Source organism: Oryza sativa, chromosome 11 (genome assembly GCF_034140825.1).
Source record: "Oryza sativa Japonica Group chromosome 11, ASM3414082v1".
Lineage (NCBI taxonomy): Eukaryota > Viridiplantae > Streptophyta > Magnoliopsida > Poales > Poaceae > Oryza > Oryza sativa.
Window position 1 is genome coordinate 26208584 of NC_089045.1, and position 72089 is coordinate 26280672.

General features: G+C 43.4%; 3 protein-coding genes and 1 long non-coding RNA gene across 5 annotated transcripts; 2 read left to right on the forward strand and 2 right to left on the reverse strand.

Moving 5' to 3' along the window:
• Positions 1 to 10843: 10843 nt before the first annotated feature.
• LOC9266845 (uncharacterized) lies at positions 10844 to 18093 on the reverse strand. Its single transcript, XM_015760174.3, has 3 exons — positions 17774 to 18093; positions 11194 to 11275; positions 10844 to 11094 (listed from the first exon to the last, which is right to left on the reverse strand). The coding sequence occupies exons 1-3, from the start codon at positions 18003 to 18005 to the stop codon at positions 11025 to 11027; spliced, it is 384 nt and encodes a 127-aa protein (XP_015615660.1). The 5' UTR covers positions 18006 to 18093; the 3' UTR covers positions 10844 to 11024.
• Positions 18094 to 22084: 3991 nt separating this feature from the next.
• LOC4350951 (BTB/POZ and MATH domain-containing protein 1) lies at positions 22085 to 23197 on the reverse strand. The gene has a single exon (XM_066305151.1). It carries the CDS (start codon positions 23195 to 23197, stop codon positions 22085 to 22087), a length of 1113 nt encoding a protein of 370 aa, XP_066161248.1.
• A 14890-nt stretch (positions 23198 to 38087) lies between these two features.
• Positions 38088 to 38678, forward strand: LOC112936868 (uncharacterized). Its single transcript, XR_003239289.2, has 2 exons — positions 38088 to 38237; positions 38371 to 38678. It is a non-coding gene; the product is annotated as an uncharacterized lncRNA (long non-coding RNA).
• Positions 38679 to 42759: 4081 nt separating this feature from the next.
• Positions 42760 to 51045, forward strand: LOC4350952 (putative cinnamyl alcohol dehydrogenase 4). Of its 2 annotated transcripts, none has more exons than XM_026021736.2 (7): positions 42760 to 42778; positions 45586 to 45686; positions 46113 to 46216; positions 46630 to 46857; positions 49902 to 50187; positions 50380 to 50530; positions 50719 to 51045. In XM_026021736.2, the coding sequence occupies exons 3-7, from the start codon at positions 46182 to 46184 to the stop codon at positions 50913 to 50915; spliced, it is 897 nt and encodes a 298-aa protein (XP_025877521.1). In that variant the 5' UTR covers positions 42760 to 42778; positions 45586 to 45686; positions 46113 to 46181; the 3' UTR covers positions 50916 to 51045. The 2 variants fall into 2 exon arrangements, with proteins under 2 accessions (XP_025877521.1, XP_015615801.1); XM_015760315.3 differs by having other exon boundaries at positions 42765 to 42778; positions 46103 to 46216.
• Positions 51046 to 72089: the final 21044 nt, after the last annotated feature.

Here is a 72089-nt window from a genome sequence, read left to right on the forward strand (position 1 = left end):
CTCATTTGATCGAAGGGTTTAAATCTATTTGTACTACCACTCTAGTTAGCGGTAAGAGAAATGTGAAGGGGTATTATTGTTAAAAAAGAAATGTGGAGGGGTATAATCATCACTTAGCAGTGACTAAACCTTTTTTCCTCTCTCTTTTTTTTTCTTTGGCTCCAGCTGATGGAATATGAGTGATGCTAGCGAAATGGATGACCACATATCGATCTTAGATGAAAAAACATAAATGATAAAGTTACTCCTAATCACTATATTAGTAAATTACTAATTTATCCTTAATAACGAATGGTTCTGATCATTTCTAACAATACTACTAGTAGATAACACCGGCATCGCTTAACAAGCAAAGATATGATATGGAAAAACAAGATGTACTCACAACAAGCAATCTAAGAAGTTTGTGAATAATTTTTTATACACGTCTTTTTGAAAAACAATCCCCCCTCTATCATCGAGCACATGCAACTACCAGCTTACTCCTATTTTCCCTAGGAACAATCATTCTGAAGCCTTTCCCTAAGTCATCGCGGTAAGTGTTTTTTCTTGACCAACCACTTAATTACCGCAGAAGCCGGAAGGTCATTAGGTCTTTAATTAAGTCACTAATGCTTGCGTTGAGTCCTATAGGCTCCCAACGACGATGAGACAGAGTTCACTTCACACACCGCGTGCCAGGCAGCACTGTGAACTATGGCTAGATCAACAAATTTGAAGATCTACTGTCTATGTTTCCATTTGGAGAACTGATAGTAGATACCGATGTAAATTCAATTCGAGGTTCCAAACGCCTCCCATGCCTATGGATATGAATCGCAAGTAGAGAAACAAGCGATGTTACAATACTATGCATGTTGAGTCTTTTGGGCCGTATTCGTATTTCCGATCAGTGTTGGTTTTATGGTGTCTGAGCAGGGATTTCCTTACCCTGAGGGTGGGGTTACCGCACCCCGGCAGTACGCACGGTTATTACGCGGTAACCATGGCAAACTATAAGAAACCATATAAAATTTGTCAAAAAAATAATTATTTTTTAAATTTATTTAGATTTAATGGGGTTACCGCGGTTTTACATTTATCGTACCGGTCGGTAAGGGTGATTACCACGATAACCACGCGGTCACCGCCGGTTTTGTAAGTCCTGTCCCTGAGTACGTACTAGGAAGTAATATATTTTTTAAAAATATGGTATCTCTCAATCTCAGCTACTAAGAGATACTAAAATTTACACCAAAAGATTTCACAACTCTCAGTACCTCTTAAGGGTGATACAATTTTTATACTGTGTACACATTCACATATTTTCTTTTGGGCCCTGCTTTAGTTTAACTATGCTTAAAGATTCGCAAATCTCAAACTAAACTAGTTGTCAATGATAAACATTTCACATTACCCACAAAAATAGGATCAGTAAGTCAATTCAACTCAAATGCAGCGCGTAGCAATTCATTAACTGAAGCCGCACATTAATAATATTTTTCCCTGTAAGCCATATTCCACCTGTGAAGCTAGCGCTCATGAGATCATCACTGATATCAGGGAAAAAAAAACTTTATCGTACTTGTAAATTGGGCTTGATTTCACACGTCTAAGATGTCAGATACACGAAGATTTAATCTGTACGATGAACAAAAACCCAAAAGGTGATATTTCAAAAACCCAACAAAGAAATAACAATCACAGGGCGATAGGCCTGACCATTTCGAATCCAAAGGCACGCATTAGGCACTAGACGGTATCCCTGCTATCCCAAATGTAGCCTGTCACCAAAAATATTTACTTGACTTACTTCAAGAAAAACTTTAATATGCAATTCCTCTACTAAAGTTCAATATAATGTTTCCTGGAATAAGCTGCACAGCATGCCAAGAGAAAATGCCTAGGCTTGGAAAGGTCAAGTGACGACATGTGTTATTCCAGATGCCTCCCAAACATAAGTTCCGAACTCCGAAGTAGGGAATGTCCAGTTGTAAGAGGCATGTTTTCTGGTGGAGTGTGTGAAACTACCGCATATATATATATATATAGCAAGTGTAGAGAGCACACTTATTAGTTTATACAAATTCTTCTGATATCATGTCCTATTCTGAATAATAATGACGACTCTATACCTGAGAAAGCATTTAAAATGATCCACTTTTAGTTCTGTGCAGAAGAAAACATTTAGAATGGTCTTCAACATTTAAAATGGTCTTATTTTATTGTATTAAGTAAAATCATTTTGCTAGTCGGTTTTATTTTTGTCTTTTTACTACGAAGCCACCCCTTTTCTCCTTCTATGAAGATATAATAGTAATACGTGGAGTACAGTATGTAAGTTTTTTTCCCATGATAATTAGTGAACTTGGTTGCCATGGAGACTCTCATCAATTCATCTTGCAGTACCAATGAGCAGTCTTTTGCTTAATTGAGCACATAACACGACTACAAAACAAACAAAAGGAACAGCACTATAGGTACCGGAAATACTAAAACCGACACATAAAATACTAAAATCGGCATCTTATATAGATCTTTTCCCACCTCCATGGACTGAAAAATATACACCCAGTACCTTTAAGCAACTATAGATGCTAGTTCTAGAGAAAATCAACACCAATACCATAGTTATGGTTTTTTTTTTTTTTAAAAAAACATCTTTTTTAAAAAGGGCACCTTCAATATATTATGGTATCAGTTAATTAAAACACCGGTACCAAAAATTCGAGACGAGTCGAGCCTCTGTCATTCTTATCCTCTCGCCCGACCGAGTCCTCTCCCTCACCCTTATCCACTCGTGAGAACCCTCTCCTTCTCCCTCTCATTCTCCCTTATCCACTCGCGAAGGAGAGTTGCGGCGGCGCCTAGCTTCTCCCCAAGAGCAAGTGGCGGTGGCACCCTCCCCACCGGTGAGTGGCAGTGCGCCGCCCTCTCCCTCATGAGCAGCGGTTCCCAACCCCTCCTCCCTAGCACGCCAAATGAAGCTCGTATTATTGTATGATTAATTAAGTATTAACTAATTTTTTAAAAAATGGATTAATATAATTTTTTAAAACAACTTTCATATAGAAAGTTTTTTATAAATCACAGTATTTAGCTGTTTGAAAAGCGTGCACGCGGAAAACGAGACAGATGGGTTGGGAAAATGGGGGAAAGAACACATCCTTAGGGTGTGTTTAGTTCGCGAAAAGAAAATTTTTGGGTGTCACATCGGACGTTTGACCGGATGTCGGAAGGGATTTTCGGACACGAATGAAAAAACTAATTTCATAACTCGCCTATAAACCGCGAGACGAATTTATTAAGCATAATTAATCTATCATTAGCACATACATGTGGGTTACTGCAGCATTTATGGCTAATCATGGACTAATTAGGCTCAAAATATTCGTCTCGCGATTTCCATGCAAACTTTGCAATTAGTATTTTTATCTATATTTAATGCTCCATGCATGTGTCTAAAGATTCGATGTGACATTTTTGGGCAAAATATTTTGGAAACTAAACAAGGAATGTTTCTATAGATAGTTTCCCTCCTAATGCTTGTATGGCTCACATCATTGCTTATATTGCCAATAATTAATGGTTCTAACTTAGCAGCGTTGAATACAATTCTTACTCTTATGTGGCATATCTGGAAGGCAAGGAATGGATTTAAATTTCAGGGCAAACACAAGGAGCCGTCTCAAGTATGTCATGGTGCTGAGGCAATGGTAAGTACTTATTTGAAATATTCAAATCATCTCAATGGAAATAGATGTTATGTGGATGCAAGTTGGAAAGATGGTTCAACGGGTATTGGTAACTTTATTCACTTGACTTCTAATCACAATGCTATATTAATCAAGCGGAGCTTATTGCCATGCATTTAGCCATGCAAGTAATCCACTTCCTTAATATTCCTGAAACTACCTTCCTCACAGATAACCTGATAATTGCAGAAGTGTTCAGGAAAAAAGACTTTGGTGCAGATCCAGGTCATTGGAGTCTCAGGCCCTTTTGGAGTCAAATTCTTTCCACCATTCCTGAAAGTTGGATGCAGGTCACTTGGATACCCAGGGAGATCAACAGGATGGCTGACAAGATGGCGAAAGAAGCTAGAGCTATGTTGCTTAATGATCCTATCTATAATTGTCAAAATGTCTCTCACCTTGCTTACCCAAATAGAGGGTGTTATGCCAATGCTATTAAGAATAGCTTCAGTGGCACAAACTGTGTAATCAAGCATGTCTTGTGCTTCTAATTAATAATTTTTAATTAGAAGTTGGTCAAGTATATTGAACTTTAAAACCAGAAGTCTAACCCTCTAAATTTTATAATATCGTTCAAATTATCTCCTAAATTGGTTTTGGGTATGTATAACTATAAACTTAAATGAACGTTTTTGAATAACTGATATAGCATAGGGGGGCCACTAAACATATGGATGTCAATTAGTTGTAGTGATACAAAATTAGTTGGGCCTATGTGAGCCTCTCTTCCAGCCATGATCCAGTCCGAGCTATCCATTAATGGGCGGCCCAGATTGGGATTGACTGAGTAATGAGATAATTTGAGTATTCATTATCTGACTAACTTTGCTTCTCAAAAAGTAGGCCTTGATGGGTGAGAGGGTGTTAATCCAAACCAAACAACTCGATGTGAGCTTGATCTATCTATCTATCTATCTATATTATCCTATTATTCACCAACTCATTCTTACACCTACATACTCATTCATCAAATCCTACGGACGAGAATCATCCAATCCAACGCCACAGGTCGTTCCACGTACCCCCTCAACCTCCGCGCGCATTTCCCCCACTCCCCTCGACCGAAAATCACGCCTCTCAGATCGCTCCTCCTCCCACCTCCACCGAAAATCCCCAACGCGCTCTCCTTCCCCCAACCCAGATCGCTCCACCTCCCTCTCCCAACCTACAGCGCGCCGTCGCCTCCCCCGCCACCACAAGCGCCGCTGCACTCCCCCCGGCAAACCCTAATCGTCGCCACGACCTCCTCCTCTCTCCCCTGCTGCCACCCTTCCGTTTCGCCGCCAGCGCGACGGCTCCCCTCTAGTGGTGTAGGAAGTTGTGATACTCATATTTTGTGCTCTAGAATATGTTTACATATAGTTTAATTCAGGTTAAACACTAAACACTGTCCAAATTTTGAGAAAATTAGGGCAAATATAAGGAGTAGAAAAATAATTATTTGTTGAGGAATCGGAATAAATGGAAATTCTTTGATGTATGGAAGAACTAAAACTAAAATAAAATCTTAGTATGCACACTAAGATTTCTCCGATTTTATTTTGCAATTTTAGAATTATGGTTGTCCAATACTATAAAATTCAGATACAACATATGCCAAATTCAGAAAATAGGGTCATAAACTCATACTAGCTACAGTGTACATCTACTGTAAACTAAAATGCAATCTTAAAAATAAAATCATGTTTCCTCCATTTGTGCTCACCACAAATGAATCGGTCCATAAAATTCCTCAATTTCTCTTCCTCTCCCATAGTGTGTCCTGGAATTAGTTTTGCTGAAAGATTGTAGTGTACGTATGCATTGATGGCTAAACGTTTTCACATGTGTATTTGACAGCTCATGTTCGACTTGAAGCAAACAGGAAGCTTTCTCCATTAGAAGGAATTAAATTGATGAAGAAGGTAGCACATACTTTGATAACTGCCAAAGATGCAAGCCTGGCTAAGTAGTCACACGTGAAATGGCCGTGCTCAACTCTGGACTTATATAGATGAGATAGCTCATTTCGAGAGCATATATCGTGGCCTATTCGATCCATTTATATTAAATTTGGATGTTGAAGTGATTAGATGTAATTGTAAAGAAATGTTTTTTATTGTCAGGTAATATAATATTACTAATTAACTTTGCCTGAAATAAATGTGACATATAACATCCATCAAGCTATATGAAAGGTTCTGTAATTTGCCTTAACTATCATATTATTAGATATGTAATCTATGTTGCATTAGTCTTGAGTTCAAATAACTGTTCATAATTCACATTATATGTTTATTGTGGACTAAGGTAGATTCATATTTTATCGGACAAGAATGTATCCAAATGGTTCAGCGAATGAAGAATGCTTCAAGAATGCTCTGTTTCAGGTTATAAGACGTTTTGACTTTGATCAAAGTCAAACTGCTTCAAGTTTGACTAAGTTTGACTAAGTTTGTAGGAAAAAATAATAACATTTTCAACCCAAGACAAATTTATTATGAAAATATATGCAATTATTAATTTAATGAAACTAATTTGGTATTATAAATATTACTATATTTATCTATAAACTTAATCAAACTTAAAATAGTTTGATTTTGACAAAAATCAAAACGTGTATCATCTGACCCTGTTACTCTGTCCTTACTAGCCAAGGAGAAGAGAAGAAACTGGTGAGCTAAGGTAGATTTGCATGATCAAAATTAATTTGAAAATATAATATAAGAGATAGTAAATTGTTGATCAGAATGTTACTCACCAAAGTCCTTTTGTTTTGTACAACACGCCATCACCATTTAGATGGAATATTGTATGATTATGTTCTCCATACCATCTCGTGCTACATGCTTTAGTTTGCACCGAGCTGATAACAAGATTATATGTTAACACGTGTGTCTATCTAAATATGTACTTTTGTCATTGGCAAATTTTAGAAAATTTTTTGGGAATACATGTTTTCTAATTAAATTTGCAACAAAATACTGGTTTGGAACGTAATAATAAAAATATATCTGCATGGTATATTCTATATATGTAGCAAATGCTTTATATTTTACTTGTTTTTGCCCGCAACAAATTAATGGAATAACTATGTACTTTTTAAACATGTTTTTTAATCTTATATTGTATACTGAAGTGATTAAATATAATTAATTCTTGGCAAGATTTATCGTGTCCATGTAATATCGTATTATTATACCTTGTGTGACATATATTTAATGAACGACATAATTAAATTAAAACTCAATTGCACAAATTATAGAAAAATATTTTTTTGCTAACATGAAATTTTAAAAGTTACTAAAGACAAATAGATTTACACTGTAGCGTTTAGCACGGGCATATTACTAGTCTGTTTTAGGAGTAGATGCCGCTGATGGACTCTCAAACCCCGGGTTCTCGACACATGCACGTACGTTGAACGTCTGCAGCGGTCGATATTTCTAAATTGCTGATAACTTCTATGCCTAAATTTGTATTTTCTGTAGGTCATCAGAAGGAAACTATCAAAGATCTACCAAAATCACTAAATACTTACCATATCTAATATTTAAGCTCCTTCAGAGTCAGCCCTCAACTACAAGGGCTTGACATATATGAACTCTGCAGCTAGTATAGAGCACATGGAATTTGCAGAAGCAACTCATTTTGTGTATCACCATCTCCCCAGATTTATATATGATGGACAATAATGAGTGATGTGAGTATGTCATGCACGCATACTTTTACTTAATGTATATCAGATGTATCCATACATGCAAACGTGCCCTAATTAAAGGCCTGCGCATAACTTTTACCATCCATATTTTTTTTCAAGACTTGGATCATAATTTAACATCATTTAATCGAGATTGATCAACTTGAAACTACTAAATTAATTCATCACTGAAGGAAATACTGATTGGGATAACCGAAATGGCCTGGCGACTTTTTCAGGCCTGACTACTTCCATGGAGGAACTTCGAATGTCTTGATTACTCGGTATATCGACTAGATAATGCACTTGTTTCTTCCATGACTCGCACGCCCGTAGTATCAAGATGAAAATAAGAATATAAATTATACGATGTTTTCCCTTAATAGGCCTCTTGTACTTGATCCAGAAGTAAAGTTTGTTGAGATGATTTTTTTTTTCTTTTTGAGCTAGGAAAGCACGGCTTCCCCCATTTCCATATAGTAACAGAAATGACATGTTCTACAAAGGTCAGACAAAGCAAAAGGAAGAAAAATGAAAACCAACAGCAGCATCACTTAGTTGCCTCCTTTTCTGCCTACATTTGTTGAGATGATTGCTATTCGGTTCATTACTACGCCAAATCAATTAACTATATTGGTCTCAATTAATTTTGTAGGGAACAATATTATTTTGGTAGTACGTATTTGATTCTCTGACTGTAATAATTCAATAGCTCATGATTAACATGCATATGAATGCATATATATTGGCAATGTCATGCACACGATACATGGTGGTTGCTTTCAACAAATAAATATGGTTGTAGGTTGAGAGATACATAAATGGAAGATAAAGCAAGTGAAACTCGTAAGGGCATATGGCTTACTCCCTTCGGTTCCATAATTTTTGATGTTTAAGATAATGATATGGTCTTCAAAATATTTCTCTTATAATATATACAATAAATAAAGGGTAAATTTGATCCATGCCATTATAAATATAGCAAATAAAAAAATACCACAACTATTCGCGTTATCGGCTGGGTGCCACTGAAAATTTTTAAAATTTGAACCATGCCACTCCCGTCACTTTTTCCGTCCTCTCTCACGTCGCTGTCCTCACCGTCACCAACACCAGCAGTGGAAGTAGCAGCAGGAGTAGCGCGGCTGCAGCATGGTGCGCATGGGGAGTGGGAGGAGCAGCGGCGGTAGCAGCCCTTGTCGGCAGCGCCCGAGCTGGAGAAGGAGACGGGGAGCAGGAGGAGCAGTGGCGACAGCGTCCCTCGTCGGTGGGATCGGCAGCGCTGGAGCTGGAGGAGGAGCCGGGGTTCAGGAGGAGCAGCGGCGGCGGCGGCGGCCCTCGTCGGCGGGGTTGGCGGCGCCGGAGCTGGAGGAGGAGATGGGGATCAGGAGGAGAAGCCGCGGCGGTGGCCCTCGTCAGCAGGGTCGGTGGCGCCGGAGCTGGAGGAGGATCGAGACGGGGATCCGGAGGAGCGGCGACGGCGGCGGCTCTCGTCGGCGGGGTCGACAGCCTCGTCCTCGTCCTCGCCGCTAACAGATTCATCCGTGACGGGCTTCATCCTCATTTTGTCGAGCCTCAACACTAGGCCCGTCATGGATGACCTTCTTTGGTAACGGGCCTTTATTGCGGCCCGTCACGGATGACCTTAACGGGCTTCAACCGCATCCCGTCACGGTTGATGGTCATCCGTGATGGGCCCTACCCAAGGGGACTAAGATTCTACCTCTCTCGGACCATCTTTGACGAGGCTTTTTGTGGCCTGACAAAGATGACTTTCTTTATGACGGGCCTCTTGTCTCCGTGACGGATAGCCCGATTGGGATGGCCGGTTCTGTACTAGTGTGTACTCCTTGATTTCGGTAAGCACGTTTCCTGAACTACTAAACAGTATGTTTTTAGTAAAGAAGTTTTTAAAGGAAAGTTTCAAGAGAAAATCATATTGATCCATTTTTAAGTTCCCAAACTACTAAACATCATGTGCTAATAAACTATCTTGTTTTCTATGCCTGGAGAGCAAAGGTTCCGAACCTTTAAGCTTCGAAAATAGCCTTAGAATGGTATTACATGTGGTCTGCTTTCAATGGGCTCATCTTCTTTTGGCTCTAAGTGTATCACAATCTTTTTTTCAAATTGTTTATCATGGTATACTATTAGGGTAATTTTATCACCCTTGAGAAAATACCGGGAGATACCACACTTAACTTGTAGTATAAAATTTGGTACCTTCAGATACTCGAGGTAAAAAAAATAGTGTAAAATTTAGTTACCTCGAGATACGTTTTTAAGTATCATAAAATTTCTCGTACTATTAAGTCAATCTCTTTTTTTCTTTTGACAAAGAAGTCACCATTCTTTTTTACATGAAGGTAGTAATGCACAGAGTATTTATGCAGGTGGAATAGGTAGTAGCTAGCCATGGAAGTATGCAACTGGCATAATTTTGTTGGGATAATTGGACCGTGGAGACCAGTTGGCTTGCACTGGAGTCAACACTAGCACTAGGCCTTGACATGGTTCGTTGACAGTTGGATAAGGGGGCTTTTAACTGTGTGCTATTTACCACCCCTATCTCAATGACATGTGGATTCACATGTGTCTATGACATGTGAGTTCAATGGCAAAAAGTTAATTGCCATATCTAAATGTGGCAACCTAACTTAATTTTGTGTCGCTGTTATTGATTGAGGTGCAAATTGTTGGTGGGCTAATTGAACGGTTGGAATTAAGTTGGGGAAAAAGTACACCGAAAGTCCCTCAGCTTGTCATCAGAATAAAAAAAACGTCCTCGAACCGCAAAACCAGATATACGAGATCCCTTAATTATATAAAATCGGTCACCCGAGATTCTTAATAGTTTTGATTCCGGGTTTGGTCTACGTGGCAGCTGAGTCAGCGTGGTACCCACGTGGGCCCCACAAGTCAGGTGTCCACGTCAACTCTCTCTTTCCCCTCTTTCTTTCTCTGTTTCTCTCCTTCCTCCCTCTCGCTCTCTCTCGCAGGACATGGGGCTGCAGCAGCTAGGGCGCCGACGGTGGCGCGCGTGGCCGGAGGATGGTGCGGCCAGCGACGGCGGCTCCCGGGGCGGCGCGAGCTTCCCCCAGGCGGCGCGCAGGCTAGAGGCGGCGCGAGCTCAAGACGTGGTTCTCCGGAGTCCGGACCACTCCACGTGGGGGCGGCGGGTTCAGCGTCGTCGGCGGAGGCGTTAGCTAGCAGCGGCGGGGAACGGGTTGTCGTTGTCACCGAGGAGGCTGAGGAGTGAGGAGGGAGCGGGAGCGGCGGCGGGTGCGGGAGCAGCAGCCGCGGTGTGGGGAGGTGGCGGGCGGGACGGCGGCAGAGTGCGCTGCGGTTTTCTGCTGCTTCCCTTCACCGTCGTCAAGCTCGTCGTCCTCGCGGCCGTCCGCGTCCCCTCCACGCTCTATATACAGGTTGCTGGATAACTTCAGAGTTCTGAGTTCTGAGTTCACTCAGCACGTCCTCTTCCGGCAGATTACATGCGAAGCAATGTAGACATACAAAGCAGAACACAAGCAAAAAAAAAAAAAAATCAAAAAACGCCGGACAGAGCACACATGCTGCTGCACAGTTACAAGCATTGGAGTGAGTGGTCGCTACTACTTGACGATGAGAACTGGACAGCTGGCGTTCCTGACGCAGTAATCACTCACTCTCCCAAGCAGAGCCCTGCAAAATCAACGAGCATGTATGAAGCAGATGATATGCAAAGCAGATAAGCTGCTCTCTCACAGCTTCTGAGATTGAAAACGAGATTGTTTCAGTGACCTCTTGAACAGGCCATAGCCATGGCTCCCCATCACGAGCACGTCGGCGCCGAGCTTGTCCACCCCGCCGACCTCCTCCCCAGCTGCGAACCCAAACGAGGAGAAGAGTGAGAGAGAGAGAAGAGAAAGGGACCGGAGAGGAGGGAGAGAGGGTGATGACGTGGCCAGCTGACATGTGGAGCCCACATGGGTCCCACGCTGACTCAACTGCCACGTAGATCAAAACCGGAGTCAAAACCACCGAAAGACCTCGGATGACCGGTTTTATATAGTTAAGGGACCATCAGTCTTCTTGACGACCTTCAGATTACCAGGATCCGCCATGAATTTGAAGCAGGCCTCCTTGAGCCCATCACAATGATGCTGCTCAGCCAACGTCAACGCCGTAGCCGCCGTGCTGGTGTCGACGTGGCTGCGCAGCTGTGTCCTCGCAGATCAGCTTCAGCCTCTCCATGCCATACCTGTCCGCCGCGACGAGCAGATGCTCCGCGCCATGGCTACCACCTCCTCCTCCTCCTCGTCATCTACCTTGGCAAGGAGTCGTTGTAGATGAAGTGGAGCATGGCCTCGAATACCCTCGGCTCCATATCGGACATGGGGGCTTCATGTCATGGACATGGATTGTCTCCTCGACATCTTACGAGGACAAGATTAGAGTGTTGAAGCTATGCAAAAACTAATCCCGACAATGCGAGCCACCGTAACAAGCCTTGCTCCTCATCAGAGATCGAAGCCGATGCAGTCCAATTCGAAACAAGAACTCGTCGAAAGTAAAAGGGTGCCGATGAGCTGAAAGTAGATTGTATTGATCTGTGGAGATAGTTTATAATGACCTTGGGTGTACATATTAGTTTATAATGACCTTGGGTGTATATATTTATACCTATGGATAATAGTTCGTATTGGACACGATACAAACTTTTCTAAATATAAAAGGAAAAACATTAAGTACTTATCGGACACTAAACATACTTTCCTAAAGATAAAAGGAAACTAACGACCGTTTCTAATTAATACATAAACTATCATGCTGCATCCTCCATAAACTCGGTCTCTTTTTGATAAACTTTGTTTAATTGATTAATTTTCTTAGCTGAATCTACTAAAAATCCGACTATTGATGACTTGATAATTCTTATCGGCTGATACCAAGACGCTGAAGCCAATAGTGACTCTAAGCCGATGATGACTTCGGGGCTACCAAATTTTGGCGTTACACATGCCCCCGATTTTTGGAGTATGAGGACTCATGCTTCGAAACTCTCTTTTGTTTAGTCTTTCATGAGTCGATACTATCTTCATCAGATGAGCTAGGCTATTGAATTCGTGGAAAAATAATCTATCCTTGATAGGTGTTGATAATCCTTGGAATGCAAGATCCGCTAGCTGCTCATCACTTAGGCTCAAACTATAACATCGGCTGCGGATATTACGAAATCTTTTAATATATTCCATAGCCGATTCTCCTTCTTGCTGCTTAACCAATAATAAGTCTGAAAGTTTCAACTCATCGATTCTAGCAAAGAAATATTCATGAAATTGCTTCTCAAGATCGACCCATCCTCTGATAGAATTTGGTGGTAATGATAAAAACCATGTGAAAACCGATCCAGTCAAAGACAATGGAAAAAGTTTAACTTTTAGAGCCTCTTCAGCCGATGCCTCCCCACATTGTGCTAAAAATCGGCAGATATGTTCCATTGTAGATATATCATCTTGCCCTGAATATTTGGAGAAATCTGGGACCTTGTATTGGTGTGGCAATGGAACCCTATCAAACCATTCAGGATATGGCAGCCGATACATATAAGTTTGTTCCTTGGGCTTAAGTCCAACCTGCTCATTTACTAATTTTGTAGTTCTATCGGCCCAATCTTCTTCATATAGATATCTTTGAGTTTCTTTTGGCCGATATTGTTGATATAACTCATCATGCAGATATTGGTGTGCTTGTCCCCCTAGCTGATACTGTTGTTTTTCTTCAATTTGCCTCCAGAGATGGACTCTTTGATCAATTAACTCATCAACCATTCTCTTTATCAACTTTTGTAATGTATTCAACAGAACTCCAGATGGATTGGATAAGGCACGATGAACTGCTTGATTGACTTTAACTTGAAGTGTTTCACTCTCCATGACGACCTTGAAGCAAGCCTCCTTGAGCCCCTCACAGTGATGCTGCTCAGCCAACGCCAACGTCGTCCCTGCCGTGCTGGCGTCGACGTGGCTGCACAGCGTGTCCTCGCAGATCAGCTTCAGCCTCTCCACGCCATACCTGTCCGCTGCGACGAGCAGATGCTGCGCCATGGCTACCACCTCGTCGTCGTCTTCCTTGGGCAACGAGTCGTTGTAGATGAAGTGGAGCATGGCCTCGAACACCCTCGGCTCCATGTCATGGACATGGATGGTCTCCTTGTTGTTCTGACCCATCGGGCCGAAGAGCTCCGCCGTGAACACCGGCGACCGGGCGGCGAGCACGCACCGGTGCGCCGCGAATGTCTCGTCGCCGACCTGGACCGTGATGTCCGCCCCATGTCCGCCAGAGAGGAGGCTGCCGAGATGCCGGTGCATGTCCGGCGGTGGCACGGCGACGAGCGGCCTACTCGGAGGTGTTTTAACACCGAGATTTTTTAAGATCCCTCAACTATAAAACCATAAATGTGCACCTCTAAACTCTCTCAAACCATTCAATGGAGGTCCCTCGGCAGTATTTTTGCCCGGTTTTACTGACGTGGCATCCTAATCAGCAAAAAAAATAAAAAATTACGTGGGGCCCACATGTCAGCTGCATGCTAGTCTCTTTTCCTTTTTCTCTTCTCTTTCTGCGTGTGCGCACCGCGGCGACCTCTTCGCCTCAGGCCGGGCGGCGGCGTGCGCCTCGACCCAGGCAAGAGGCAAGAACGTCGCCGGCGGTAGGCGGCGGAAAGGGGCGGCGGCGGCTGAAGCAGGCGGAGGGGCGGCGTCAGGGGGCGAGCACGCGGCTGCGGCGGCGGCAAGCGGCGGGCGAGCGCGGCCGCAGAGGGCGAACGGCAGCGGGCGGAGGGGCGGTGTCGCGGCGGTCTGGGCCCGGGAACACGAGGAAGAAGGCGCCGTCAAGGGCGCGCGCGCCGGTGTAGAGCGTGGCGAGGGAGCCCGGCGCGGCGACGCCGTGCCTGGCGAGGACGCGCGCGGCGAGCCCCGCGGGCACGCGGAGGAGGCCGATGAGGAAGTCCACCATCGTGCATCTCGATCGCGTACGCACTTCAGCCGGCGTCGCGCAGGTGGACGTCCGTTTCGTGTTCTGCTCCGTGACCGATGTTTGACGATATTTTGTCATTTTATGGTAAGCAAACAAGATTACTATTTATCAAAGAAGCTAGCTCGCTGGTTTTTATGAGATGCATGGGCCATGCAAACTGTGCACGTATTAGTGTATATACGCATCTATATATGTGGCTAACCATATGGCTCATATGCATTAGGCGGGGGTCGGCAGCTGGCGGCCGGTGACAGCGACGGCGGTGGCCGGGGTTGTCGGCCGCTCCGCCCGCATCCGCTCTCGCCCATCGCCGCTTTGCCCGCCGCCGGCGAAGAGTGAAGAGAGAAAAGAGAAGAGAACCGTTGTTGGGAATAGTCCCACATTGCTAATCTCAAGGGAGATTGTTGGGAATAGTCCCACATTGCTAATCTAGGGGGAGTTGAACCAACTTAAAAGTGGAAGGAGTCCCTCACCTCTTGAGCTAGCTTTTAGGGTGTAGCAAGGCTTTCTCCCGGTTGGGGCAACGTCTCCTGGTTTTGGGCCAACAACCGTTCCCAGCGGTGCGGCGGCTCGACTTCGAGCTCGCGCCGTTCGACGCGTCAGAGTCACCAAGGCATGGGTGCTCGGCTTGCTTGGGGAGGTCGACGTCGTCGCCTCCACCTCCACCTCCGCCGCCTCGGGTTCAAGTGCAACAGCGCCGTCCGCCGCTGCCGCCCGCGCGCTCGCTCGCTGCCGCCGCCACCCCACTTCCGCTGGTCGTCGCGAGCTCGCCCGCCACTTGCTGCCGCTGCAGCCGCGCTCGCCCACTAACGTCGAAAGAGAGGAAGAGAAAAAGGAAAAACGACTGGGATGCAACTGACATGTAGGCTCCATGTAATTTTTTAAACTTTTTTGCTGACTAGGATGCCACGTCAGTAAAACCGGGCAAAAATACTGCCGAGGGGCCTCCGGTGAACGGTTTGAGGGAGTTTAGGGGTACACATTTCTGGTTTTATAGTTAAAGGATCTCAAAAAAAATCTTGTTGTTAAGTTGAGGGACCTTCTGTGACCTTATTCCCCTTAAATATTCATGAACGGGGAACATGGGTTTCCTTGGCCCATTAGGAGAACATGAGAGTCCATGAATTTCTCTATCTCTATATCTATCTTCTCTCCTTCTTTCCTTTGGTTGCGTCCTTTCCGTATGCAGAATCCCAAAATTTAAATTTCTTGGTCGGTCTTCAGGGGCGGATCCAGGAATAAAAAATTGAGGCTCAATTACACAGTTTTTCTAACCTCTAGCCATATAAAGACCTTTAGTTTATCATTTATATAGTGAAAAAATCGAAGAGGGTGCTCCGGGGATATCATGTGCCTTGTGAGTGTAGGGGGGACTCCCCTGTCCGTCTTTATGGTGCTTCAGCCAGATCGAATCGGAAAAAAATTTTAGAAAAAAAGATCATGAATCGACTGTTAATCTTGTTGTATGTGTGAGTTGCATAAATACTAGCAAAATTTCCATGCGTTGCACCGAATGTTGCGTTGGATAAAGTTTAACTGAAGGATGTTTTAAGCAATCTAGTATGACAATAATAATCACAAAGGTTTTCTTTTTTGCTAGACAATTATTCTGCATATACGTGTATGATATGAACTATGTTCCTAACACATTTGCGTAACGATTGTACCATGAAAGAAACAAACGGTGAATCGCTTAGGTCACTTTCATGCAAGAGTAGATGAATGAAATTTGTGTGATTAACAAAAGAAAAATATGTATTTAAAATACGTTAGCTTATCATAAAACTAATGATAATCATGATGGATCAAAAAAATACATTTCCATATTTACTCATAGTATGGTAGTCGTCTCGATCCGTCGACCCGCTTTGCAAGCGCGCGATCTAATTTCCAAAATCATAAGTAGACTCGCGTGGAGATTGATCGTGACATGTGTATGATATATAGCGTGCAGACTCTAATATGTCGTGTCTTGTGGAATTTTTATCTCAAAAAAAAAATTAAGTGAAAGTTTCGGTGATTATGATGTCAACAATAAAAAGTATTAAAAAATATCACTAGTCTGTGAAGTATGTACGTGTACCTTAACAATTATTTTTTAGCGAAAATCAATTCGGTGGATTAGCAAAGTCTAGAAAATTGACCACAATTAACAAGTCTACTATTGTTGTAGTTTTTCTTTAAAAAAATATCGGTTGTCTGGTCAGTTAGGCTTATCTCTCTCGCTCTCCAGTTTACTCTCTCCATCTCTCTCCTGTCGCCGGCCAGATGCACATCTCTCTGTCTTTCCCCGTCTTTCTTCGTCTCTCTCCCTCCACCACCCGAGTTGTCACCGACCAGATCGATCACCGGTTCCAAGCCATCGTTGCTGCTCGCGTGGATCCACTGCCGGTGCCTGGATCCCCTTTTTGTCTCTCTGCCTCCCTCTCGCATGAATTCGCCACATCAACGGTGATGGGAGGGGTGGATCCGATGACCTCTTCCCCTCCTGTGCGGATCCCTTCGTCTCTCGGTGATGGCCCATTGGCAGTTGTGACGCCCGAGGCACGTAGGCGGCAATGAGACTGGTGGGCAGCGGATCCGGCGACAAGGGAGGCTCGAGGACGGCGGCGATGAGGCTGGTGGGAAACCGGCGTTGGGAGGCACGTGGGCAAAGATGAGGCTCGAGGGCACGGTCGGTTGAGTTTTGGTTGCCGCCTTCTGAAGTTGCTGTCGCCGCCTGCTTCCTCGACATCGCCGCCTGTGGGAGCCGCACTATGGGGAATCGCCTCTCGGTGTTTTCGTCGATTATCTGGCTCCCTCAACACCCAGACACCCAAGAGCCTAGCTTGTGAGGGCCGCCTCCATGTTAGATTTGTGGAATCTTGTTGTAACCATGATATTGATTCCATCTGGTTTTGAGTCCAAATCCAATCTGCATTTGTCCTTTTGTGTTGAACTTGTATCCTCCCTCCCTTTTTTTGTTCGATTTTTCTTGAATGGGGAGGATGCCGTACGGACTCGGACTTATGGACGAAAAAGAGTGGTGACGACTAGAAAATTACAGATTTTTTAAGTAGTTAAGATTTATCAAATATAAGCAAACAAACTATATATATATATATTAACTAATTAAAAGATTAGTATTTTTCCTTTCTTCACAATCTGTTTCTTCCGTCCGTTCGTCCGTCCGCGCGATTTTTCTTCGCCCACGCGTTCGTCCGTCCGCGCGATTTGAGATTAAAATCGAAACCGATACAAAATCCAATCGGATAATCCTACTTAGAGAACCCAAATAGAAGGGGGAAAAAGAAAATTTTACCCTTCACAGAGAATGAAAAAAAAAGGGGCGAAAATTCCTAACCTCCCCACAGCCGGTTGCCGCAGACACCGCGCGGGAGTCCGCCGTTGCCGACGCGCGCGGGAAGATCTACCGCCGCCGCCGGCTGTCGCCGATGCAAGCGGCCAGTACTCCGCCGCCGCCGGCCGTAGCCGATGCCGCCGCGGGGAGACGATGGGGGAGGGGCGCCGGGGCAAGGCCACTCGAAGGCGGCGCACTCCCCCTTGGGCGAGTGCGCGCACCGGCGAGGGGGCATGCGCCGGCGCCGCCTATGAGCGCCATAGCTCCGCCGTGAGAGAGGGAAGGGAGGAGAAAACCTAGGGTTTTCGTTGGCAGCCGGGGGAGGGGGGGTTGTCCCTCCGATCTCGATGTCCTGCCGTCCGATCGAAGCCCTAGAGATCGGACGACCGGTGTTGGCCGGGCCGAATTCAGCCCAAGAGAGAGGCGTGTGGCACCCACTTTCCCGGCCCAGGCCCAAGTTGAGGCGTGGGAAAGGGGGAGGTGGTGAGCCCGCGCGCGCTTAGAGGCTGTGGGCCGGCCGAAGGAAGTCTAGTTTAGGTCCCTCGGTGGGGGGGGGGCAAAGAAAAGAAGTTTATTTCTAGCAAAATGCCCGTGCTTCGCTACGGTGTATTTTCACATAGTATATTTGTTTTTAACCGAAGTTATTTTCATACTGTTTTGTTACTTTTGCTCACTAGAAAAAGTATCAAATATAGGTGACACCGCTTTTTTTTCTTGTTTTGGCTAATTAAAAGATTTATATTTTTCATTTTGTCACATAGTCTGTGCGGTGATTTTTCGTCCGTCAGAGACAAAGAACACAAGAACACATCTTAACTAATTGAAAGAGCACAAATAAAACTGAAGTATGAATCGGAGACAAGAGCACAAGAACACAAGAAGAAAAATTGATACGGAAAGAGAGGGTGCCGTCGTTGCCGCCGTCGCTGGGACGTCGGTCCGTCGCCGGCTCCCTTCCTGCTGGATCCGGCGGAGGGGAGGCCGTGCCGCCATTGCCTCCCTCCTCCCGCTGGATCCGGGACACATCCGGGACGCCAGATCTGGGCTGCTAGGTCGCCGCCGCCTCCCCTCCCATTGGATCCGGCGGAGGGGAGGGCGCCGCCGCCGCTGGGCCGCCAGGCCGCCACCGCCTCCCCTCCTCTCCCACTAGATCCGGTGGAGGGGAGGGCATCGCCCCTGCACGCCACCTCCCGCCGGCAGTCGTTGCTGACGGGCAGGGGGAGTCCACCGCCGCAGTCGTCGCCGATGCCGCGCGGAAGATGAGGTCACGAGAGGGAGACGACGGGGAGGGGCGCCGGGGCAAGGCCACTCAACGGCCGCGCACTCACCCACGGGCGAGTGCGCACACCGGCGAGAGGGCATGCGCCGGCGTCGTCGATTTTCGCTTTTCCGGTGAGGGGGTGAGGAGGCTAGGGTTTTCACCGGCGGCTGGGAGGGATGGGGTTTGTCCCTCTGACGTCACCGCCCGATCGTCTGATCGAAACCCTAAGATTGGACGGCCGGCATTGGCTGGACAGAATCTGGCTCAAGTGGAGGCGCACGTGGGGCTGCTTCCCCGGCCCAGGCCCAGGTTGCAGCCTGGGGAGGTGGGAAGTGCCCGCACGTGTACATAAAAGGCCGTGGGCCGACCGGCCAGGCCGGGAAAAAGTCTGTTCTAGGTTCCTCAGCAACACTTTTTTTGGTCACTGTACACACTTCGTAATCATCCGGTGCAACGCACGGGCACTTTTTCAATATATATATATATATATATATATATATATATATTGAACGGTTCAATTTAGATTTAATCCAAATCACATACGAGCACACCAAGCTGTTATCTTCCTGCCAACCCACACGGGACAGGGGCACACGGCTGGGGTTTGGGAGCAGGAACACGGCATTGGACACGTGACGCTGGTGGACTCGACATACGATCGATGTGCGGTGCGCCAATGTGCTGCACGCCCGCGCCGTGCTCTTCCGACGCCGACGACCGATATGAGCAAAGATGAATTGGGAAGTTAGGGTTGTTCAGCTAGTCAACATTTTGACCACAATAACAAGGGTGAACCTATAGATGGCCAAAAGGCCCGCTCGACACAGCCCGGCCTAGGCACGGCCACCAGCCATCGGGCTGGCACGGCCCGATAGGCACTTCGTGCCGGGCCCCGTGCCGGCCCATGGGCTGCGCCTCCCGCCCAAGCACGGCCCACAAGTAGTCGGGCCGTGCCGGGCCGGCCTGAAGGCACGAGTAGCCCATCGTGCCTTTTTTTAAATAAGTCTATTTTCCCTCCCTCTTCTTTGGGCTGTGACATATATATAGCTAAAATAAGTCTATTTTCCCTCCCTCCTCTTTGGGATGACATATATATAGCTAAAATAAGTCTATTTACAACCCTATTCCTTAAACCTTGGCATATAATATGTCTATTTTTAGTCCCTATTGTTTATGTGCCGTGCCGGGCCTGGCCTATGGCCCATTGTGCCGTGCCGAGCCGGTCCAACGTGCCGGTGGAGGGGCCCAAGCACGGCCCGGTGGTTGGGCCGGGCCAACATGGGCCCGACCCCCGTCAGGCCGTGTCGTGCTTGGGCCGGACCAAAATGTTGTGCCGTGTGCCGGGCTGTCAGGCCTCGGGCCTTTTGGCCATCTATAGGTAAACCACAGACGCATCAATGGGCATAGGTTGTGGGCATGAGGCCCAATAATAGCTCCAGTGCCTCGGCAGCGAATTTATTGCGCTCGCGTGTCTCGGCAGCGGCCAGCGGGTGTGTCGTTCGTGCCCTCGCGTCAGGGACTTGCGCGCACCGTAGGGGTAGGGGTACTCGCGGGCCCTGACGAGGGCGAGGTATGGCTTACTGCGCCAAACCTCACCCTACCGAGCGCTCTGCCACTGGGTGGGAGGGGAGGCGGCGGTGGTCTGGTGACGGCCTGGCGGCGGTGGATCCTCGGGGTGACGGCGGCAGCAGTGGCGGTTCTGGTAGACGGTGACGGTGAGCAGCGGTGGTGTCGGTCTTGTTCTTTCAATGTTTGTTGTGTGATGTCTGTGATTGATGTTGGTTGATTCAGGAGTTCATTGTCTGTAATTTCTGTGATTGATGATGGTTGATTCAGGAGTTCATTGTCTGTAATTGATGTTGTAGTTGAGATTTTGGGGCAACGCGGGGTGGATGCGCTTGATGCATCGGCTCGATCGAGCCTTTTTTGTCTCGCGTACACCTCAAAGGTTAAAACCGGCACCAATCACTTGGAGTCATTAGTGCCGCCTCCATGATGCCTATTGAAAAAACCAGCACCTAAGATGATTTTCCAACCGACACCAAAAGGGTTTTCCGCAGTAGTGGTTGTTGGCTGTGAGAGCCGAGCCACCAAAAGTCTCGTGTGTTCTTGTTATCATATATACACTGTGTTGTGTGTGCGTTTAGCTTAGTGTGTTCGAGAGAAACACCAAACAGAGAGCTAAGGGATTTGGCTCCTTACATCGACAAAAAATGAACATAAACACACGAACAAATCAAAAATCCATTGGTTTCTTTACTGTGCACCTTACTATCTTACATAGTACAGCCACAGGCGTACACAATACGAGCACACTCACCCCACCACTATAAGCACCTCCGAAAGATTGACCAATATATTTTGAGTTTGACGAACCACTGCGTGAATAATTAACCGTAAATTCGAGCACGCATGTTAAGTGTAGGACTTGAACCTGGCAGACTTGTTTCATTACAAAGAACATAACCATTGAGTTACGCTCACTTTCCACTACTCCCTCCGTCACTAAATATAAGATTTTGGTTAGATGTGACATATCCTACTATAACGAATCGGGACATAAAGCCTGTCCAGATTCGTTGTATTAGGATGTGTCACATCTAACCAAAATCCCTTTTATTTAGGGACAGAGGAAGTATCTAACAGTAGTTGGTTATGCTAGTAGTCCAATAGTTCGAATCCACTTTATATGAGTAAAATTTACATGTATGGTATGGATAGTACACACAAAAGCATCTCTAGCAGGCGCAGATCATAACCCCTGAATAATAGTAAACCCTACTAAAGCCCCCGAAATAGGAAGACCCTATTTATCTAAAGAAATATATGTGTAAATTTTTATAAACCAAACGTCTTATAACATGGAACGGAGGGACTCTGAAGACTTTTCTTTTTTCAAAGATGCATTATCCATATATGGAGACTCGTATCATAATGAAGCTTGTACACAAAATGTATACAGTAATCAGGACGTAATTACAATAAAGTATGATCAACTTTATTAATTATAAAAAAGGTATGCCACTGAACCTCATTAATTAACAGCTCCCAATTCAAGTAGCCAACTTCTTAAGAACATAAGAGCAGCTCCTTGTCAGATGCAGATAGCCGTCACTCTCCATGACGACCTTGAGATTATCAGGATCCGCCATGAATTTGAAGCAAGCATCCTTGAGCCCCTCACAGTGATGCTGCTCAGCCAACGTCAACGCCGTAGCCGCCGTGCTGGCGTCGACGTGGCTGCACAGCGTGTCCTCGCACATCAGCTTCAGCCTCTCCATGCCGTACCTGTCCGCCGCGACGAGCAGATGCTGCGCCATGGCTACCACCTCGTCGTCGTCTACCTTGGGCAACGAGTCGTTGTAGATGAAGTGGAGCATGGCCTCGAACACCCTCGGCTCCATGTCGTGGACACGGATCGTCTCCCTGTCGTTGTGACGGCTCGTCGCCATCGGGCCGAAGAGCTCCGCCATGAACACCGGCGACCGGGCGGCGAGCACGCACCGGTGCGCCGCGAACGTCTCGTCGCCGACCTGGAGCGTGACGTCCGCCCCATGCCCGCCGGAGAGGAGGCTCCCGAGATGCCGGTGCATGTCCGGCGGAGGCACGGCGACGAGCGGCGTCGGAGCAGCTGGCTCGATGATGGTCTCCTTGAAGACGGTGACGTCGCAGCGGAGGACGAAGCTGTCGTCCCTCAGGTATGGCGACTCCTCCAACGTCTTCCTCTCCACGAATCGGGGGAAACCCCAAGCCTTGGTGGCGGCGGAGGAGAAGGTAACCGTTGAGGAGCAGCTCCGGCTGTGCGCCGCCACCGGCTGATGCTCGTCGTCGTCCTGGTCGAGGAGACTAATGGTGAAACTTGCATTGGCGTCGCCGATGGCGGCGGCCGTGCTACACAGGTTCAGGTAGATGGATATCCAGTCGCCGTCGCCGGGGGAGGCCGGGCTGCGTTTGGGGTAGTATCTTATGCACCAGCGATGGCCGCCGACGTCGAAGCTGCCGGAGTCGATGAACTTGCCAACGCCGAGGCCCTTGACCCCGGCGGCGTACCCCTCCATCTTGAGCACGTGGTACCCGGACATTGCCTTGACGACGCTGGACGACCTGCTCGGCTCCGGCACGTCGCCGGTGGCGGCGTCGGAGGTCGCCGGAGAGTTGGACGCCATGTTCTTCTAGTTGGAGATCGCGTGCAACGCAACAGGTTTGGTTGATCGTGTAGATATGTCAGCCACGCTTAATTAATTGCACGGTGATTAAATATAATTTACATCGTGATCGAGAGTCCAAATATATTCAGCCAGATCGGATCGGGACTCTTCCCAACTGATCGAGGAGCCCAACAGAATCAAGCAGAAACAAGAATCGACGCTACAAAATGGGCATAAACAGTCCAACGAATAAAATAAAAACCCATTATTAGTTTCTTAATTAAAGGTGCACCGTAAGTATATATCTTACACTACAAACATATATAGAACTCTCACAACACACGCACATTCATCCAAGTGGCACACATGTTAATTATTTTGGGCTCGACGAAATCACCGCATGCGCCTCACTGAATGAATAATCAATCGTAAATTCAAGCACCCATGTAAGTGTAGAACTTAAACACAGGTAGGCACAAGAAACCCAACCAATTGAGTTACACTTACTTCGCTACTATCTTACACTAGTTGGTTATACTAGTAATTCAATAGTTCAAATCCACTCTATACTCCAGTAAAATTTACACGTATAGTATGGATAGTAAATATAACAGAATCTCTAGCAGGCCGCCAAAACAAACTCCCTAAACAGTAGCAGGGACCTTACTAAGCACCAAAATAGGAAGGCCCCAAAATCCTCCTCCATATAGCTTTCAGGCCTTGAAGTGCTAGATAATCAGTGTTGGATCATAAGAATACCTGGCATCAGTGTCAGGTATTCTTATGACCATGCACTAATGATCGGCCTCCTTATGTATTTATTTTGGCATCAGAAAATTTCTCGTATCAGCGAACGTACTGGTGGGCGTCGCGCGTAGAGAGATGTTCGGAGGCGTACTGTTCTCCCGTTGAGTTGGGTGAGTAACCCGAGATCAATGGCCCTTTCTAGCATGGCCTTTAAGGGGTCGATGGCCAGGAAAAAGAGAAGAGGGGAGAGCGGATCCCCTTGACGGAGCCCTCTACCGTGCCTGATGGTAGTACCCGGGGAGCCTTTGAGCAAGAGTCTTGTGGAGGAGGTTCGAAGGATGTTTGCGACCCAATTTATCCATCTCTCCGGGAAACCTTTACTGCAAAGGAGGTCAAGAAGATAGTCCCATCTGACCCTGTCCAAGGCTTTTGCAATGTCCAACTTGAGATAGCCTATATTTGGAACTTCATTAGTATTAAGTCAAGTTAGCACGCAAGTATAATGCTATACCTTTTGATTATTAGGTATAGGATAACTGGTAGTTTTCATTATGGATTCACCTTGATTGGATGAGATGAGAAAAATACACATTGTGTGTGTGATCTGGATATATCTTCATCGCCTTTAGTTTTCTGATCCCTCTCTCTATATATATGCTCCTCACAACTATATATATACATTTCTTCTTTTTTATGTTCCTCGCAGAAGCATAATGTGCAAGCTTCTAGTGCATATTTGTACTGCAATGAATTGGCATGTGAAAATAAATATCAAGGGTACCTTCAAGTTTACTGGAGTGTGCTAGCTAGCATCTTAAACGGCATGCAGTGGATGTGAGATTAATGTTGCATCTATCTTCGCCATGTGTGTTCCTTTTCTCTTACTGCGACCATTTTGTTTGCTGACAACTATGAAAATTCTATGACTGTTAACTGCTGCATGCCAGCATTTTGTTGCCAATTATATCCTTTTTAACTCAAACGGAGGTGGGCTCTACATTTTTTTTAAAAAATTTACTTTACAAAACTAGCCTACATTAGCCTGGTGTTTGGACAGATGGCGCGGCCGCCCGGCCTATTTAAACCCATCCAAAATTTAGAAGGCTCTAGGTTGTGCATAAATGATACTGTTCCATTGGTTTATGGATGACTAGGTTAGGAGGTGAGACACAAATATGACCACACAACCAATTAATTAAGCTGATGTTACTTTTGGACAAATTGCGGAATACGTCAAGCCAACCTGACATAGTAGAAATGAAGATTAGGAAAAAAAAAGAGTTGGAATGGCTGCAATACACCGCAATTATGTTCTACAGGCTGTTTGGTTCTTAACTATTTTTTTTACAGGGCTGCTTGGTTCTACAGGGCTGTTTGACACACTTTAGATAACTCACTTTAGATAAGAGTGTGGCTTTGACACACTTTTTATGGCCTGCAAATTGTAAGCCACACTTGTGGCAAAATTAGGCAAATGACTGAGTCTACGTTAGCTGTACGCTAACCAATGATCCCTTTGGTCACAATATGTCTCTGAATGTTCTAATAAAAAGAAAATCATTAATGAACACCTGAGACCGGTACAAAATTAAGATGAGGCATGGCAAGACAAAGCGGGCAGTTTTCATAAACCGGATAATTTGGCACTATATATGTGGCCCCAGAACCAGAAGAGTTGGCCCTGCTTTAATTTGGTACAGATGCAATGGACAGATTTGGCCTAGCTATCTAAACTTTGATCGTTATACTAATGGTTGTAATCGAAATTTATGGTGAGGTCATGGAGGAAGAGAGACAACAATTAACTGAATGTCGACGATACGATCGACGATAGGGACATCTCGCGTCGGCCGTGTGATTGATGAAAACAAAACAACAAACACACAGAAATAGGAAAACCCTGTATTTTATTAATCATGATTCATTGACATAAATATTTACAAATACATGAGAGCTCCCGCAGGAGTTCGCCTTTTGCCTTCGCGAGAAATGCTTAATGGAAAGGTATGCTGACTGGAGATTGCGTGCAGTCCGCTGATTCCCGGCGCCTAGCAATGAGACTACCGGTTAATTACATCCACAGGAGCGAGCCTATGGAACACCTGTAGCGCCCGTTCCGTCGTGGCGCCTAGCGGGAAAATTATCTCTTAAAAACCCTAATTGCGAAATTTGTTTCTTCGCTTATTGTCTAGTGTCCGTGCCATCTCAAGATCTCAAATCCCCGATCTATCGTCGAGTTCAATCCCGAATCCAAATCTCTCAAATCAAATCCCTCCGCAAAAGTCTATTTTGCCTCCCCCGGGTTCGATGGGCCGAATCTCTCTCGGCCCATCTCCCCCTCTCTCCCTGGCGCTCTCTCTCTCTCTCTCTCCCTCTCCCCCTCCGCTCCGCCCGCGCGCCGCGCGCGCGTGAGCCGCCCGCGCCGAGCCCCTCCTCCCTCTGCCGTGACGCCCCCGCTCCCCTCCTCCTTTTTCTCAAAGCGGCAAGGAGGCAAGCCCCCTTTTCTCTCCCTCTTTTCCCCTTTTTCCGTCACCGCCGGCGTCATCCTCCTCCCTCCGCCCTGTCGCCGATTTGGACGCGAGCGCCGAGCGCCAGCTCGCGCCTTGACCACCCTAAGTCGGTTCCCAAACCGCCATTGCCGCCCTTAAAGCCCCGGGCGCCCTCCCTCTCTTCTCCTTCCATCGCCTCCACTCCATTGCCGCCGCCCCCGTGCTCTGTTCGCAGTCACCGTTCGTCGTTGCGCGTGTCGGAGGAGCCGGCACGAGCAAGGACGCGGAAGGGGACTCCGGGCGCGCCCTCTCCTTCCTCTTCCCCGGCCCGAGGCCGGAGAGATTACTCCTGCGCCGTCGGCCTCTCGTCACTGCGCCCCGCCCGCACGGAAGTGCCTCCCTCCGTTCTTCCTCCTCGCTCCATCTCCCCCCCTTAGTTTTCAGTGGTAGCACGAGTAGCCTCCCCGTAGCTAGCCGGCGCCGCCCCGACCGTTGCCGTCGCTCGCCGTGTGCTCGCCGCCGTCGCCGCCCGAGCTCCGTAGCACCCGCTCGTCGCCGGCCTCGCTCGGCGTAGCTCCGCCCAATCCGACGCTAGCATCGGATTCCCGTAGCCGCGTAGATGCTCTCGCCGCCGGGAATCGGCCCCTCGTGACCTCGTCGCCGTTTCCCCCTTCTTCCGCCGCCGGATGCCGCCGTCGCAATTCGCCGCCGTCGGGCATCCTCCGGCGAATTCGAGCCGTTGGCTCATCTCCTCTCGTTCTGTGCAGCTACCCGGTGTGCTCGCTTTCGCCTGTATCGCCGTGGTTCGCTCCGCCGCTCGCCGCTGTCGTCCGCCGTCCGTTCCGGCCGGCATCGTCGTCTACCTCCCGCCGGCCCGCGTGGCAGCCACGTAGGCGCCACGTCGGCGCCAGCTCAGCCAAAGACCGGGTCGAGCCGACCCCGGTCAGTCCCTCCCCGTGCGCGCGTTCCACCGCGAGCCGTGAGGCTGCGCGTGGGCCCGCCGCATCCGCGTCCACCGCGCGCGGCGCGCGTGCACCGCGTCCCTCTCCCACCCTAGCGCCGCGCCGCGTGCTCCCTCCGCACGGTGAGCCGAGCCGCTGACAAGCGGGTCCCACCCGGGACCACGCGTGGTGAGCCCGGTCCACCGGCTCTCTCTCTCCTCCCCTCCCGCACGCACGCGCCTTGGGCCGCCTTGGGCCGGCCGGCCCATTTAGCTCGGCCGGACCGCTCCATTTCTCTCGGGCCGCGCCCTAGCCGCCCGAGGAAAAGTCTATTATCCCTCCCTCTTTCCTTTTCTTTTCTTTTCTTTTTCAAAAAGGATTTAATTAAATCCTTTTTCCTTTAGACCAAAAATCCAATAATCTTAGAAATTCAATATCTTCCCAACCGTAAATCCGTTTGACTCCGTTCAACTTCCAAAATTCCTCAAATCTCGAGATCTACCTAATGGCACGCTTAGAGGTCATTAATAGGGCTTTATTTTCGCCGTTTGTTGAGTTGTCCCGTTTCGCGTGTAGTTTCGGAGCCCGAAGACCCGCAGTGCGAGGATTTCGAGGATCAAGCTCCAGATCTCGAGCAAGGCAAGCCACCTTTGAACATCTTGAGCCTATATTTGAATTTAATTATGTTGCTTGAAAAATATTATGCATTGATAGGACTGCACTTAATCTGCTTGTCCCGTCTGCAAGGCAGATTGGCGGACCTACCTAATTTGTTGCATTTGATCCTTCCTTTGTTAATTGTGATACCATGTCCCCTTGTAACCATCTAGTTGCGTCTCGATATTCGTGCACCCTGCGCGAGTATCGACGGACGGCTTCAAACTTAAAATTTTGAGTAACAACTTGGGTAAAACTAGAATTTTACAAAAGACTTGGAAAACCCGACACCTAGGTCGGTGCTTGCGAACTAAATGAATTTCCAAAACCGCGGACCGGGGAACGTACCAGGTGTACGGTTTCCCGCTCTTGCACTTAATGACCGTTTCCTTGGAATTTCATCCAAACATAAGACAAGTACGACCACATGGGTGGAATGGGACACCCCTGGCTGAGTAACTAGCTTATCAGGGGAGCCTTGATGCCGAGAGACATGTGGATTCGCCGGGGTGGTGTCGGGGAGGACCTCTGGGCTTCCTGGCACAGTATGATCTGGGACCTAACCTGTTGTTGGTCTGGGACCCCTCTCGTCGGCATATGATAAACCTGTGTCGGCTTTGGAAATGCCTTGTCATGAAAGCTTGGAGGTCTCCCGACGTGGCTGATCCCCACGGGCTGGGTGATCCGGGTTAGTAATGTCGTGTGGGTAAAGTGTACCCCCTCTGTAGAGGTTAACAAACTGTTCGAACAGCCGTGCCCACGGTCATGGGCGGATGTGAGGTGATTCCTAGCGTAGTTTTGTTTGACTACTGCTTGTGAAATTGCTGTTGTGAAAAGGGGTTCGATGTTTGAAAAAATCTGTAGCTGATGGGATCAGCTAGGCCCGGGTGGCCGTTTGAAAAGTTGTTGGCCCGGGTGGCCGTTGAAAAGCTGTTGGCCGGGTGCCAACCTTGTTTCAATTCTAAAGACTGATACATTGCACATACTCCGACCGGACGAGATGCACTGTCTCATCCGTGTCGTTTGAGAAGCACTCACTTAGTCGTTTTTAGAAAAGGGTTCAAATAAAATCAATTGCTAAAACAACAGCCTCTCCTTGAAGCCTGCATTAAACACTTATTTCCCCTGGCTTGCTGAGTACTCCCGTACTCACCCTTGCTCTATATAAATAATCCCCCCCAGTTGCTGAAGAAGATGAAGCGGATCCTGCTGATGAAGAGTTCTTCCAGGAGCAAGCCGGCTACGATGAGTTTTAGGGTTTCGGCCTAGTTCCCAAGTCGCGCCTGTGATGTTTGGTCCTAGTCCTGGCTTCCGCTTTCCTGTTGTAATGCAGTTGTGAGCTCGGGGTCTGTCCGCAGCCCAACATGACTGTACCTCTACTCTATAATAAAGAGACCTCTGTTGCTGTGATAATCTGTCTTCCTGTGATACCAGCACTGTTTCCTGGGACTGGTATCGAATAACAGGTTAATTTGGAGCGTCACGGGCTAGTTCCGGTCGGTACTAGTTCGGGGCGTGACAAGAAATGGTATCAGAGCCGACTCTCGTGGTTTCACGCAAAGCTATCAGATGTAAGCGGGCCTGGCCTGGGGGAAGGCGGGACGTTACAACACCTCCGATTAAAGTGCGCTTTGTGATCGTCGTCTTCAAAATTATTTGCTCGTCGAAGGTTGAGGTTGGTGCAGAGATTTAATGATAACTGTAATATAGGTGGCTTTGTTTTGCCAAAACCCGGTCACAATTTAATATCACCACGTCCATACATGAGTCAGGTATCATAATAAAGGGGATGACTTTTGCCTCGTCGGTGCCCAGTCATATATGCCGGCCTTTATTAGATGTAGATATATCGTTACTTTTGCCTCGTCGGAACCTAGTAACGTGTATCCGTTCCTATCTGTTTGGACATGTTAATAATATCGTGACACTAGCCTCGTAAATACTCGGCCATAATTTTTATCTTCCAAAGATCACTAATAGCTTCCATACGTGTGCATGGTAGCAAAATATATTTTGTAAAACACCGCTTAGATTGTCCAATCACCAATGAAAGTTGGACATATCTAACGCCGTTGTTATTGGTATCATAGTAACAAATAGATGATCCAATCTCCAATGAGGGTCGGACATCTAGTTTTGAGCATAGAAAATATCAAACAGTATTCGGATAATCCGATCGCCAATGAGGACCGGACCAGCCTTATACCATTGATTGTATAAATGGAGTTTGATGATAACCGTGTTTCGGCTCTCATCGATCTGGCTTTAATCATCGAGATCAAGATAGATTAAAAACACGCAGATGTTCCGATCGCCAATAAGGACCGAACATCTATTGTGTTTAATCTAGAAAATTAATATTTATTCAATGTGCTCACCATCCAGCGCAAATATCCTGAATGGCGGCATGTTGTCGATAAATGAATCGACTTGACGAATAACGCCGGCTGCGGTGTTTATTTTTCTCTGCAGCGGCGCTGGTTTGCTATCACCGGCAGGCTTCGATCTCCTCTCCTGATTTTCCTAATCTACTAAGAGGAATGGGATGAATGAAAATGGTGGTTGGGTGTCTCCTGTGGCGTCGTCAGCGTCCCCCGCTCTAGATGGGTTCTGCTCCTTATATAGACAGCGGCGGCGGCAACGATCTGCCTCATCTGTTCCGAATTCCTAGCGTAAGCCAACAAGATCACGCTTAATTTCCTTGATAAGGCAGCGCATAAGCATGTTAATTAATCTGTTGAGTTGTTCGAGATAAAATCATGTGTACTGATTGGATGATCCTGGAGTTAACGGTGCTAATGACGGTGGGCCTCATGTGTTTTAATCGCCACCGTCAATTTCTGAATTAGAGATAATGACCATACATGCTCATGCAGCAAAGCAAGTAAGGATAGCACTTGCTTATTTCTTTCCTTTTAATAGATCCAATCTTTTGAATCGTACATCGGATTTAAAATCCATTTGAACCATTACTTTCTATTCAAATTATACAACCAACTTTCTAAGGTTTGGTCTAATGGTTCTTGTCCTGCCTCAACTACATAATTCCGTATAAGTTCATGAACGGTGCACGGGTGCAGCGGTAACTACTGTAGGCAGCTCGTTCGGTTCACATGATTTTCAAAACGTAGGAATAGGAAAAACGTAGGAATACTACAGGAATACATGTGCAAACCTATGGATTGAAAAACACAGGAATTTTTCCTATGTTGTTGAGCAAGCCAATCAAAGGATGCAAACATTAGGTTGGAGTGGATTATTTTTTCCTATGCTTTTCCTTCAAAAATGGAGGAATGGAAAACTTTCCTATAGTTTTCCTATGGTGCATTCCTATGAAACGAATGGTAGTTTAAAACCCATTCCTATTCCTATACTTTTTCTTTGCAATTCCTTTGAAACGAATAAGCTGAGATCAGTGTTTCGTCCATGTATATCCAACTGATTCAATATGTCTCCTCGGACAGAGCCTTGCACCCTTAAATTCACACATGAAACTGTTGTGAATTGATACTACATATCCACATGCGCATAGCTTTGCAGCCACTCGCACGATCAGTATGGTTCTGAGTTAGTATATGCATTTAGAGATTTACTAAAATTCTAATGCTGCACACATGGTGCCAATATTAATATTTCTTTATAAAGGTTACTATCAGATTAGATTAATTGAGAGATCAAGAGAGACAAGAGGACATATCCTTCATTTGCCTCTAATTTTTTTTTGGCGGTGATCAATGGACAAATAAATTGTTTCGGTTGGAATTGGGGAGCCGTAATCTCTGTACACACCAGTGCAATGTCATGAGTTACTACCAGGATGGGACAGTTTCCCGAGTGCCTAAAGAAGCAGCTCAAAACACTTGGGATTCTGTTCCGGATGTGTCAGCAATAAGGAATGTTCAGATGGGAGCTCGAGGGCTTTTCCAACTCGTTTTGCCGTGTGTATTTGATGGCAGGTCTCAAGAAGTCCTGAGACTTCCCGTGCGTAGGTTGGGAGGCTCACTGGAATAAAATCAAGGAAAAATTAGAACCATGCCATTATAATTTTACAAAATTTATAAAAACACCCGAGGACGAGATACAGTGCAGCATCGCGGGACGGAAATCTTCCTTTGCGTGTACCTTCTCTTGTCCCATCCTGGTAGTGAGCGACTACTTTTAGATGCATGCCACATAACCAAATTCCTAATACCTTCCATGCCAATGCTACAAAATCGATAGTGTTTAGACACAAGAGATGAGCACTTGAGCAGCGTACATTTCACAGATCTAGTAAAATAGAAGAGAACTAGCTGATGAACCCAAAAAAATGGCAAGTGCGCTCTGTGACCTCCCGTACCTCTTTTATCACACATGGATCTTCGCTTTTATTTGCCACAATTCTCCTAGTTAATTCTCCGCTTCATGTGTAGTACCTTTGTAATAATGGAGGATGTGCATATCTCATACCGTGCAAAAGCCCAGAGTACGTAGTTTTCATTCCCCAAAATTTGTAAAAGCTAATGCGGATGCAAGAGTATTGTGTACATGTGCATAAAATTTGCAGCATTCCATTATGCTAAAAAAAACTTGTTGGGTACAATGTTGGCACACGCTCTAATCTGACTAAATAGAAATTAAACAACGACTACTTTATTTTCCTTAAGTTCTTGGTGTTAGAGTCAGTTACAGTTTAGTACTTGGGGTTATACTATGTATAGAAATAGTGTAAAAGTCCGATTATGTCCTACGATCTCTCTTAAATAGAGATGCACACGGGTTGTAACTGCACATGGGGACTTAGCATCGTGAGAGTGAGCGGATGCTAGGTGTCCAGCCGAGTGTTATTGTAACTCTGATACGCTGTAATTATGCTGGATCGAGGAGGTGGGCATGAAAAAATCGCTATTTTCTTAGACATTTTCAGGCATGCGGGCTGTCCAACCACATGAAAAAAAAGGTTTTGGCCGCATGAAAAAATGGTTTTTTAGTAGTGACCATGCCACGGTGTCATCATTGTGTGAGGATCTTCTTAGGTGTTTCTTTTGCATTTGGTTTCCGATGTGCTATCGGAGCTGGCTATATATCTCTTGTGGTGATTACTTATAGTAGCAAAGTTAAATAATGGACGTTGCTACGCAGTGTGTAGTAGCACCATGGGCTAATCCGGTGACCTCTTCCTTGCCACAAATAGTGTCATGCGCCGTCCTCCTCTTTATCAAAAATAGTACCGCGTGCTATCTTCTGCCTACCGTTTCTTTTTTCCGAAACAACACCATCCTACCATGCATAGTGTTTGTTGGCTCCAGATTACACGTTCATCCTAGAAGGCATGTTTGCATTACCTGTGACCATTGCATGTCTTTTCTTTTCCTTCTTACTCCCTCTATCCCAAAATATAAAGCATAACCACTCAAAACACAAAAACCAAGAAAACATTTAATCATCTTGGTTGGATCACGTTGATGAATGCAAGCAATGTGATTGGGAGGTTTGGTGGTATAAGATTTAAAACAAATCAATTTTATAGGACCAAGAAATGCTAGTTAATATATGCATGTATGTACGCCTTATATTATGAGACATTATTAGAGAAAAGTGGTTGTGCCTTATATTTTGGGATGGAGCGAGTATATAATTTTCTCTTAAATGACTCATCCGATCTATGATCCGATTACACCGTTGTGTTCGTAACAATTAAATATTTATAACAAGATCTCATATTATTATATTTTTGTTAAAAATTACAAATTACTTTCCTAATATATCTAAATTACTTTTAGATTTCATTAAATTACTTCTCACAAATATAAAAGTTAACTCAATAAATCCTAAAAGTAACTTACATATATTATACAATACATATATTATACAAGTAACTTAAAACAAAAGGAAAGTAACTTGTCACAACATCAAAAGTAAATCTATTGTGGGGTAAAAACATAAGTCTATATAGAAATTAAATTTAATCAACATAATAGAGCTAACCAATAAAGTAAATTGTTCACTGAATGTCTAAAAATAATTAGAGTATATATCGGATAAATATAAGAAAAAATTCCATAAGAGGAATAAAAGGCATGCACGTTCACATAATTGGTTGGCACAAACCCATTCTACCACGGCGTAGAATTCTCCCATATGATTTGTTTTATTTTTTTTCAGCCTCATCTTTTCGTTTATGTTTACACTTATCAGTCAAAATTTAAATTTTCAATCTTAAATTTGAAATTGATTTTGGGGTTTTTTTCATCGAACTTTATTTTTCAGCCTTTGCTTTTAAATCGTTTCGAGAACACATATATAAAAGTTTTATTCACAAATTATTTTTCGTTTATAAATATCCCGTTTGGCTTATTCCCTACATAAGCAAAACGATGGGAAGCTTTAATCTCCACTCTGTTCCTTTCTCTCCCGACTCGCGTATATCTTGAATAACGTGTCGAATGCTCATGAAGAATTTAACTTTTACCCTAGAGAACGCGTCGAAGATTCCCTAAGAATTTAACATTTCACCATTTTTTTACTACGACTTCTTTATGATCCAATGGTTGATATTGTATTTCTGTTGCATCCGATGGCTCACGCATCTTGCTTATATGGACTTGCCAGTGGACACTGAGGTCCATATATATACTGATTAATGGAAGTGATTTGAATCCCATCAATGGCTGCAAGTTCTGGATGATACTCACGGACAGGACGACAATACATGATGGACAGGCCCAATCTGCAATCCTCTCATGTGTGGGACTGCACAATAGCGACACCATTGTGTTATTCCCCACACCGGCTAGCATAGCTTGATGACCATGGGCAGGCCATATGTGTTGTAGAGTCGCTGAGATTCCTGATGTTTCTCATGCCTACACATGTAAATGTTGTAGGCATGCGACTGTGGGATGGCAACATATGTAAGAGAAGTGCAATGTTGGTAATGCAACTCTTGCACAATATGTGATGAGAACTTGAAAAGCATGTTATAGTTAAGGAAATTAAAATATATAGCAACTGCTCACGTTACCCTTTCAAAAATCCAAGTTTCGCGTCTACGTACGTACTTATTCAAAGGAGCTTCGTTTAGGCCCTGTTTAGTTCATGAAATAAAAATTTTTGGGTGTTACATCGGATGTTTGACATGATGTTGGAAAGGGTTTTCGATCCAAATAAAAAAACTAATTTCATAACTCGCCTGAAAACTGCGAGATGAATCTTTTAAGCCTAATTAATCCGTCATTAGCACATGTGGGTCACTGTAGCACTTATGGCTAATCATGGACTAATTAGGCTCAAAAGATTCGCCTCGCAATTTACATGTAAATTGTGCAATTAATTTTTTTATTTTATCTATATTTAATGTTCCATGCATGCATGTGTCCATAGATTCGATGTGACGTTTTTGGGAAAAAAATTAGGAACAGCCTTAATTACACACTCACATAATATAGCATTATAGTCCTCGAAAGTTGGGGATGCAAGGCCGCAATTGTATTCAGTACATACTTGAATGACCAGTAAAGATATATGCTATTATGCATGTATCTAGCTATTGCTACATTTTATGGTGTTGTAGGCCCAAAAACTGCAGCTGATCTAAGTCAAAAGATCATGAAAAAACTTCATAATGCCATATTCTAATTTTTTGAATTGTTTGTTCAGCACAGGAGTAGTATTTCACAACCACACATTAATTGGTGCAAAACCATAATGGACCGCATGTTTTTCACAATCCCATGCAAATGGCACATAAATAAGCTATTCACATAGCTTAATTATATTTGACTCTATAAGTGAGTTCACCGGTCAACCCACTTACACTCTTACTATAATGCATGATTAACCTCATACCAGTACAGCATGTTGCACCCTGCCATCCTATCAGTATTTAGCCGGCGAAAAACTAAGAGGTAGCGATTAGCGAAAGGATCGTGGGGTAATTAACTGGAATGCTCGGCCACACCTTTGATCACAGATAGAGGCCGGAGATGTAATACATTTCTATTATCTAAAAAAACACCTTTGATCACAGGGAGGTTATATTCACATTTCTGAAGAGAGAGAGAAGCTTCGATGGTCGAAGCTTGTGCATGATTATACATAGTAGTTGCTAATGTATATACATACACAAGCCATGTGATCGATCAGCAACGGATGTTGATGTGGACTCTAGATGATTAGGTTGATCGATCGATCAGCGCTTGGGCAATTAGGTTGTTAATGCGGACTATGGATGGTTTTTTTTTCTTGGACTCTCATCTCGGATGTTGCGGACGAAAAAATCCACCAAAATTAGGTGAAGACGGACGAAAATCCACCGGAATCCTTACCTATTTTTTAATTAGGTATAGATTATCAGATAAAGGATAATTGGTAATTTTCCTTATGGATTCACCTTAATTGGATGAAATTAGAAAAAAATGACTTTTTTTTGTTTTGAACGTAAGAATTAAATACAACTACGAATCACACGTTAGTTGCAATGAATATATATTAGCAGTTTAGCACATGCAATTAAAACGGCAAAGAAAGTACACTAATTCACCGCTAAATCGGCCTTGTTGTCTTGTCAGGAAAGGTGGAAGAACGTCCGGCCGGTCATAAAACAAGTAATTGATGTCATCCATAAAGTTTATATTGTGCTGCCAGCATACATTTGAGTGCAGCTAGCAGAGCTCAGATTACACACGCCGTGATAGTCAATCGCAAACAAAGACGGCGAGATCAGATTAATAGGTAGAGGTAGATTTTCAGTGCTCGCTTTTTAATTCCAAGAGCTGAGAGCACATACTGTTCTCCAGTCAAGGTTCCTAATGCTTCCCGTGCCAATACAAATGCGACTATACATGTGAATTAATGGTTCGTAAACAAACATGAAATATCATGCAGCTATAGCCATTGTGTGTGATCTGGATATATATTTCTGGTTGTGTTGGGGAGACAAGGTTCCTAACCTTACCTCCCGATACGGAAAATAAAGCACGTGAATATAATAAGATTAATTAAGTATTAGCCTTAAGAAAAACTTAAAAATGGATTAATATGATTTTTTAAAGCAACTTTCATATAGAAAACTTTTATAAAAAATACACCGTTTAGTAATTTGAAAAGCGTGCACGCGAAAAATGAGGAAAGTGAGTTGGGAATGAGGGGAAAAGAACACATCTCTCACTATACATGCACCTCACAACTATACATTTCTTCCTTTTTTTTGTTCCTCACAGAAGCATAATATAAGGTGCAAGCTTCTAGTGCATAATATACTGCAAATATGCAATGAATTGGCATGTGAAAATAAATCTCAAGGGTACCTTCAAGTTTACTGGAGTGTGCTAGCTAGCTAGCATCTTAAACGACATGCAGTGGATGTGAGATTAATGTTAATTGGAGATCTAACTTTGTCATGTGTGATCCTTTTCTCCGATGGCGATCGACCATTTTGTTTGCTGATAACTATGACAATTTCTATGACTGTTAAGTACTGACATGTCAGCATTCTGTTGCCAAATAGTAGTATATATCCTTTTAACTCAAACGGAGGTGAGCCCCTACATTTTTTTTAATTTACTTTATAAAAACTTGCCTACAAAGTTTAGCCCGGCCGCTCGGCCCATTTAAGCCCACCCAAATTTAGAAGGCTAAGGTTGTGTATAAATGATATTGTTCCAATGGTTTATAGATTTTTGTTGGATGGAGTCTAGATTCATTATATTAGAATATGTCACATCTAACCAAAATTTGTTAGGGACAATTTTGTTTTTACCCTCACTTTCATGTCTAATATTGATTTTACCCTACTTTTTAGGGTTTTTGATTTTTTCCCTACTTTTTTGAATCGAAAGAGACGTTTACCCCTGGTTTAAATGGAAGTTGGTGGGACCGGGTTTATGGCAGTAAAAAAAATAGAGAAATAAAGGAAAAATGGTTTTTCGAATTTGTGTTTTACCTTCTTACCCCTTGAAAATATCTAACAGTCTTTTCTTTTCACGCACACAAATCGACTCTTCCCGAATCGTGCGGCGGCAGCCAGGCGGTGGCGACGGCGAGTGGGCTAGGGCGCAGCTCCTCCCGCCGGCGAGCAGGAGAGGGGTAGGCAGCGGCGAGCGGCGGCCAGGCGGCGGGGAGAGGGGTAGGCGGCGGGGAGCGGGCGGCAGCCAGGCGACGGGGAGAGGAGCGTAGGCGGCGTCGAGCTTCCTTGCCGCCGGCATCGAGCTTCCTGCGCACCTCTCTTGCCGCCGACAAAATGGGGTCTTGATCTCTCCCCCGGTTACCCATTTGATTGTTAGCTCGTACTTGATTCCCTACTCCCTAGCAGCTTGATGCCATACACGCGGCTATGCCAGTGATCTTGCTCCTTCTTCCTCTCCCATCTCATCTCCAGGCTCCAGATCGACACCCACTGCAGCCTAACGGCAGCACAGGCTCGCCGCCAACACCGCGTCCATGGGGGCACGGTTAGATGAGACCATGGGGTTGTCAGGGGTATGCGGCCGCACTCGCCGAAAGCCGATTAACATCCCTGATCTCCGTGGAGGATCATTGTTTGGTGAGATTATGAGTTCGTTTGTTTGTGCTCACCAACTGTTTGAGGAAATGCTTCCGAGATTTCGAGTACTATATAGGCACTAAACATATCGATTTTAATGTTGTTGGTACAGATATGGCTCACTATCTGTCCAAATTGTAATCTCCAAATCTGTCATTTAATTTTAAAACATATTCAAAAAATAAATTTTCAAAGTCATATATAAAATAGGGGCAAAAACATAATTAAAGAATAGAGATGGGAGAGGGTATAAATGTCCTTTTGCCCAGTAGTTAACACCGTTAACTTCTCCATCCAAAACAGGGGTAAAAAAATTGTTCAGTTCAAAAAAGTGGGGCAAAAACGAAAACCCTAAAAAATAGGGGTAAAATTAATATTGGATATGAAAGTGAGGGTAGAAACGAAATTGTCCCAATTTGTTATATTTAGGTACAGAGGTCCTAGGTTATTAGGAGGTGAGACACAAATATGACCACAAAACCCAATTAAATAAGTTGATGTGACATTTGGACAAATTTCGGATTAAATCAAGCCAACCTGACATAGTCAGAAATGAAGAGAGGAAAAAAAAAGTTGGCATGGCTGCAATACACCGCAATTATGTTCTACAACTCGACCTCATGCTGCTGTCTGGAGAGAAATCCTGGCAGTCAACGTATACAACCTGTGAAATTTCATCGTCAGGTCAGATCGAAGAAAACGAAAAGGAAAAGATTTCGGTGCCTTCCTTGTATGTTCTTGCTCTGCAGTATGATCGGCTGATCACACGGCTTGTGAGTCTAGAGTGTCTGATGAGTTTAGTGGCGCAGTGTCCAATGGCAATTGCAACCACACACCTCAGAAACCTCCTAGGTACCACAAGAAGGTAGAAGGAGAGACGTAGATCAACCAAAATCCGATATGCCTACCATGCCTAAACGTATGATATCGAGCTAGGTTTGTCATACATGGGAACAGAAGATGAGTAGTAGAGCATAAGTGGACTAGTATCTGCTAGTGGTCAGCATTTCTACATAATTTCCTCTTTTATTGGATGAGCTGAGAGAAGCAAACACTTGCAAAGCAATATATATGGTCAGGGTATCATGTAATAATTTTGCACATGCAAGAGGCTGCACATATGTACATGTGGCCGGTGCAGTAGTAATTCATTGCTTTTAATCGAGTTTGTTCAGCTCGAATGAGAAGGTTCGTTCATATCAGAAACAAACGCTAATATGACCAGGGTCATTGGTGTCAGTTCGTCGATAGAACAGGTAAAAATGAGGCACTTATTAGTGCTAGTTTGTAGTTAAAACCGGCAGTAATTACTCCAACCCAAATTTGAAATTGTAGTACCGACTTATTACTACAATTTGAAATACGGGCATACAGCGCTATGGTGGTACTATTATGTAGTAATGAGCCCAATCAAGAGACCAAATAGATCTCCGAACAAATCCGACCCACTCATGCACTCAACCAATTTAGACCCATTTTATACAGAAATTGGAAAGTTTAGCAAAAGAGTTCGGTCTGCTCGATTGAGCACAGGCGGCCGGCTTTCGTACAGTTGCAACAAATGAATTTATGGCCAACGTACAAGTCAAGGGTGCAGTTCTTTCTTAAAAACAAAACACATTAATTCTAGCCCTCTAAGCACCTCAAAATACTAAGCCAACATATCTTAATATTTACAAACTCACCATAGACGTCTCACTCTCGACGAATATATACATCGCTTACCACTGAAAAATAATTAATCCTAAATGTGAGCCTAAATGTGAGCGTATGTGCTAAGTGAACTTAAATCTTGGTAAGCAGGTTCCACTACCAGGAACCACAATAGCTCAACTAGTGAGCTTTCTTGTGGTGGAACACGCTCAATTGAGCTCAAGTTGTCGACTTGACGGTTGATACGGATAATCGCATTTATAACTAATTAATCTTTTAAATGTATCTGACGTACTAGTCAACAACGACTCATCCATGTGGTGATTTAGTTAATTTTAAGACACTCATGTGAGTATAGTGTATGTGCGTGTATTTATAGATTGAGGTGAGTGTGTGTAGTTGTGCACTATATATTAAGCATCTACATTTGTACTATATTTTTTCTTAAAAAAAATAATATTGGACGGCCGGCCGGCACTACGTACCGAAACTTGTCGTATATACCACTATAAGTTTATCTTTGCCTGCTGATTTCATCAAAAATAATTTTGGGCAGCCAGTCCACGCTATCAGTATCAGGAGTTCTCATATAGTGCCGCTTAGCATATTCATGAAAACGATCCGTCGGTTTATATATCTTTCTCTGCTGATCTCACCAAAAATAATATTACGGCTGGCGGCCGGCCGGCACCACCAAAACTTGTTGTTTTATGATCGTCGTACCACTAGTCAGTTTTTCTCTGCCTGCTGATATCATCAAAATAGAGAAGGACCCGTAAAATTGCTCCATCAAAATATATAGTTTCGGACAGCCGGCTGGCAACATATATACGACACCAAATTGTCCCGCGCGCGTTGCTTGGAAACTACTATCCTTATCTGCGTGATGATTTCATCAAAATTACTCTCCTCGTAAAAAAAACCTAAAAGAAAAATATGATTCTTTCTAGTATAACAAATCTATATAGCCATTTGTCTAAATTCAATGTGACCCTGCTAAGCAAAGTTTTTTTTATGGAGGGGTATTAGTTAATGGAGAACTGACCAGTGATTTAGCCGACGCTATTAGTTAGGCCGGGTTCAGTTCTCAACTTTTTCTTTAAACTTCTAATTTTTTCATTACATTAAAATTTTCGTACACACATAAACTTTCAACAATTTTCAACTTTTAATTTTTAGTCAAACTTTCAATTTTGACGTGGAACCAAACACACCCTTAATGCAAATACTTTTCGGTTAAAAAACGACAGACGAGCCACGTGGCCCACGTCACCGGTCACATCACTTGCTCGCACCGTTCCAGGCCTTTCTTTTCCGAAATTTTGACAAAATATCTCTTTTACAAAACTTATTTAATTTGAAGAATAAACGATAACAAAATTTAATTATAGAAATAAATCTTTTGTTCAGCACAATTAAACCTCGATGACGCTGAGTTATAACGTTTTATCTGAGATGACGCAGAGTTACCTAATCATCAAGCTCAGTGCCAAGGTAACCACCAAACTTAGCTCCTTGGCACTGAGCTCTCTTCACTGAATAAAATGAAGTGCATATTATTTCTTTGGAGAAGCGACTCTAGTTCAGTCATTGCATCTTTTTGTGTTTTTTTTCCTCTTGATCTCATCTGTGAAATTATTTTATTTTGATTTTTTTAAAAAAATGAGATTTCTAATTTGTTTTATTTTGAATATAAAAAATATGAAAAGAGGTACGTAGTGTACTTTATGTTCTTTTCATATTTTTTTAAGTTCTTTTCATTCTCTTACTCTCATCTCTAAATTTGTTTTATTTTGAATTATTTTTAAAACATGACATTTGTAAATTTGTTTTATTTTGAATTTAAAACTATGAAAAGAAGTACACGTATGTTCTTTTTATTTTTTAAAAATTTCTTTTCATACGAAAGAACACTATTATATGTTCTCTTCATTCATCAAGGACATCAATTTATATATATTCGTATAATAATATATAATTTAATTTTCCAAATCACCATATAATATACTTTCTTTCATTTTTAAAATACAGAATAATTGAATTTACAAATAAAAAAATACTCATCTATTACAAAGATATTAGGAGAGTAAGAGAGAATAATAAACCTAAAAACATGCTTGGTCATTGACAGCCCCGATCACCATGCACTTTGTTTTATTCGGTGGAGCGAGTTCTGGCTTTCGAGGATTTGGTAAATTTACGTCACTTCGGACATGGGCTGTCGAACGATGTACTATCTCTGTCCTAAAATACATGTCATTCTAAATTGTTTACCATATACTAAAGTTAAGAGAAAAAGACTATAATACCCCTTAATAGCTAATGTATAGTTAGATGTGAGATGGTGGTTGGGGGTAGAAAGAGAAGAAATTTAAATTAGAAATGGTTGATGTGATAAGTAGTACTTTCGAGTGATAAAGACAACTTTTGAATACTAGATAGATAATTTTTATGGGACGGAGGAAGTAAGTAGTCCCTTAATTTTAGCAATTCTTTTATTTTAATATCACGGTAATTTTGCCGGCATTATATAACGAAGACCGCTCGGGGTCTTCTTCCATCCCCGGCTCTCGATCGGGAGGCGAAGAAGGTGAGCACTCCGCTAGCTGTTTCTCCCCCTGAACCTCTGTTTCTTCCCCTTCCTCGCCTACATGCCTTTGCATCCTCTGCTCCCCGATATATGCTACGAGTAATTAATATTCTTCTGGCTTGTTGCGCCATATCGTCGCCTCCTCTTGGCTACCTCCCAGGATTATCCATCATGCATTTGCATGTGAGTTGTTCGTGGAATCTGTTGCCGGCCGTGTAGAGATCTCGATGCATGCTAGCTTTGGGGAAATAGTAGTGCAGTACTGCACCTGCACGCAGTACAATATACTCCCTCCGTTTCAAAATATTTGACACCGTTGACTTTTTAGCACATGTTTAACCGTTCGTCTTATTAAAAAAATTTGTGAAATATATAAAACTATATATGTAAATAAAAGTATATTTAACAATGAATCAAATGATATAAAAAGAATTAATAATTACTTAAATTTTTTGAATAAGACGAATGGTCAAACACGTATTTAAAAAGTCAACGGTGTCAAATATTTTAAAACGGAAGGAGTATGATCTTTTTGTTCTTGGAGAAACCATGTTTTATTAGGAATTGGGCCTTGTACAGTTTATAGCTATTAAGGCCTGGTTTAGTTCCCAACTTTTGCTTCAAACTTCTAACTTTTCAATCACATCAAAACTTTTCTACACATACAAACTTTCAACTTTTTCATCACATTAATTGTTTCAATTTTAGTCAAACTTCTAATTTGGCATGAACTAAACACACCCTAATACAAACCGTACCAAATATTGGTGAGAGCTTAAATTTGGCCATTTTTAAATGTTTGGTAGGGTTGAAGCGTTCTTTTTTTCTTACAAGGAAAACATTTGGTTTGTTAACCGACTGAAAACATTTTTTTTTTGTCAAGGTTGCTTCGGCTAGTGTTTTGGTTTGACACCAACTATTAGTCGGTCAAAGTTAAGTAATGTGCCTGTTCCTATAAAAAAATCTGGCACAAATAGTATATGTTTCTGTTCTTGTTCATATATGTACTAGTTCTATATAATAAAAAAGAAAGCCCATATGAGTGTTGCATCAATATGGGTGTGTTTAGTTCACGATCAAAATTGAAAGTTTGATTGGAATTGAAACGATGTGACGGAAAAGTTGGAAGTTTATGTATGTAGGAAAGTTTTGATGTGATGTAAAATTGAAAGTTTGAAGAAAAAGTTGGGAACTAAACCAGACCTATGTCGGTTTTTACTGTGAAACGGTCGACTTGGGCATCCAATATATGCTGGTTTACGATAAAAACCAGTACATATGATGCCGCAACTCATATATATGTGTTTGTTTTACCAATTTTATTAATATGAAGTCGGTTCAAAGACTATCTTTATATATTAAAATTGTAGAATTTCACGAGATCTAAAACTTTATAATTGTTGGCCTTTTCTTTTGAGATAGTTTACATGTCCAAAAATATATCATAATTTCACATATCTATTTGGACAAGGAACTGTTAAAAATTTCCAAACTACCCGGATCGAAATAAGATCTATATAAAAGTTCTAGTTGACAACTTTTTTTTTGAGCTCATCTGTGTGGTGTGGAGTATACGTTACAAGTTTCAGATGGAGTAGTTCAAAGAGAAGCATCTATTACTTATTACTTAGGCCTTGTTTAGTTCGCGAAATAAAAATTTTTTGGTGTCATATCGAACGTTTGACTAGATATTGGAAGGGGTTTTCGGACACGAATGAAAAAACTAATTTCATAACTCGCTGGGAAACCGCGAGACAATTTTTTTAGCCTAATTAATGTGTCATTAGCACATGTGGGTTACTGTAGCACTTATGGCTAGTCATGGACTAATTAGGCTCAAAAAATTCGTCTCATGATTTCCTCTCTAACTGTGCAATTATTTTTTCCATTTTATCTATATTTAATACTCCATACATGCATGTGTTCAAAGATTCGATTCGATGTTTTAGGAAAAAAAAATTGGGAACTAAACAAAGCCTAAGGCGACATGAAGGGTTTGATAGGTGACATGCATTTTGACAAGCCTACGCGTGGAGAGAGAGGTCCCATGTTTGAATCTTATGAACCGTTCATATTTTACATGAAAAAACACGAAACAGTGTATAAATGCAAGTAAAATATGAAATATTTTTCTAATTTAACAAGAACTAGCACCTATGAATCCTCGTAGGTGCGTGTGCCAGTTCTAGAACTGACACAAATAAACATGGCTTATCGGTGTGGATAATTTGATGCTAGTTTGATTCCAAGCTCCATTGCATCTCTCACACGCTGTCCCCAGTTTCATAGGCTTTGTGGTGGTGCTCGATTGGATAATTCTTCTGCATAACTAGCCAGTGGAGTTGTGCATTCGCGCAACTTTAACCCGGAATATATGAGCCTATTTATTTTATATATAAGAACAACAACTAAAATCACTATTGATACTATGTTCAACCGGTGACTAGCCTGGAGCTTCTTCTTATGCTTCATCTGTTCTTCTACATTGTTATCTACTATCTGTTTATATGGTTTTCTACTTCCTTTATTTGATGGCCCACATTTGTTTTTCTTGTTTTGCTTTTTTCTCAATTGGATAGTCCATATTTTGTTGCCTATGAACCAATGAGGTGCTTTGAAATCATTTCGCTTTCACTACTTTAGATGTGTCGATATGGATGGATGGGTCCTCTGCATATCCTAATCCTCCCGGCTCTAGATTTGTATAGCAGTTGATGACTGATGAACTTCTTTTACGCCATATTCCAGTGTTCATATAAGTTTCTAACTTTCTATGGATATGATGGTGTTTTAATTTCTAACGGCAGGGTATGAGTGACATGGCTGCTGAATGTGGGAGTGGCAACTGTGATGCTTGGGCAGCGAGAGATCCTTCCGGAATCCTCTCCCCGTACAAATTCAACCGCAGGTGAATGATCACATAACATTCCATTGAGATTTTGTAACGAAAAATGTCAACTTTGAAACATGAATGTCTTTCTAGCATTGTTAAGAGATCTTCCTAGTCTCCAGTGCTCTCTCATATAAGCAAAATGAACTATATATCCAGCCACTTAAATCATGGCCAATTTCACTTTTCGGCTAGTTGCATTCATAGTTGGAATGTGAGTGTCAGCTTGCCAAGTTAGTTGTGTCGATTTTTGTTCTTGCCAGCTCGACAAACTGGATCACAAAATCGATAGTTTTTTATTGAATGCCGTGAAAAACGAGTGGACAAAATATTTAAATGTCTACACAGACTTACTGGATTAAGATTGCAAAATTAATTAGTTGATTCATATTTTACTGCATGTTCTAGTTGATCGATAACCTGATTGATTTCAGGGAAGTACAGAGTGAAGATGTTTCTTTGAGGATCACACACTGTGGAGTATGTTATGCTGATGTCATTTGGACACGGAATATGTTCAACGATTCGATATACCCTTTGGTTCCTGGGTAAGATCGATTGTCAGATCAATTTACCATACTTGAGATTTCAGAACAGCGGGGAAAATGATAAGCTCCAGTCTTTCTGTGTTACGGATCATAATTAAATTGCTAGCTAGCTAGCTACTCCCTCCCGTATTCTAATGTGACTTTTCAACTAACGTTGACCATTCGTTTTATTCAAAAATTTTATGCAAATATGAAAATATTTATGTCATGCTTAAAAAACATTTGATGACGAATCAAGTCATAATAAAATAAATGATAATTATATAAATTTTTTGAATAAGACGAATGGTCAAACGTTGGATAAAAATTCAACGGCGTCATACATTAAAATATGGAGGTAGTAGTACTTTTGTTTGATGCAAAGATAAATGTTTACCCCCTAAATCGGGTGTCTTAACATTCAATTTGAGTAGGCACGAGATAGCTGGAGTTGTAACTGAGGTTGGTGCAGACGTCAAGGGGTTCAAAGTGGGCGACCATGTAGGTGTTGGCGTATATGTGAATTCATGTCAGGACTGCGAGAACTGCAATAGCTCTCTGGAGAACCACTGCTCGAAATGTGTCGTCACTTACAACAGTGTTGATTCAGACGGGACCGTAACAAAGGGTGGATATTCCAGTCATATACTAGTGCATCAAAGGTACTCTGCTTTCTTGTTAATTTTCTGACATAACAAACCGACCAAAAAGTACTCCCTCCATTTCAAGTTATAATATGTTTTAACTTTAGTCGAAGTTAAAATGTTTTTAAGTTTGACTAAGTTTACAGATAAATATAGTAATATTTATAATACTAAATTAGTTTCATCAAATCAATAATTGAATATATTTTTATAATAAATTTGTCTTGGGTTGAAAATGCTACTACCTTTTTTATAAACTTGGTCAAACTTAAAGCCATTTGACTTTAACCAAAATCAAAACATATTATAACCTGAAACGGACGGAGTAATAATTATATTAGTTATATAGACATAAATCTTATAAATAATGTGGATTATATATCCATGGGTAGGGGTGAAAATGGTATGGAAATTTCTCGACCGTACCGATACCGTTTCCGCAAAACTAATATAATAATAATAATTTTACCGATGTTACCGTTTTCAAAATTTAGTTTTTTTAATTTCTGTCAGCGTGGCATTGAAGTTGGCACTAAATAGATGAATTCATAAATATGGAAATTTCCCGACCGTTTCTGTTCGTTTTCCAAAAAAATAATAAAATAATGTACTGTTTCCGACCATTTCCGACCGTTTTCATCCCTATCCATGGGGGAGTACTGGGTTCGTACCCACTGAACACGTATCTTAATACTAAATGACAGGTTTTAAACTGAAATGTACTACCTCCGTCCCAAAATAAGTGCAGCCGTGGATATCCGTGTCCAATGTACTATTCATATTTTATCATCTAATAACTATAAAAATACTAATCATAAAAAAAATTTAAATAAAACGAACAGTCAAACGTTTAACATGAAGAATACAAAACTACATTTATTTTAGGACGGAGAGAGTAATAAACAAGGTACGAAAGTGTCAAATATGGAGTTATAATTCTATATGGGTATGGATCATAAAGAATTCTCCATATATATATATTACTCCCTCCGGTCCATAATAAACAAGGTACGAAAGTGTCAAATATGGAGTTATAATTCTATTATATGGGTATGTATCATAAAGAATTCTCCATATATATATATTACTCCCTCCGGTCTAAAATATAGCAATTTTTAGGTAGATATGATATATAATAGTACTACGAATCTAGATAAAAGGTTGTTATACTTTGGAATAGAGGAAGTAGGAAATATGGGGATGCAGTTACGGATTGAACACATCTGATTGAACATTAAAACTCAAGCACCCGACATACTCTGAGTTGCTGCGCTCTAATCATATCCGCGTGCACGCATTTACTCTTTTCGCTGAGTTTGGCTGCAACATACGTACTCCCTCCGTCTAAAAAAAGACAAACCATTAGTTTCTGTCTTATATAATTGTTTTTTATAATTAGTATTTTCATTGTTGTTAGATAATAAAACATGATTAATACTTTATACGTGACTTATCTTTTTAATTTTTTTTAAATAAGACGGACGTTGGACACAAAAATTCAGGATTTTTTTCTTGACGGAGGGAGTACTGGTCACTGTATTCTGTTGAATGCAAGCCCGTCTCCTGCTCTCTTCTCTAACAACACTTTAGCAAAACTTTAAAAATACTTTTTTATAAATTATTTATCTAATTTGATTCGATTACATAATTGTATATGTATATACATGATTATATTTATAATTGAAATATTTTTATGTCATATATGAAACATCGAGTACTTCTAATTAAAATATTTTTATATCATATATAAAACATCGAGTTGTAGTTGCTAAAAGAGTACAAAATACTTGATGGAACTGTTGGCAACTTTTCGTGATAAGTTGACAAGCACGATCGCAACACCTAAACGCCTGGCGGTGATCCTAGAGTCGCCAACTACCTCGATCTAGCAAAAGCTAAATCAAGATGGGTTTTGATAACTAAATCGGCTAGCGGAGCCGATTCTAAATAACTACCCGTCTCGTGGGCAAAATAGAAGGTTTTCAGGACAAATCTACAAAGAGGTGTCGCACTCTCGCAGCGGCGGCGTACGATTTACAGCGCAAATCGACAAAGATGGACGAACTAAAGCAAAAACTAAAAGCAATATGAAAAACGATTCGATTGATTGATTGTAGATTGATTAGTTACAATTGAACCGACCATGTCCCTTATATAGGGGTTGGTCCTGCCCTCTACAGACCCTCCTCCACGTCCAACTCGGGATAGAATCCAAAGGAAACCCGAAACATGCCTTCCCGAGTAAGGAAACTTTGAGACCCGACGAAATACACTCGGACTCGGACCCTGCTGGTCAGACCGGCCACATACCGGCGGTCTGACCGGCCAACACATGGCGGTCAGACCGACCCACTCGAAAGAAACCGGCAGACTTCCAAACTCTGGCAATTTTTTCTATTTTACTCTTAGATGCCAAATTTGGGTGTAAACAGGAACATCAAAGAACACCATTGCACTTACAATATTTACAAATGAATTAGAGAAATATCATAAATATTTTGTTAAAACATCCCAGCAACGCCGTGTGCAATGACTCACTTTTCATTTTCACAAACATTTACAAATGATTCAACCCCTAAATAAAATTTTGGGTTATTTTACCAGCTAAACTATTTGACACGACTCACTTTACTCCCCAGTGGTATTTGTCCTTTTCATTTCATTTTATATAAGTCGTATTTTGAGTTGAAACTTTGTATAGCCGTAGATGACATCATATACTATGTTACAAAATATTTTTAAAAAATTTATACTATGGTTTGCTTGTAGGTTTAAATAAGTTTCAGGTGCTTTCAACATATGCAAACAGTGATTAAAATCCAAAAAAAAAGTTTGAGATGTAAGGTGCAATGTTATCTTTATCTCACAAATTTGAACTTAAAATGTCTGTTATAAAAGAGAAAATGGTCTGTCATTACTTCTGTATTATGTTGATTACAATTACCATATAATTAAGTAATCTTGGGACTACGAATGTTTGTATTAGCTGCCCTTCTATCTACTGATGTGAAAAACATTGTAATTAAGCTAATTGCATCTTCTTTGTTTCATTGACATGGCAGGTACTGCTTTAAAATACCTGCTGACTACCCTTTGTCAAAGGCAGCACCACTGCTTTGTGCGGGAATTACCGTATATACTCCAATGATACGACATAACATGAACCAACCAGGGAAGTCACTTGGCGTCATTGGACTAGGTGGGTTGGGTCACATGGCAGTAAAATTTGGGAAAGCCTTTGGACTCAAAGTGACAGTTTTTAGTACAAGTGAATCAAAGAGAGAAGAAGCTATCAACCTTCTTGGTGCAGATAATTTTGTGATATCATCAGATGAAAATCAGATGGAGGTACATTGTAAAAATATTTTTTGCTCCATTGTGTAGAATTATTTTGCTACTCCTATATATGAGCATGCCGATCATAAGTTGTTTTATTGGCAAATGTCATTTGGAAAATATGGTGCTAATAACTTCTTCTTGTCTTCTCATTCCTCTTGCAACAAACTAAATGTGCTTATGACAAATTAATCATTGTTGCAGTCACTGAAAAGTTCCCTTCACTTCATTATTGATACTGCATCTGGTGATCACCAGTTCGATCCTTATCTCTCGCTTCTGAAAGTTGGTGGTGTAATGGTGCTACTTAGCTTCCCAAGTGAAATCAAAGTTCATCCTGAAAACCTTAATCTCGGTAATGCATATTTCTCATACCAATATATATATATATATATATATATATATATATCTCTATATATATATATATATATATGTGTGTGTGTGTGTGTGTGTGTGTGTGTGTGTGTGTGTGTGTGGTGTGTGTGTCTGACAGAATGGGGAGAAAATTAATGGATTAATTACAAGTAATCTGAACTTACGCAGCTGCGCGGAGCTTAGCTGGTAGTGTAACAGGGGGTACAAAGGATATCCAGGAGATGATAAACTTCTGTGCTGCAAACAATGTTTACCCAGATATAGAGATGATCAAGATAGACTACGTCAACGAGGCTCTTCAGAGGCTCATCAACCGGGATGTGAGATTCCGCTTTGTAATCGACATCGAGAACTCTTTCAAGTAGTATATCTTCGCCGTATACGGTATCAGAAGTAACGATCGAAGTTTGTGACATAATAATAAATCGAACTACATAATATTGAGACTTGATCAAGGGACAGCTCCAGAATAAAATGTTCCATATTAAGAGAAAATTTGGTTCTGTTTTTAGTTATTTTTAATCCCAATATTTTTCATATCCGCTCTTTTTTCCTGTTTGGATTGCATCAAGACTAGAAAACTAGGCGTGGCTTTGCCACGCCATTACGGTGAATGGCCTAGTGTTCTTAGCAGAGTGGCCTAAACTCGGGAATTTCATTTTAAAAATACTCCAATATCTTGTGTTCATTAAAATGCTCCAAAATGGTAAGTAGACTGCCAACATGATTACGACAAATATAACCATATAAGTCAACATTGAGGCACAAAGAATAATTTCATATGAATTGCAGATCATTTCATAGAAATTGTCTGTCGCCATGCCAACTCGATAAAACCACAGCCCAGTCATTCTCATCCTCATCCATCGGATTCATCTGAGCAATCCTGTGTCCATTTTGGGAACAAAATACATCCGGTCCTGGTATAGAGTGCACGTCATATCGATATAGGTGTTGTATTTATATGCACCCCTGATACGGCTTATCATGTAGATGCACAATCTTTTACGCCTTGATGCTCACAGTGAATGAACGAACTTCTCATAGAAAACAAATTGAGTAAAGCAGCTATAACATAATATATTGTTATGTTCACAGAGAAAGCAACATGAAAAAAAAGAGAGTAAAATGGTAGGACTTAATATACCATTACGCTCACAGTAACGAATATTGACATGAGCATGGTTCTACCATCCACGTGTGCTACTGTCTTATTAATCAGCAAGTCTGTTTCCTCATTTGAAGCAGTTATTCAAGCATATTCAGCTCTCAATGACAGTAGTGAGAAACTCTATCTCCTAAGATTCATGCACACTGCACACATCATCTATAAATTGAAAATGGTTTATTTCGGTCTACATCATCTAGTTTGAACTAAACTCAATAAATTCTAGCCCAAAAATAATCTTATTTAGGAATGACCTGATTTATCTTGTTTATTTGAATAAAGCATGTGTTCTCTGCATTTACAATAGACCCATCAAAGAACAATGTTTATTTGAAAATGAACTATAGGAAGATGCACAGCTAGCTTGACTGAATCATTTACATTGAAGCATAAGAACTGTGTGTCATGCAATGCAAAACTTCTTTTCTCAATTAGAAATTTAACTATTTTCTTGACAAACTGCAATATAAATTTCTGAAGCTGCACAACTGGTGTTTATTATATTAAGAGGTATGATATCTACCTCTGCCATGGCATTAGTTATGATATCTGGAATGGGCTCTATAGTGTCACCGATCCACCGTATCTGGAATGAGCTGCCCTTCTCTTGGTAATTTGCTATCTACTCCACAGTTGTCAAAGAACCAATATCAAAATGCAATTTCAATATAGCAGCATCAACGAAGACAGGGGGAACGGAGAGAGTTAATGATGGGTGATAAACTCAGGCTATTCTTCAGAGTGCTACCAACAGGCAGAGATAAATTACAGAGCTGTAGAATATCTCTTTTTGCTGAAGATTATTAACAACATCAGTGATTCAGTGTAAAAAAGTGAAACCAGATTAATGGAATGGAATAGTGAATTAAATTCGTTAGCTTTAGAGAGATGATGCTGCCAGACTGGAGGTTTCAAAATGTTACATAAGATTATAATTCAATCAAAGGACACATTTCTATTTCAGGAAAGATAGCTAAAGAGAGCATTTGCTTTTCATTCTTCAGTGATAATTTCAGTTTGAAGTGGAGTCGCGATTGAACTTTTGCAGTGTACATCTGAGAATAGCATAGTAGGATGCTTCACTGGAATGATCAATTTATATTTTGAACTCATGAAATAGTAAAAGCTGAAGTACTCCTACATCACATTTAACCTGTCTCAACCATAGTAGTTCTCAGAGAAGAATTCAGAAACCATGGTTTGCAGAGAAATAGAGCTTCATGATTCACCAAATATACTGAACATTTCAACATTGGCACAGTAATAACTAACTTCAAGGCCTCAAGGAATATTCATAGTAAAATGAGAAGACTTTTTTTCTCTGAGGAATAAAATGGACCATATTTTTATGAAGCTGTATCAGACTTGCTCAGAAAATTGCATGGTACATTGTATAGCCAATATTCTATTTCTTGAACCTAACTATGTCAAAAGGTGTGAGTTAGACTTATTATATAACTATATGAGTGAACTGACAACAGGAATAATCCCTGCGAGTAGGTTCAACTGATAGGACCTATACATTCTGGAATAAATGAACTAAATTTGTTTGACGACATAAACTTGATAGGTCTAGATACTCGCTAAGCTATCATAGGAAGAGTAAAATCTTTCTCACAACAAAGCTATGACCATTGGCAAAGGACAGGATGGTCTAGTTGCATAGAAGAATTATCAACAAGGACAACCACATGATAGACTATTTGTCATATTTCAGACAATAGTAGACATATATACATGTTTCTTTTGTTGGGATACGCGTAAGCTACGATAGCATAAATCAAAATTTTCTATCGCGTAAACCAGGAACCATGCAAATATTAGATCATAGATCGTTACCACTCGACGCGCTGTGCAGCAGAAAAAGGCGCTAAGAAGTCAAAAGAATTCTCGCGAAGTAGCGCGCGTCGATGTAGAGGAAGTAGTCGATCGCACCGGCTCGACCATCTCCTCCTCGTGCGTTCTCCTCGCCGTATTCCCACGCCGATCAGCACCGCAAACCAGCGGCGCCTCTACCGGTATCCACACGTACAGGGATGGAACGCCACGCGCAGATGTGCTAGCACCCGCGCGCGGCTAGGGTTTTGCTCGGGGAGGGAAGTGACGGCTAGGGTTTCTCACGTGATGCAATACCTCCGCCGGTCACACCCCTCACGAATATATAGGATCCATCACTCGGGCCTCCAAGGCCCGTAGGACTCCTATTCGGATCTCTATCCGAATTAAGGTAATATTGGATCTCCATCCAATCCCCTTATTCCGGCCCATTAAGCGTGCGACCCTGTAGGTTCATGTATACTCGGCTGTAACCCGAAAACTCCTTTTCGGTTCACGCGTCAACAGCGGCCCCTAGCAGAACATATTAACCCACCGGGCATACATAAAGATCATATCGGCTGAACCTCTAGTATATACTTGTATGAACCCCTTTGCCTCACGATATTGATTAAGCTCAAGGCTAGATATGTGCCATCCTCTAATAGCTCAATCATTCACTCGAACCTGTTGATAGATTATATAACTTGTGATTGACTCATCAATCACCTTTGGCATGGCCATGCACTTCCATAATCTACAACATCGAGGGGCCCAGAGATATCTCTCCATAGGAGGGGCAAATCCCATCTTGGTTATTCATATCCCACTACATGTTTCATAGCATGCCCGAAAACTACTTTTATAACTACCCAATTACAGAGTAGCGTTTAGCAGTCCCTAAGTAAGCTACTACACATGTTGGGAACCATGATAATCTCAGGTCTAAGGATTCAACACCAACACTAAATGAGATCACTGATGACACAACACATATGGCTCTTGCAGTGTCTCATATTGGGTCTATCCAATAACATGTTCACTAACATGTGTCCATATTATTAATTTGGTATCTCCATACCATGATCCATGAGACATGATCCTCAATTAATACATGTGCTGATCATATAAACATATTTGTTCCATATATGATATTTGATCAGGGATCCTTTAGAAATAGTAACAAACAACATAAAGAGTCTCATGAAAGAATCACATATTCATTAACCAATAATGAGTTATCTATTTCAAGGAACAATGTCGGATAAATATATAAACATAGTATGAGATACAATCATCTCAATGATTGCCTCTAGGGCATATCACTAACATCTTTTTCAGATACTGCTATGATATCATATGTGTCATTGTGTATTCAGCTTGTTAGTTTCTGCCTTACATCGTTGAAGTGTTTTTGGTTGCTAAATAGGACAAATTTTATACTTGTAGATATACAAATACACCTAATTGAACTTGATTAACATAATTCTGTACAGAGCACAGCTAGCAGGCAAAGGTGAACAGAGATGTAGTTAACATGCGTGGGTGCTGATGTGTGAAGGTGTTACGGATGCTTGGTCTTCTGCCACCTTCGTACTGTGAGTCAAGAAATGCCAACTCTTCAGATTTCAGACAAAGACAAAACATTTTACAAATGACAGTTAATTTTTGGCAACTAATTCATTCCTTGGTGCCAATCTGAGCAATATTCAGTAGCATCGCGTAACACGCAAAAACCACCGAAAACAGCAAAAAAATTCCTTCTTTTTTCTTAATTACAGGTGGAATTAATCACCTGTGGTTTGAACACATAGGGAAGCAGGGGAGGGAGCTCCCGCTGGCATGACAGCATCCGGCAGCGGTACCACGGTCCTCAGCCACGCCCTTTGCTGCACGGCCAGTGGCCTCCGTCCAAGATCCCTTCGGTGCCGCGGCTTGGGGAGAGAGGCGGCCGGCGAATCAAAAGGCAGGCAAAGACGTACGTAGCGATGCACGTGATTTCACCCTCCCCATCCCCAAGCACGGCAACCGAATTCATCGCCACATCCAGTGACGAGGTGGATCTGTGTCACTGCCGCCGAGCTTGAGGGGAGAGACGGCACAGAACAGCGCGCCGGCGCGTGGGATGGTCGGCCTCGGGTGCCGGAGGGGCGGAGGTGGAGCTGGAGCGCGAGGAGGAGGAAGAGGCGGCGACATCGGCGTAGGTCGACCTCCGACGAATGAGGCGGAGGAAGCGGGGGCGGGGCTGCCGGCGGAGAGAAGGGCATAGCAGGTTTAGCCGTTTAGGGGTATAACTTTTTCAAAAAGACCCCTAAAACCTCACATATTACAACGAGGTCCACCGCAGCTATTCCACACCGTTGATCATCGATCTGACGGCTGAGGGAGAGGACTAACGCTGGAATCGTATTGTGCCACGTGGAGGGGTTATTTGCACGCGAATCCACAGAGATTTCGATATTAGAGATAGGCGCTAGAGTCTTTTATTATTACTCTCTTTGTCCCAGAAAAAAAACCTATCATTTTAAGGATGATCTGACAAATTAACTCTAAGTAAAAATGACCATATTACCTCCCATTTAATAGTTGCAGTTGTCATTTCAGAATGCAAGAAATATTACTACAGGTAATGAATTAATGGCTGCTAGTACTCCTTTTTTTAATCGAAAGTACTATTTATTACTAGTGGTAGCACTATCATGATGACTCGATGGAATTGACTAGATAACTCAGGTCTTATCTGGTTAAAATGCTAGAACGACAAATTTTGTGGAGCGTTTCTTGAATGGTAGAGTGACCTGATTTCAGAGATAGAGTGAGTAGTGTGTTATATAAACATTAGGACCTGACTTTAAATCGAGAGATACATCGATCCTTTTCTTTTTTAATTCACGAAATATCAAAAAATGTCGGTTCTAAGGTAAGAACCGGTACCCATAATACCTATAGGTGCCAGTTTTAAAACCGGTATCAATAATGCCTTTTTGGTATTGGTGCCGGCTGAGAAATTGGCATCTATAACCGGTTCCAATAAAATGTTCTGCAGTAGCGATGTGATTATCTATGTCTTCCCCTTTTTTTTCAGTTGGTGTGTGGCTGTGAATTGAAATTGAGTACATAGGTATATAGTATACAGCACGAGGTAATTAACATGTCTAATAAGTAATTCCAATGGAACGTGAAAAATAAATTTCAAACTGCTAGAGCGGAGAGACATGATCGTTTGGTTGGCTATCTTCAGAAGTTCTGGACATATGTATGGTCGTCAATCTCTCTTCAATTAATGTTTTGGTTCCTCTGTTAACTGATGTATTTTTCACTAATATTAATGTGTCCTAGCGGAAAGGCCTGTAGCCTAATGGTTACAAGAGTCTGAGTAGCACCTGAGATCCTGGGTTCGACTTCCCATGAGAGCGAATTTTCCAGGATTTAACGGCGTTGTGCTTTCAGTGGTAGGCGACGTATCTGTCGACAGCGATGCACCTGTGGTGACTTCGTCAATCTCAAGGATTTGCTGGCCCAATCTTCGAAGATGCTCAAATTGGGTTCCGTAGAGTTAGAATGGAATAACAAATGAGATCAGATCAGAGCTGCCATGTATGCTTCGTGACAGTCGGTCATTCATTGTTGGCAGCAAATTGTAATTAAGGGTGTGTTTGGTTCACGGTCATGTATGGCCCAATCTTTGAAGATGCTCAAATTGGGTTCCGTAGAGTTAGAATGGAATAACAAATGAGATCAGATCAGAGCTGCCATGTATGCTTCGTGACATTCAGTCATTCATTCTTGGCAGCTGTAGCGCCCGTTCCATCGTGGCGCCTAGCGGGAAAATTATCTCTTAAAAACCCTAATTGCGAAATTTTTTTCTTTGCTTGTTGTCTAGTGTCCGTGCCATCTCAAGATCTCAATCCCCGATCTATCGTCGAGTTCAATTCCGAATCCAATCCCTCCAAATCAAATTCCTCCGCAAAAGTCTAGTTTGCCTCCCCCGGGTTCGATGGGCCGATTTCCGCTCGGCCCATCTCTTCCCCGGCCCCCCTCTCTCCCGGGCGCTCTCTCTCTCTCTCTCTCTCTCTCTCTCTCTCTCTCGCTCCCCCCCGGCGCGTTTCCCCCCCCCCCTCGCTGCTCGCGCGTGCGAGAGCCGCGCCGAGCGCCCCCTCCTCTCGCGCGAGCTCCCCGCTCGCAAAGCCGGCCCCGCGCGCCGTCGCTCGCGCGCGCGCCCGCGTGGTTTCCCGCCCGAGCCGCGTCGTCTGCGCCGTCCGCGTCGCCCGGTCCCGCTGCCCAGCCGCGCCGCCCGTTGTTTCCCGCGCGCGCGTGCCGAGTGGCCGACCGCCCGGTCGCCGCCGCCGTCACCCTCTGCCGCGCCAGCCCGCGCCTGTCGCCCGTGTCGTCGCGCCGCTCCAAACCGCCCCGCCGTCATCGCCGTCGTCATCGCCCGGCCCCCGCCACTCCACGCGCTAGCCTCCAAGGGACGGAGGCAGAGAGCCCCTCTCCCTCTGCCGAGTCGCCCCGCTCCCTCCTCCTTTTCCCGAATCGGCAAAGGGGCGAGCCCCTTTCTCTCCCTCCTTTTCCTCTTTTTCTCCCCTTTTTCCCTCTCGCCGGCGTCACCTCCTGTCGCCGCTTTGGACGCTAGCCGGAGCGCCAGCTCGCCGGCTTGACCGCCCATGTCGGTTCCCCTCTCTCAAACCGACATTGCCACCCTTTTAAACCCGTCTTCCCCCTCCCTTCCTTTCCTCTCCCATTCGCCTCCTCACCGTTGTCGCCGCTCCCGTGCTCTGTCTCGCCTCCGCCGTCCATCGCCAAGCGCCGGGAGAGCCGGTGCGTTCGTGGACGCGGAAGGGGACTCCGGGCGCGCCCCCTTCTTCCTCTTCCTCGGCCCGAGGCCGGAGAGATTACTCCCGCGCCGTCGGCCTCTCGTCACTGCGCCCCGTCCCGCACGGTAGTGTCTCTCTCCGTTCTTCCTCCTCGCTCCATCTCCTCCCCCTAGCTTTCGGTAGTAGCTTGAGTAGACTCCCCGTAGTTAGCCGGCGCCGCCCCGACCGTTGCCATCGCTCACCGTGTGCTCGCCGCTGTCGCCGCCCGAGCTCCGTAGCACCCGCTCGTCGCCGGCCTCGCTCGGCGTAGTTCCGCCCAATCCGACGCTAGCGTCGAGTTCCCGAAGCCGCGTAGATGCTCTCACCGCCGGGAATCGACCTCTCGTGACCTCGTCGCCGTTTCCCTCTTCTCCCGCCACCGGTTGCCGCCGCCGCAATCCGCCGCCGTCGAGCAACCTCCGGCGAATCCGAGCCGTTGGCTCGCCTCCCCTTGTCACGTGCAACCACCCGGTGTGCTCGCTGTTGCCCGTATCGCCGTGGTTCGCTCCGCCGCTCGCCGCCGCCGCCCGCCGTCCATTCGCGGCCGGATCGTCGTCTACCTCCCGCCAGCCCACGTGGCAGCCACGTAGGCGCCACGACGGCGCCAGCTCAGCTGAGGTCGGGACGGGCCGACCCCGGTCAGTCCCTCCCCGTGCGCGCGTTCCACCGCGAGCCGTGAGGCTGCGCGTGGGCCCGCCGCACCTGCGTCCACCCGCGCGTGCACCGCGTGCTCCCTCTGCGCGGTGAGCGGAGCCGCTGACAAGCGGGTCCTACCCGGGACCGCGCGCGGTGAGCCCGGTCCACCGGTCCCCTCTCTCCTCCCCTCCCGCGCGCGCTCTGGGCCGCCTTTTGGGCCGGCCGGCCCATTAAGCTCGGCCGAGCCGCCCCAAATCCCTTGGGCCGCACCCTAGCCGCCCGAGGAAAGTCTAAATTTCCTCCCTCCTTTCTTTTCTTTTTCTTTTCGAAAAAGGATTTAATTAAATCCTTTTCCTTTAGGCCAAAAATTCAATAATCTTAGAAATTCAATATCTTCCCAACCGTAAATCCGTTGACCCCGTTCAACTTCCAAAATTCCCCAAATCTCGAGATCTATCTAATGGCACGCTTAGAGGTCATTAATAGGGCTTTATTTTTCGCCGTTTGTTGAGTTGTCCCGTTTCGCGTGTAGTTCCGGAGCCCGAAGACCCGCAGTGCGAGGATTTCGAGGATCAAGCTCCAGATCTCGAGCAAGGCAAGCCATCTTTGAACATCTTAAGCCCTATATTTGAAATTTAATTGTATTGCTTGCAAAATATTATGCATTGATAGGATCACACTTAATCTGATTGTCCCGTCTGCAAGGCAGATTGGCGGACCTGCCTAATTTGTTGCATTTGATCCTTCCTTTGTTAATTGTTATACGATGTCCCCTTGTAACCACCCTGTTGCGCCTCGATATTCGTGCACTCTGTGCGAGTATCGACGGTCGCCTTCAAACTTAAAATCTGAAAAACAACTTGGGTAAAACTTGGGTTTTACAAAAGATTTGGAAAACCCGACACCTGGGTCGGTGCTTGCGAACTAAATGAATTTCTAAAACCGCGGACCGGGGAACATACCGGGTGTACGGTTTTCCCGCTCCCGCACTTAAGGACCGATTCCTTGGAATTTCATCCGAACATAAGACAAGTACGACCACATGGGTGGAATGGGACACCCCTGGCTGAGTAACTAGCTTATCAGGGGAGCCATGATGCCGAGAGACATGTGGATTCGCCGGGGCGGTGTCGGAGAGGACCCCCCTGGGCTTCCTGGCACAGTATGGTCTGGGACCTAACCTGTTGTTGGTCTGGGACCCCTCTCGTCGGCATATGGTAAGCCTGTGTCGGCTTTGGAAATGCCTTCTCATGAAAGCTTGGAGGTCTCCCGACGTGGCTGATCCCCACGGGCTGGGTGATCCGGGTTAGTAATGTCGTGTGGGTAAAGTGTACCCCCTCTGCAGAGATTAACAAACTGTTCGAACAGCCGTGCCCACGGTCATGGGCGGATGTGAGGTGATTCCTAGCGTAGTTTTGTTTGACAACTGCTTGTGAAATTACTGTTGTGAAAAGGGGTTCGATGTTTGGAAAATCAGCAGCTGACGGGATCAGCTAGGCCCGGGTGGCCGTTTGAAAAGTTGTTGGCCCGGGTGGCCGTTTGAAAAGCTGTTGGCCGGGTGCCAACCTTGTTTTAAGATCTAAAGATTGATACATTGCACATACTCCGACCAGACGGGACGCACTGTCTCAACCGTGTCGTTTGAGAAGCACTCACCTAGATGTTTTTAGAAAAGAGTTCAAATAAAATCAATTACGAAAACAACAGCCTTTCCTTGAAGCCTGCATTAAACACTTATTTCCCCTGGCTTGCTAAGTACTCCCGTACTCACCCTTGCTCTATATAAATATTCCCCCCCCCAAGTTGCTGATGAAGATGAAGCGGATCCTGCTGATGAGGAGTTCTTCCAGGAGCAAGCCAGTTACGATGAGTTTTAGGGTTTCGGCCTAGTTCCCAAGTCGCGCCTGTGTTGTTTGGTCCAAGTCCCGGCTTCCGTTTCCCTTTTGTAATGCAGTTGTGAGCTCGGGATCTATCCGCAGCCCAACATGACTGTACTCCTACTCTATAATAAAGAAACCTCTGTTGCTGTGATATTCTATCTTCCTGTGATACCAGCACTGTTTCCTGGGACTGGTATCGATTAACAGGTTAATTTGGAGCGTCACGGGCTAATTCCAGTCGGGACTAGCTCGGGGCGTGACAGCAGCAAATTGTAATTAAGGGTGTGTTTGGTTCACGGTCATGTATGGATGGGATATGGCGATCCAATTTTTTATTTGGTTTGTATGGATATGGTGATCTAATTTCTTGTTTGGTTGGAGGGATGTAGAATGGATGGGAAAAGCCAAAAGTTAGTGGGGCCCATTAATTTGTCATATATATTTTTTATCAAAATATAATCATCCGATATCTTGTTTTAAAGATTTAATTATAACAAATATAATGGTGTAATTAAATCATAATTAGATAAACGGTTTAGGAGAAAAAATATTTGGAGGTTGCTTAACAGGAAATCAAACCAACCACAGCCAATCAGAATAGGACACATCACCCAGTCCAAAACTGGATGGCTTCATCCAGCCAAATCGGTCGGATGCACTCATCCAGCATACTGAGGGAATATTTTCTCTATTCCGGGCCGCACCATCCACCCTGCCCTCCAACCAAACACCACAAAAAATCGAGCGGCCATCTCTCATCCAGACTCATCCACCTAACCAAACACACCATATGAGGCCGGCCACGTAGAGAACAAGTAGAATTGTACGTCATCTAACTTTCTACAGTGCAGAAGATGGATGCAAGCAATGAAGCAAATTAAGCAGGGTAAAAGAAAATAATAATAATCATGCAAAGTTGATTCAGCATACGTTTTATGGTGCCAATTGTATTAGGTACATATGTTGCACGAGAATTGTCCCCATATATAGAGTGACCAGTCAAAAAAAAGTTGTCCATAGAGTAGGATTTCCTGGTTCCATTGCAGAAAACGGAATCGGAGTACACTATTTTGGAATGCATGATTATTCTTTGTTGTTGGAAGTGGGCTTCACAAGAAAATTAGGAAATTTCCAAAGAAGATTTATAGAAATTTGTTAAATTTGATCAGAATTTAGCTGAAATTAGAAAATGACTTTTTTAGAACGACATACCGGAAGTACATCTTGTTTCATCAAGTGACTGTGGGGCTTACTGATTGCAAGCAAAATTAATTAATAAAGCGCTACGCACCAGGAGACTAACAGTATATGAGCAAGAGCTCATTGTGGTACAAATCGACGAACATGGACAATCTAGACTAGAACTAGAAGAAATGTAGATACAATATTGAAAGAGCAATTCAATTGGCCAAATTGGGTTGAGAGAAGATTGTTTTTACAATTGAACCGGCCTTAGCCCTCGTATAGGGGTTGGTCTTACTTCCTCAGGTCCTCATCTACGTTCAACTTGGGATAAAAGCCAATGAAAACCTAAAACATACCTCCTCGAGCAAGCAAACCCGAGACCCGACAAAAACAGCTCGGAGCTGGCCACAAACCGCCGGTCAGACCGGCCACAAAACCACCAGTCAGACTGGCCCACACGCGGCGGTTAGACTGGCTCCGTGAAGGAAACTGGCACTTTCCAAACTTTGACAATATTTTTCTAATTTGATCCTCATGCCAAATTTAGGTATACTGCAGCCTGCAAGTCCAGAGTGAAAGATTGAACTGAATAGACTCTAATTTGAAACGCACACATCATATTAAATGCTGCAGTATATTCGTCTCATAATATAAGGGATTTTGACATTTTGCTTGCACTGTTTGACCACTCGTCTTATTTAAAAAATTTGTGCAAATATACAAAAGAAAAGTTGTGCTTGAAGTATTTTGGATAATAAAGTAAGTAAAAAGAAATAAATAATAATTAAAAAGAAATTTGAATAAGATGAATGGTTAAACAGTACAAGTAAAATGTTAAAATCCCTAATATTAGGGGACAGACGGAGTAGCTTTCATGTGCTAATTATTGCACAATATGTACTTTCATGCATCCGTCTCATCATCTCACCCAATAAAAGGTGAAGGTACAGCTAGCAGAAATTTTGCCTAGCTAGTCAGCATGCACTGTTTAATTCTAGCTCGTTTTTTCTTCAATGTGCAGCTAACCAACATCTTGTTTCCAACTTCACACTGTGGAGGGAATTAGGCATGGTGGGCATCAGGGATTTTTGCAAAGCCGCCGAAAGAATGAATGCCCCAAGAAAGTTCTTAGGACGTACAAGATGTGTTCATGAGGGGTTTGCACGCTCATGGAGCAGAATAAACAGCCGTGCAAAACGAAGGCATGCATCACGCAACTCTGTTGCGCGCCCTCCAAGTAGAATATTGCTAACCATGTGTGCAACTATGGTGAGGTGGATGGTTGGGTCATCTAAAGAAACAGCGGGACAATGTATCTGGCCGCCGGATTGGATGGATTCCATGCAGCCAACCTTTAAAGTTGTGGACCGTCAATCAAATCGTGACAAGATATACAACTATTAAATAGGTTAAAACAAGAATTAATGTTGAATTAGAGAATATTGATTCGCGTGTATCCGTAACATCGGACATGTGGACCTCAAGTCGAAACTTAGGATACATGCTTGTCATAGCACATTATGTTAATGAAAAATTCAAAATGAAAAAGAAAATTATAAGTTTGAAGTATGTGAAGTATCCACACACTAGCTTTGCAATTAGAGAAGCCATGATGAGGTGTTTAATTGAGTGGGGCTTGAGTAGCAAACTGTTCACCTTAGACAATGCTATTAACAACACACTGTTTGTCAAGAATTAGTGAAAAATCTCAAGGATGAGTTGGTATTGGAAGGTACTTCCTCCGTCCCACAATACTTGTCTACTAGCATTCAAAAATTGTCCCAAAATAGTTGTCACTTGGAAGTACTACTTGTCACATCAACCACTTTCAATCCAAATTTCTCCCCATCATACCCCCAACCACCATTCCACATCTAACTATATAATATTTTATTAAGGGTATTATAGTCTTTTTTTCTAACCTTAGCACATGCTAAACAACCTATAATGACAAGTATTCTGGGACAGAGATATAAGACATTTTCATGTGAGGTGTTGTGCTCACATCCTTAATTTGTTGGTTCAAGATGGAATGAAGTGGATTCGTGTGGAAATAGATAAGATCCGTGAGATTTTAAAGTACGTTGAGCATTCGCCTTTTATGCATTCAAGTGTTTAGTGGAATTGTTTCTAGTAAAGGTCTTCCTTTAAAATCTGTTTTCGCTCTTGATGTAGCAACCTGTTGATAATTACAAAGCTGTCCTCAACAGCTATGTAACTGAAAATTGTGAAATTGGACCAACTGACAAAAAATAGATCCATGCTAAATTAATATATGAATTTCTAAAGGCCTTTGAAGAGGCTACTAGAGGTGTGTTGGCTCATAGGAGACCAACTGCACACACATTATTCTTGCCCTTGGTTCTTTCTATCCTTCATGATTGCCAAACCAGCGATGTTTTGGCACGATTGGCTACTCCTATGCATGCAAGTTTGCAAAATATTAAAATGATAATTTGCCTAACAACTTTAATTTGGTGCAGCGTCCAATGGCAATTGCAACCACACACGTCATAAACCTTCGAGGCACTACACAGGAAGCTAGATGGAGAAACATAATATACCAAAATCCGACATGCCTACCATGCCTAAATGTATGATATCGAGCTAGGTTTAACATGCATGGGAACAGAAGATGATTAGTAGAGCATAAGTGGACTAGTGTCTGCTAGTGGGCAACATCTCTACATAATTTCCTCTTTTATTGGATGAGCTGAGAGAAGCAAACACTTGCAAAGTAATATATATGGTCAGGGTACCATGTATAATAATTTTGCACACGCAAGAGGATTCACATTGGTGGTGCAGTAGTAATTCATTGCTTTTAATCGAGTTGGTTCAGCTCGAATGAGAAGGTTGTGTTCATATCAAAAACAGAAGCTAATATTACTAGGGTCATTGGTGTCGGTTCGTCGATAGAATAGGGGTACAAATGAGGCTTTTATTAGTGTTGGTTCATAGTTAAAACCGGGGGTGATGACTCCATCCCAAATTTAAAATTTTAGTACCGACTTATTACTACCAGTTATAGCTAGCAATGAACTGACACTGTTCGATGATAGCTATTTATTCAAACCAGCAGTGTTTGTCCACCCACTAATTAATCAGTGCAGGTTTTTGCTCCCAGCTAACACTTTGTGTTAGCATTAGTGCTAGTTCATGCCTATAGAAGACATGGGCCGAGTGTGTGAATGGGAAATTCACTATCAGGTCATGGTCCTCGACGAGCATTGATACGGTGGTATGTTGGTACTATTATGTAGTAGTGAGCCTAATCAAAAGAGTACCAAATAGATCCCTGAAGAAATCTGACCCCCTCACACACTCAAACAATTAATTTACGCCCATTTTATATAGAAAATGGGATAATTTGGTAAAAGAGTTCGGTCTGCCAGATTGAGCAGGCTTTCGTACATATGCAACAAATGAATTTATGGACCGTGATCCATAACAAATGACAATATATAGTAGGTGCTAGTAGAGTATTCCACCACGCTATAGGCAAATTCTACTGTTGCTAATCAGATTCCCAATACCTTCCGATAATGCTAGACGTCGAGATGGCATATATCTACAAAAGAAGAGTTATCATTTCGTTGAGTAAAACAAATTGGAAAAAAACTGCGATATGATGCAAGATTGTGGCAAGCGCTCTAGTTTGGGTGATTCATATCGCACACCTTCACTTTTAGTACTACTCCTATTTGCGACGATTCACTGCTACATGTAAAGGTTTTAATTTTTGAAAACAGAACTAATCAAGTCACTCACCAACAAGCCTGCTCATCATGTCTTCTGTGCTTCATAAATTTCGCATGTACTATACCTCCCTCATTTCTGTAGTTTTCACCAAGATTAAAAATATGAGTAAAGTCGTACACTACTAGAAAAAACATTTTCCACACGATGACATTTTTTCCCAGACCTCTCAGAACCAAAATGACCGCCTACAAAAATGACAACGGGGGGTGAGACTGTCGTCCGCTTTATGTGAAAATAGTTTTTGCAGTCGCAGGCGGATGCTTTATGTGGTCTAACTGCAAAAATCGTGCCTGCAGCTTAAGCAGCTTTGATTTGAAAAAAATAAAACCATGTCAACTATAATGTGCTAAATGTTAGATTCAAATCAAATACTAGTTACAAATTCGCGTGAAGTAATTCTAACTTTAATTAGGATTTATCACATTTCTGGTTAACTAAAACTAAACAAAGACCATGGCAATAAAAACTGAAGATATACTTGATGGTATTTTTCAATACTAGCATATTTTAATTAGCATGAATTTGTAAATTGTAATACAATCTACGTTGCGATAATACGGACCTATGGCTTCTCCCTGATCAGACCCAATTAATATATGCATGTTGGCTTTGAACTAGAGGTGTAGTACATGTATACGGACCTACTAATTGTCCTCTCGCGTATGGTCCACTTCATAATAGCCATACCATTGTGTTATTCCCACATCAATAATCTTGGTTTGACACTAAAGAGCAGGCCATATATGTTGTGGAGCTGCTGACACTGGTGGAGAAACCCTTTGTAGTCCCGGTTCGTAACCCCCCTTTAGTCCCGGTTTCCAAACCGGGAGTACCAATCCGGGACTAAAGATCGCTATCTTTAGGTCGGCCTTATGTTCAAAGTGCTTACCTTTCTTCCGTACCGGGTGGTTTGCTGCAAGGAATCGACGATGACCCATGTATACAACCTTCCTATAGTGCTTAAGATACGTACTTTCTGTTTCATCCATACAGTGAGTGCAAGCCTTGTACCCCTTGTTGGACTGTCCGGATAGGTTGCTAAGTGCAGGCCAATCGTTGATGGTTACGAACAGCAGCGCTCGTAGGTTAAACTCCTCCTGTTTGTCCTCGTCCTACACGGGGACACCTTCCTTCTTCCACAACTGTTTAAGATCTTCGACCAGTGGTCTTAGGTACACGTCGATGTCGTTACCAGGTTGCTTGGGGCCTTGAATAATAATCGGCATCATTATGTACTTCCTCTTCATGCATAGCCAGGGGGGGAGGTTGTAGATACACATCGTAATGGGCCAAGTGCTATGGCCGCTGCTCATCTCTCCAAAAGGATTCATGCCATCCGTACTCAAACCAAACCGTATGTTTCGTGCGTCCTTTCCAAATTCTTTAAATTTTCTGTCGATGTTTCGCCACTGCGAACCATCGGTGGGGTGTCTCAGCATCCCGTCGTGTTGACGCTCTTCAGCGTGCCATCGCAACATTCTAGCATTCCCCTTGTTCCTGAACAAAAGCCTTAGCCGTGGTATTATAGGGAAATACCACATCACCTTAGCAGGAATTCTCTTCTTTGTTAGCTGCCCGTCAACTTCTCCTGGATCGTCCCGTCTAATCTTGTATCGTAGTGCTTTACAAACAGGGCATGCTTCTAGGTTCTCATACTCCTCACCGCGATATAGGATACAATCGTTCGGACATGCGTGAATCTTATGAACTTCCAGTCCTAACGGGCAGACTATCTTCTTAGCCTCGTACGTTGTCTCGGGCAATTTGTTTCCCCCCGGAAGAATGTTCTTGACGAGTTTCAATAAATCGCCAAATGCCTTGTCACTAACCCCATTTTTTGCCTTCCATTGCAACAACTCCAGAGTGGTAGCCAACTTTTTGTGCCCCTGCTCGCAACCTGGGTACAACGAAGTTCTGTGGTCCTCCAACATCTTGTCCAATTTATGGGCCTCCTTTTCACTTTCGCAGTCCTTCCTGGCGTCCTGCAACATCTGACCAAGATCATCCGCAACGTCGTTACCATCAGCAGCTATTTCCTCCTCGCCCGTTTGATTTCCTTCAAATCCAACATACTGAGCAAAGTCCGGAATATTGTCGTCTTCCACTTCATCTTCTTCCATTTCAACACCTTGCTCTCCGTGGGATGTCCAACAATTATAGCTTGGCATGAACCCCGACTCAAACAAGTGGAAATGAATAGTCCTGGATGCAGAATACTCCTTCTGATTCTTACACTTATTGCATGGACAACAAATAAAACCCCTTTGCCTGTTAGCTTCGGCCACTCTCAAAAAATAGTGCACGCCGTCAATAAACTCTTTGGACCGCCGGTCAGCGTACATCCATTGCCGATCCATCTACATGAGTCAAAAAAACCGTACACAAATAATTATTCTTACAATAATGACAGTCATACAATAATTATAAGATATCTTTATTCATACAAAAATCATAAAATATTACACCAAATAATTCTTAAAAACTATTTGTAAAGTTTTAAACTAATTTTAATGTGTTTTACTTCTTTTAATTTTCATTTTAGTTTGTTTTCTATTATTTAAGATTAACTTTCACTAGAGTTTTCCTTCTCAACTATTTTATAAAACCTTGTTTAGCAAATGAACTAAATTTCTATATATTCTTTCTTCCCCACACACATTTTCTCTCTCATCAACTTACAACTAAATTTTGGAGACAAAAAAAGTGTGCAAAACATAGGTGCAAATGTAGTATGACAAAAAAAAATATTGGAGGATGAAGTTGCAAACCTTTTAGGCACCTCCAATTTGTATGTAATCACCAAAATAAATTCAATAGAAATTTTGGCATGACCTCCCCTCTTTTTTGAAGAAATTTTGAAGCTTGCTCGGGCAGCTGGAGGAGGAAGAAGACATATATATAGGGGTGGGACTTTAGTCCCGGTTGGTAGCACCAACCGGGGCTAAAGATCACCGGGATCTTTAGCCCCGGTTGGTAATACCAACCGGGACTAAAGTTACGATCTTTAGTCCCGGTTGGTGGACTAAAGATCCCGGGGGGGCCTGACAGGCCCTGACAGCATTCGAACCGGGACTAAAGATGATCTTTAGTCCCGGTTGGTAACACAAACCGGGACTAAAGATCAAATATGCCCGTTACCCTTTTGAACCAGGACTAAAGATCATCTTTAGCCCCGGTTTTTATTGCATCCGGGACTATTGTGGAAATCGGCCGACCGACGAAAGATGGTTTCTCCACCAGTGAGATTCCTGACGTTTCTCATCCCTATACTTGTACATAAATGGCGTAATTAATAGGCACGGAACTGTGGTAGTAATAAGATATGTAAGAGAAATACAAAATTAGCAATGTAATTATTGCATGCACAATGTGGTGAGGAAACGAGGCGAGAAAAGCTTGGTGTTATATAGTTAAGGGAAAATATATACCCCTCCATCCAAAAAAAAAGACCAATGTGTGTCCAGATTCATTGTTAGGATTCGGTTTTTTTTCGGACAGAGTAGTATGTACGAGATGCTCATGATGCCCCTCCAAAAATCCAAGTTAATCATCCACGGGGCCTTCAGTTGTACTCTGAAATATTAACGTTTGTACGTAGTCTATCTAATATGAAACAGAGGAAGTAGTTAACTGCTAGCTATCGCTTCGTTTCATATTATAAGTCGATTGATTTTTTTAGTCAAAATCTATTAGGTTTGATCAAGTTTATATAAAAAAATAGCAACATCTACAATACCAAATTAGTTTTATTAAATCTAACATTTAATATATTTTGATAATATGTTTGTTTTGTATTGAGAATGTTAGTATATTTTTTTTATAAACTTAGTCGAACTTAAATAAATTTGACAAAAAAGTTGAACGACTTATAATATAAAATGAAGGTAGTACAAGTTTCGAACAAGACAACAACCGATCAGTAGCTAGCATCCTATGCGTAGTTCTCGGCAGCCACATCGTCATCTTCACCGTCATCACTGGAGTCCTCGTCATCAACCTCATGCTCATCATTGTCGTCACCACCGTCATCATCATCACTAGAGTAGTCTTCAGTTCTTCACTGTCCTCATCCTCACTCTCGTCATCATAATCATCGCTGCTGGAACCCAACTGCTCATGGTACACGGAGGAGGGGAGGCGAGGTAGTACGGCGGCGGTGGGGTGCGGCAATGAGGCGTGCAAGGTAGGCAGGTAGTGGGAAGCTCCGCACGAGGGATGGGGACTGTGGTGCTGGAGTGGCGGTGGTGGTAGAGGCTGAAGAGGAGAGCCTTGTCGGGGAAGGTGGAAGATACGAGAGATATGATTTGGAGGTATTTTTGCAAAAAGACCGTCATATTTGTTAGTATTATAGCGCCGCCACAAAAACCGAAATCTTCTCTTCTTTAGGTTATATTTCTCAAAAGTATATAGGGTTTTCCACAAAATTTATAACGGGATAAAAGCGGTGGAAGGGTTGCTTCGAGATTTCTTAGAGTATTAGGGTTTTTATGAAAAAAAATGTGCGTGGAGTTGTGTGGCACTCATGCATGCCTCTACTCATGCCCGGTTTACCGTACTAGAGCACACTGGCAAATTGGGAACAACGCTTGATCGCCGAACCGCATGCCATTAGTTCTACTGGCCCAATCAAGGAGCTCTGTTGCACAAAAGACAACGTGGCAACCAACCCGAGAAGCCAAACAAAATTCAGAAAATGGAGGAAATCGGTAGCAATATGGGCGTTGTATATTGATGATTATGAGCCAGATTGAATCGGGTCGACTCTTTTTTTTTCTCTTCTTAGTATAAAACAAGTCATCCTTGTTCTCCATCTCAAGGTTTACCACTTTACCTTGAAATAAAAACAACTTCAATTGAACCATTAGGAGATAGCTCCACACTCCCATCATTGATCTTATCTCTTCCTCGCATATGTTTATTGCATATTTCCCTGTGCCTCCTACTCCGATAATATATATGTATTTGTTGAACTGACAACTGCATAACTTGTCAAGCAAAGAGTTTACAATACTGATCTTATAAATATATATGGATGCCCTCAAGTGCACTCTCTTGTGCATCACCTCATGGTCTCTATAAAACTGAGAATGCCATGTAGGTATATATACATATATCACAAACTAACTCCATCTCTTGGACTCCCGTCTCGCTTGTCTTGGGCGGGCTAGGAGGCGATAAGACTTAACCCGTGAGAGACCACCGCCAACCACCTCGCCGGCAGCTGCGAGGCTCCCTACAGCCGCCGGCGACGCCTCCTTTCTCCCTCCACCTCCCTCAGCCAGCCCCCTATCCTTCCCTTCTCTCTCTACCTCCCTTCTCTTCAGATCTGGAGGATGGTGACCATTTGCCAGCGAGCACTTTGTTGACGGCGAATGGGCCTCCCATATCTAGCGACTTGCCATCTCCGTGGCTCCTCCTGGGGCTTGTGCGTTGGACTGGATGTGCTCCTTTCTAGCTCGTCATTATCAATGCCCCTGGCTAGGGTTCGGCAACGGTGGACAGCGGCGGCCTGAGCGTCAATCGCTAGTCCTCGGCAGGGAGAAGGCAGTGGCGACAGCTTGGGAGGTCGGACGGAAAGGACCTCCTCGACAGCAGTGGTGGCGGCCCTAGGGGTAGTGCCGGCCCTGAGCGCCAGTGCAAGGTTCTTGCGAGGAGGAAACAATTCAGATGGAGGCGAATCCCATCAGCAACTGTGACCCTAGGAGCGGTGGAGGCCTAGGAGTCCGGGTGGAAGAGGATATCCTCAGCGGTGGCGGAGCAGGACTGAGATTTCGGCAAGATTTATGGACCCCAGCGGAGGCGACAGCTGCTCTAGGGGCGGCAGTGGGCTGCGAGTCTGGGAGGTGGAAGAGAATCCAATGAAGGCAGCGGCCCTATGGGCGGCGGTGGCCTAGGAATCTGGTGAAGCAGAAGCAAGTCCTGTTGATTCGCGTCTGGTTGGCTAGTTTGACTAGACGATGATGGATTAAGGTGGGCCAATCGGAAATGCATGGTGTCAACTCACTTGAAGTGGATAAAGATAGCAACAGCGGTGGTATGCAGCGACGGCTTGCCGAATCTGACCGTTTCTGGAGAGAATGTCAGGAAGCATTGGTGTGTTGAGTTCATAGGTTATTTTCTTTTGTTAGTTGTGTGTTGTCCTTCTTGTTGAGGTGTGAGTCTAAGTACTCTCATTTTGGCTGTGTATATCCTTCGTGGATATAGAGACCGGATTAATGAATTTTCATATGGTCACAGTTT

What these genes read in the sequence shown, in the direction of transcription:
- LOC9266845 (XM_015760174.3), bottom strand. Translation starts at nt 18,005, where the DNA reads ATGCCCCCTCGCCGGTGCGCGCACTCGCCCAAGGGGGAGTGCGCCGCC. An exon ending in CGGCAACCGGCTGTGGGGAG is followed by an intron (nt 11,276 to 17,773) that starts GTTAGGAATTTT and finishes TTGGGTTCGCAG; the next exon opens with CTGGGGAGGAGGTCGGCGGG. An exon ending in GGCTATGGCCTGTTCAAGAG is followed by an intron (nt 11,095 to 11,193) that starts GTCACTGAAACA and finishes TTGATTTTGCAG; the next exon opens with GGCTCTGCTTGGGAGAGTGA.
- LOC4350951 (XM_066305151.1), bottom strand. Translation starts at nt 23,197, where the DNA reads ATGGCGTCCAACTCTCCGGCGACCTCCGACGCCGCCACCGGCGACGTG.
- LOC4350952 (XM_015760315.3), top strand. Translation starts at nt 45,589, where the DNA reads ATGAGTGACATGGCTGCTGAATGTGGGAGTGGCAACTGTGATGCTTGG. An exon ending in CCGTACAAATTCAACCGCAG is followed by an intron (nt 45,687 to 46,102) that starts GTGAATGATCAC and finishes GATTGATTTCAG; the next exon opens with GGAAGTACAGAGTGAAGATG. An exon ending in TCCTGAAAACCTTAATCTCG is followed by an intron (nt 50,531 to 50,718) that starts GTAATGCATATT and finishes GAACTTACGCAG; the next exon opens with CTGCGCGGAGCTTAGCTGGT.